General features: G+C 36.7%; 1 protein-coding gene across 2 annotated transcripts; it reads right to left on the bottom strand.

The window, feature by feature from the left end:
* Positions 1 to 8,471: 8,471 nt before the first annotated feature.
* On the bottom strand, positions 8,472 to 59,939 carry slit1b (slit homolog 1b (Drosophila)). 2 transcript variants are annotated; one of them, XM_077227010.1, is made up of 37 exons: positions 59,376 to 59,939; positions 52,818 to 52,889; positions 52,453 to 52,524; positions 51,926 to 51,997; positions 44,261 to 44,332; positions 44,066 to 44,137; positions 43,870 to 43,941; positions 43,528 to 43,691; positions 40,288 to 40,432; positions 38,350 to 38,421; positions 37,931 to 38,002; positions 34,225 to 34,296; positions 33,884 to 34,027; positions 33,639 to 33,802; positions 30,836 to 30,859; positions 30,508 to 30,652; positions 30,081 to 30,155; positions 29,804 to 29,947; positions 28,092 to 28,235; positions 27,848 to 28,014; positions 26,044 to 26,182; positions 25,875 to 25,943; positions 24,778 to 24,849; positions 24,543 to 24,614; positions 24,337 to 24,408; positions 23,420 to 23,583; positions 23,221 to 23,345; positions 21,860 to 21,954; positions 21,644 to 21,783; positions 21,439 to 21,535; positions 16,116 to 16,253; positions 14,579 to 14,807; positions 13,659 to 13,789; positions 13,426 to 13,580; positions 13,048 to 13,348; positions 9,823 to 10,022; positions 8,472 to 9,198 (listed from the first exon to the last, which is right to left on the bottom strand). In XM_077227010.1, the coding sequence occupies exons 1-37, from the start codon at positions 59,579 to 59,581 to the stop codon at positions 8,954 to 8,956; spliced, it is 4,614 nt and encodes a 1,537-aa protein (XP_077083125.1). In that variant the 5' UTR covers positions 59,582 to 59,939; the 3' UTR covers positions 8,472 to 8,953. The 2 variants fall into 2 exon arrangements, with proteins under 2 accessions (XP_077083125.1, XP_077083124.1); XM_077227009.1 differs by having other exon boundaries at positions 30,836 to 30,862; positions 59,376 to 59,851.
* Between the last annotated feature and the right edge of the window lie 3,453 nt (positions 59,940 to 63,392).

The raw sequence follows: 63,392 nt of genomic DNA on the forward strand, positions 1-63,392 counted from the left end.
GCTTCGGCATGTTTTCCTCGCTCGAAAGCTTGCAAGACCTCTCGCGCCTAGTTACGGTTGCTAAGAAACGATTGGCCAGTGGCGGTTTTCGGGTGTGGCTTAGCGAAGGGTCAATTACATGTTCAGCTCAACGCGGACTATAAACGGCACAATACATCACTTCACATGACGTGGAGAGGGAAATTTACAAACCGATTATTAGGCATCGCTACCACAAATAAGTTTGAATAAAATAAACGCGATGAAAAGGTGTTGACGTTGACTTGTGGTTTGTATGCGATTGTTCGCGGGGAGAAAATGGCGCGAAATTCGACAGAACACAGTGCAAATGGAACTATCATGATTAGGGTTATTTTCATATTAAACATGGGATTCAAACATGAGAAATTATTTTAATGAAACCATATTCTATAAATTACCATTTTGTTAGTGTATTAGTGGTGGCCATTTACAGTAGGCTAGTATACAATCACACCACAACTCAGGTTTTGCCTTTGTGATGATGTTGTAAACTAGACGTACATAATAGACATATAAACTAGCCAATTATTTAAAACATAACCCAGTGCATTATTACTAATATTAATATTTTTGAATGAAACACTAAATAAAAATTCATGCCTAATATTGAGTGATGAAATCACTTCAATTGACCTTTCGCCGGCCCCTCCCCCAAAACGGCCATTGTCCAATCACACATCATAGCAACCGTTACTATGTGAGCAGGTCCATCAAACATTGACTCCAAGCAAGATGGTGAAGCGGTGTGCCCACGCCGTTTGTAAATAGGACACTAGGTACCCCGAGAGATTGTCTGGAGGAGTTGTGTTCTTTCCGTTTCCAAAGCTGAAAACACAACGTGAGCGGTGCCTACAATGTGCACGTTCGCAACGGGGAAAGCATGAAGCTTACTTGACAACATCAGTTCATATATCAATATCGTAACAAATAGCAATAACCTTAAATAATGTATGGTTATCTGCATGTTTCCGTCTCTTATGTATAGTTAATTTTTAAACACGAAAATCGCATTCAGGAGTCACGTGATGGCAAGCTGGGAAGTGGCAGCACGCTAGAGCAGCGCTTCTGACACCCATCACCAATTAGATGATTTAGTACATATTTCGTTCGCAAATTTAATCAAACTTTGATAGATAATTTACTTTTTACCTGAAGCATCCGACAAACGACAAAATGACATCTTCCAAGCAGCCAATTCGAGGGGTGCAAACACGTCTGAAAACAACGACCCCAGAGGCTAACGATTCCCCGTCAGTCAAGTAATCAAAAAATGGAGTTGAAAGATCTTTTTGTTGAAATTAGTCAAATGAACGCAACTTTTGCAGGGGGTAGCAAATGATGTGATTACTATCAATGCGACTACTACAGAACTTAAAGACGCGATCAGCTCCGTACAGGCCAGACTCGACGAGGCAGAGAATCGCATCTCGCACATGGAAGACACATCGAATCGCTTGACTGGTGATACTGAGAGGAAGACGAACTCTGGAATAAAGCTGAGGATTTGGAAAATCGCAGCAGACGGAATAATATCAAAATAATCGGCCATAAAGAGGGGAAAGAAGCAGGCTGCAAAATGAACAAGTATGTACAAAAGATCCTGTCAGAGGGGCTCGGGTTGATGGGATCGGAGTTCGAGATTGAACGGAGTCATCGGAGCCTCTGGCCCAACCCTAATGATGATCAACGTCCCCGGGTCGTGTTGGTGAAATTTCGACTTTATACCGCGAGGGAGAAAGTCCTGGCTGCAGCTAAAAAGAGCAGGGGATTTGAATGGGAGGATTGCAAGCTGTCCATCTTCGAGGATATGTCGAGAGAGAGAGAGCGATAATGAGGATGAAATTCGCCGCATCGAAGAAGTTACTCTGGGACCGCGAGGTTCGTCATACCCTGGCCCACCCAGCGACGTTGAAGTTTACTTGGAAGGGAAAAAAGCAAAGTTTTACTTACCACACGGAAGCGGAAAGATACATAAAGGAGCACATCCAGCTACAAGGAGGTGACAAGTAAAGTGTCGTGACTGGATATATGTAAGTCGAAGTATTATGATACGGGGTTGCAATGGTGGGTGGTCGAAAAGCTTTGGGGTTTGTCTTCCCGAGTCAGTGAGATTTTGCTGACCGCGAGCATCACGGACCAAATGTGTGACCCAGAGGTGGGCTCGCTGCCAAGTGACGACAGTGGCTCAATCTTAAATTTATCAAACGACGAGAACACTTTTTGTGCGCAAAAAAAATAAAAATTACGACTTTATTTCAACTATTCATTTCCTTCTATCTGGGCCTCGAGTCAGTTCACTAGTGTAACAGCGTATGATCTGTTGTTGTACGTGTGACGTAGCTCTCCGCAATTACACTAGTTTAACTGACTAGAGGCCCAAAGAGAAGGAAATATTATAGTTGAATAGTTGAAATAAAGTCGTTATTTATGTTTCTTTTTGCGCACAAAAAGTATTCTCGTAGCTTTTTTAAACTTAATATTGAGCCACTGTAGTCACTTGGACTATTTTAACGATGTCTTTAATAACTTTTCGAGGCCAGCAAGTTTCAATCCCTCAAGAAGCCTATGGACTAGTATGGAGGAGTGATCCAGCTCTCAGATTTCATCAAAAATATCTAAAATTCGTGTTCCGAAGATGAATGAAGGTCTTACGGGGTTGGAACAACATGAGGGTGAGTAAATACAGACAGAATTTTCATTTTTGGGTGAACTATCCCTTTAAGATCAGAAAGGCTGATATTGCCTTTTTACAAGAAACGCATTTCAAAGATGAAAAGGAAGCCTTGAAACTCGTGGATGGGTAGGTCATGTTTTTCATAATTCTGTATCAGGCAAGAGGAGTGGAGTAGCCATTCTAGTCAGGAAGAAAATACATCAACATAAAGACAAGGAAAGTAGTTTACACTGAATAGAAGCAAAGCTCAATGATGTTAAAATAGTGCTGTGTAATGTATATGCACCAAATAAGGAGGAACCGGAATTATTTCATGAGGTAAACAAAATATTGACCAAGCTCGAAGGATATGTTATACTTGGAGGTGACTTTAATCAGACTATGGATGGCATCCTGGACAGAAGTCAAAACAACATCAGATCAATCCCTAGAGATAGGGCTGCTATTCACACTCTAAAAGATGACAATGGATTAACAGATATTTGGAGATTGGTTAATCCACGAGAAAGGGAATAAACGTTCTTCTCAAACTGTCACAAGACCTTTTCAAGAATTGATTACTTTTTGATCTCCAACTCCTTAACTGACTGTGTTGCGGAATGTATAATTGACGTAATAGGATTGACAGATCATGCACATGTGGAGTTAAAATTAGAATTAAAGGTGTATTATAAGAAAAGGGGGTGATGGAGGTTTAATACATTTATAATGAAAGACAAGGTCTTTATAGATTCACTGCAGGACGACATGAAGATGTTTTTTGAACTTAATATTGGGTCAACTCAGAGACTAGCAACAGTTCGGTATGCCTCTAAAGCATTTATCAGGGGGAAATGTATTGCTTATGCCAGTAGGGGGAAAAAAGAAAGTGTTGAAAAAATTAGACTTTTAGAAAAACAAATCAGTGATTTAGGAAAAGAAAAAGAAACTGGGAAACTCCTTGCTAGGCAGATTAAGCAACATGAGGCATCCCACATCATACCTGCAATAAAGGAGGGAAATAAGGTGTTCACCTCTAACAAAGAAATTAATAGGGTTTTTAACCAGTTCTATTCAAAACTGTACACATCAGAATCCTATTACAGTCCAAAGGAGTTAAAAGACTTTTTAACCAATGTTACATTGCCCACTTTAACCCCTGATGAACGAGACTCAATAGATGCACCTGTAACACAAGAAGAGGTTAGAACTATTATAATGTCTTTAAAATCTGGAAAATCACCAGGCTCGGATGGATTTCCAGTAGAATATTATAAGAAGTTTGTCGATGAGTTGAGCCCAGTATTAACTGACGTTTATTCAGAGGTACTTGTCAATGATATGTTGCCTGACAGTTTTAATGAAGCCTTAATATCACTTATACCAAAATCTCGACGAGATACGATGGATCCTGCTAATTACCGTCCAATAAGTTTATTAAACGTAGATTGTAAAGTGTTAACAAAATGATTAGCCTCACGATTAGAAAATATTTTACCTAAAATTATACACAGAGATCAGGTAGGCTTTATCAAAAATAGATCCTCATCTGACAATATGAGAAGACTATTACATCTCATGTGGATGAATCATTCTAATCTGGATCCCATTGCTGTGATATCACTTGACGCAGAAAAGGCCTTCGATAGGGTGGAGTGGGGGTTTCTTTTCGCGGTCTTAGAAAAATATGGTTTTGGATCAGGTTTTGTGAAGTGCGTTAAAATTCTTTACTCCAACCCTAAAGCAGCGGTGATAACTAGTGGAATAACGTCATCCTTTTTTAATCTATCTAGGTCTACCCGCCAAGGCTGGCCCCTTACTCCACTACTTTTTACATTCGTTTTAGAACCGCTTGCTTAAATGATTAGAGAGGAACCAAGAAGTAAAGGTGTATTTGCAGGGGAAAGAGTACATAAATTACTACTGTATGCTGATGACATAATTCTAGTAGTTAGAGATCCTGCGTGTTCCTTACCAATACTCCTTAATATGATTGAATCTTATTCTAAATTTTCAGGATATAAAATCAACTGGCATAAGTCAGGGGCTATGCCAGTATCAGCAGTGTGTTTTGTTTCCTCAGTCAGTGCATTTAAGTTTAAATGGATGCATAAACTTAGATATTTAGGTATCCACCTGAGCCCTAATTTAGAAAATATAATGAATTTGAATATGTAACCTTTGCTACACAAAATACAGGCAAAATTAGATGGTTGGAAAAAGATCTTGTTAACTTTATGGGGAAAGATTAATATAATAAAGATGGTGATAGCTCCACAGTTTAATTACACATCGGGGATGGTTCCTCTAACTATGCCTCACCAGATATATAAACGATATAATGTTATGATTAAGATTTTTTTGCGGGAAGGTAAAAGACCCAGGATTGGCATTAATAAGTTATGTTTGCCCAGAGATAGGGGAGGTTTAGCATTGCCTAATAGAGCTCTATAAAATAGCATTTGAAATGTCTAAGATCGCTAAACACTGGGGGGAAGACAATTTAAATTTAGATTGGGTATTAATAGAAGGACAACTTACTTCCCCCATTTCAGCCGATAGAGGCTTTTTCACAAAATCCAGTAGGGGACTTTGAGCATCATATGACCAACCCAATACTGCTTCATTCCAAAGAAGTTTGGAATATCGCTCACAAAAAAAAATTAGGATTTCCCACATGAGTCAATATTACTCCTCAATATGGAATAATCCTTATGTTAAGGTAAAAAGCCCTTGTTTTGGGGACAATGGTTTAGAAGTGGAATACGCACCCTAAAGGATTTATTTAGTAGCCTAATGATAAGCTTTTATCTTATAATAATTTAAGAGAAAATTTTAATTTAGAAGGCCGGGACCATTTCTGGAAATATTTGCAGATTAGAAATTGTTTGGTGGCAAAGGTTTCCATTGGACAGGAAAATTTTGTGAACTACCAAGACCCCTTCAGAAATCATCTAAATTTTATCATCTCAGTTTAAGGATTGGTGATAAGAACTGTGAAAACTTGAGATTTATTTGGCAAAGAGACATTAATAGTGACATAGATAAGGATTACTTGGAACTGAGTTTGGTCCAATAGTGGAAGGTACATAAGGGAAGCAAGAGGTAAATTTATCCAGTATAAGCTGTTACATCGGTATTATTATACGCCAGTGCGACTTTCTAGAATGGGTTGTCTAAATGATAATATATGCTGGAAATGTATACAAGAAATTGGCACATACATGCATGTTCTTTGGCATTGTTCAAAGATTCAACCTTTTTGGAAAATTGTGTTGAAATATCTTGGAGAATGTTTGGGATTTGACCTTCACTTTTCATCAAGGATTTGCCTCTTAGGAGATAAATCTGAGATTCTCCAGATTAAATATAACGAGTTTTCCCTTGTTACTGTGGGTGTAATTACGGAAGTACGATTGATACTCCGATTTTGGAAAGATATTCAATGTCCTTCATTTAAAATGTGGATTGAGTTTATGGTGGAGAATGTATCATATGAAAGATTGTTAGCTAAGGTGAATGGAAAGCATAGAGATGTTGACATGTGGGTTAATTTTATTCAGTTGGTTACTTTGAAGGATGACTACACGCTTGAGTTGTAACTTGCACAGATGCCCACACTGTTGTGTATAAACTGTAGCAAATTTCTTTAATTAATATCATTTTTTATGTATTATTATTATCATGATTGTTTTTTTCTGTATGTTTTGTTATGTATAAAGACAACCAATAAAAACTTAATTTATACTTTTTAAAAAAAAATCGCATTCAGCATGACAACGCAAGCGTTTGCCGTGGTGAACAACCTGCTTGTTAAAGCGTATGTATAATCCTGTATCTGAGGCAAAATTACATTTGCAGCACCTGTTATATATTTCTAACTCCAAACAATTGGCCACTGAACCAGCTTATAAAATCTTCTTCAAGGCTGTGCTGGTTGCATTTAAGGTACAGGTCATGGGTTTTCTCAGATTTCGCTTGAGACCGGTATAAGCATTAGCCTCGATAGTAGTCGTGTCTCCTTCATTGCGTATTTTTATATTTTTAATATATCCCTCCATTGCATACTGTAACCCCCTTTTGCCTAGATCTGGAGGATATCGCGGAGGTATTGCTCCAAAAAAGGTCACTGACACGCACGGGTAGGTATACCTCATCCCAGGGGCGATTCTAGGGTCAGAGTTTTAGGGGTGCTGAGCACCCAATAAGCCCCACTGCCACCACCCACCCTCTTTTCACACAAAAACAAAAAAATATGTCTATTGAAAATTACTTTATCATTTTAACATTGGTTAAACTCACTTTTTCAGAACCTTTTTCAGAACACCAGCTTAATTGTGAGAGTTCACACAGACATCCAAAAATTGAGTCCTGCCATTGTAGCCACATCAGCCCAGATTACCCCCCACAGCCATGTGCATTTAAATGTGAATTTTTTTGATTTCTCTGACCTACATATGTGCAATTTAAGACTTTTGAAGGCCAAAAAAATTGATAATAAATAGCTTTAAAACCATGTCAGTGTGCATTAGATTATTTGTCAATACCTGCTCTCTCATCTTAATCTTTCCTTTTCTCTCAGTCTCCTCATCCTGCCGTATTTCTTCCCCTCCTAAAGCTGAATTTTGACTGATAGTCTTTTCATTTTCGTCTGTGTCAGTGAAGAAAGTAAACATAGGCTCAACTGATGAGTTTTATGAATCATTTTCTTAGATAAGTTAATTTACTCAAGGCTTCCAGATCAGCATTGCCAATAGGAACCTTCTACAAGCTTTGGAATTTGAAAAGTGATTTTAAATAATACAAAATATAGGCTACGTTTAACGCAGTTGGGGGAATTGGCAGACGTTCCCCTAGGCATGCGTTGTGGAAACGCGTCAAACTATTCTCAGGTATAAATATGCAGCATAGGAGGAGGAGTTCGGGAGTTAAGCCTGGTTCAGGTTAAATCCTCTGTGTGTGAGGAATGAATAAATAAATACAGCAAAAGAAAAACATTAAAATGTTCGCTACTTCTCTCTCCGTTTATGACTATGGACGAGTCACCCAGGTCCTGTGCTAGCCTAACGTTACTCCACAGCGGCGGCGACCCGCTGAACTAAAATAGTCCGAAAATAAACAGTTATTATAGGTGTACTATGGTGATTCAGGATACTGACTCCAGTACTCACCGATATGGTTTCGGAATCGGAACAACTATAGGTGACGTTAAAAGGAAAGAAGTGTGAGACACAGCTTTGGAGCAACTTAGTTGATTCAAATTTCACAACACTACATAACTGGATCTCACTCTGCGTGTGTTTCGCGCTGGATGACGGTCGTGCAGACTCACTCGTGCTGACTGAGCAGTGCAAGTACAGACAAGTAGAAGAAGAGAAGAGGATGACACCATTTGCTAAGCGGGGCCAGGGATGTTTTCATTTTCATCCTTAACACATACATTTTAAACCACAAACTACGAAGTATGTTTTGGACATTATGTAACCTTGTCAAAGACGAACAAAATGTTTAGAATAACAACATTTCTTACTCGAAGCTTTAGGGGTGCTGAGCTCCTTTTTAGGGGTGCTGAAGCACCCTAAAAAGCACCTTGTTAGGGTGCTTGAAAACTGAAGCACCCCTAAAAAGGAGCTAGCCTCGCCCATGGCTCATCCCGTCATGGCAATCTGTGGCGCTGGTCGAGTTTGACCATTTGTTTGACGGGCGTAGTAACATTGCAATAACTAGGGGGCGTGGCTTTTGCGAACGCTCAATTGTCATAAGAAACAAAAATGGCTTGATTTTACAGGACAGTGTGTTTTAAAGAGGCAAAACTCTTTAATGAAATAAATAGAAAAAACTTGCACACAAAAACACTTCATTAAATGAAAAGAAAAATGAGCCTCAACTACTTTATCAAACAATTGTGGGTAGAAAACAGACTAAAAGGTAAAAAATTTTACATCACCAATGTTGGTGTTAAACATACAAAAATACTATATGGAAATTAAAAACAGTATATATATTACAATCAAAATGAATGTTAAACAAATATTTTACAATTATATTAAATACTATAAATCCTGTATAACATGCTGTTTGTTAAACTGTATTCTTAATCCAATTGTTAGATTTTTACTTTTTAACTTTTTAACTCAGAAGAAAATACCCATAATTCATCATTCACATGCAAGGGTTGTATTTTCTTAAACACGTTATGCTCCATGTTACAAAGAGCCAAACGCATGCTATCCCCCCCCCCACCCCAAACGTCTTCCGTCTGTCTCTAATCTTTAATGACTACACACACTTTCCACAGCTGCATTCGACTGTCTTTTCCACATCCTGTGAGAAGGAACTGCCATCGTCGCACTGGAAGTTGAGGCGTCTGCGTCGTACCCTGGTACCGCTACAGCAGAAGCCTGTATCCGCCCCGCACCCGCCGCTACACTCCATCCAGGACAGCGGCTGCGTGCTCCGGCACTGGACCTTGCCGCGCCGAACCCAATGGAAGTCCCGCACGGACTCGCCTTGGCAAGGACCCACTGGAAGCAAAGAGTATGTTCATTTAATGTAATTAAAGGGCAATTCCGGCCAAAAATTAACCTAGGGGTAAATAACACATGGGTACCGAGTCGACCGTTCTCTGGGGTGAATTTTCATGATAATCGAATGTACCCAGTTTTATCGTTAGTTTTAGTTTAACCACAGATTAGCTTATAACGCTAGTGTATGGGGCATCGAATAAGTAAAAATAAAAATCGCTAGTTAAGACCGCTAACAAGGCTCAAAATAGCCCCACACTTAAACGGTAGCAGAATGAGGGTCTCTACCTGCAAACCGAAGCATCGAGAACTTTGTAAGTGAACAGACAGTTTATAAGAAGATACTTTATTAAGACAGTACACTTCGCGTAAACAAGCAGGAGCCATCTTTGGAAACAGTCTCGACCAGTCGAACCACGAACGCCGTGCTACGTGAGCTGAACTTTGACTATCGACCAGCATGTAGCACTAACGTTAAAACTGGGTACATTCGATTATCATGAAAACGCATCCCAGAGAACAGTCGACTCGCTACCCATGTGTTATTTAGCCCTAGGTTCATTTTTGCCCGGAATTGTCCTTTAATGATAATCGTTTGTTTTGTAAATGAGCAGCGTAATTTACCGATGTCACACAACTGGCCGCTGTAACCGCTGTCGCAAACACACTGCGCCAGCCCCGTCTGTGACACCTCGCAGAAGCCGTGTTGGCATGAGAGCGCGGCACATGCGTGCTGTTGACTGCACAGCGGGCCGAGGTAACCGTCCACACACTCGCAGCGATACGACTGCAGGTCCACCGGGACACAGGTGCCGTGAACACACCTAACAGGAGGGGAGAGAAGCGAGTTAGCATGGTTACAAACTGCATACGAAGGAAAGTGGTACTACGGTGATTAATGTCATATTAATGGATTATTTTACCAAGGGTATTTTTTTTACATTTCTGTAGCTCAAACAGTTTGAAAACGCATCTTTTTCTCTCCATTTTGGCCGTCCATCCACACCGAGACAGCGTTTTGGTTAACGAAAACTACGCTTTTTGAAAACGCTCTCCGAAGTGGATAGTACATCACGGAGATGTCTATTTGATGCACATGTTTACACCTGGAAGACGTATTTTTTAGAGTGTTTACTCATCTGCATTACGTCTATAGGACGTATCCTGTCAGATGTTAAATAGACGTTTAGAAGATATTTAGAATGTATGCAAAACTGACATCCATCAGATGTTAGTAAACAGCAGATGCTTTCCAGATGAAGTGATCATGAACAGACATCTTGCAGACGTTGAAGACGCATTTATCGTGTTGTAGTGTGGACTGTAAAACTGGAGGCTTTCGAGAGTGTTGCCAAGTCAGCAGTTTCCCGCAGAATTGGCCTTTTCTTTTTCTCTGTATGTTGATATTCACCCCTGTACATATGATTTCAGTGCTCCAACAACCTCAAAACACCCACCAGACATACAAATTATACGGAAAAACATATTTCAAATAAAAAATATTATTTACATATTTTATAAAATATATAACATTTTTATTTGATCTATAAAATATTTGTACCAACATTTTCTTTAAACATGTTTGATATTATATACAGTGGTGGTCAGAATTAATTGCACCCCTGGTAAAAATGATCAAAAATTGCTGTAAAAAATAAATCAGAATTGTTTGTCCTTTTGATCTTTCATTCAAAAAAATTTGCAAAAATCGAACCTTTCATTCAAGTAAAAGAATTGTGAGGGGGTAAATCACATTATGAAATAAATGCGTTTCTCCAAAACACGCTGGCCATAATTATTGGCTCCCTGTTATTAAATACTTTTTGCAACCTCCATTTGCCAAGATAACAGCTTTGAGTTTTCTTCTTTAATGCCTGATGAGTTTGGAGAACACCTGACCTGAGATCAGAGACCGTTCCTCCATACAGAATCTCTCCAGATCCTTCAGATTCACAAGTTCATGTTGGTGCTTCTTCTCTTCAGTTCACCCCACTCATTTTCTGTAGGGTTCAGTTTAGGGGACTGAGACGGTCATGGTGGAAAGCTTCATTTTATGTTCAGTTACCCATTTTTGTATTGATTTTGATGTTTGTTTTGGATTGTTGTCCTGATGAAAGATTCAACCACGGCCCATTATAAGAGTTATAGCACAGGCTGTCAGGTTTTGATTTTATATCTGTTGGTATTTGCTAATATCCATGATACCATGTATCTGAACAAGATGTCCAGGACCTCCAGCAAAAAATAGGCCCACAACATATAAGATCCAGCAGTATATTTAACCGTAGGCATGGGGTACTTTTTATCCCTGTTTGCACCAAACACATCTGGTGGGTTTGCTGCCAAAAAGCCCTTTTTTCGTTTCATCTGACCACAGAATCCAATCCCTTTTGAAGTTCCAGTCGTGTCTGACAACTGAATATGCTGGAGTTTGTTTTTGGAGGAGCGAGGAGGATTTTTCTTGAAACCCTCCCAAACAACATGTGGTGATGTAGGGGTTTGTTTGATATATTTTTTAGGCTTTCTGACCCTCAAGACTCAAGTAATCTCTGCAATTCTCAGTCTGTGATCCTTGGTGAGTCTTTGGCCACTCGAACGCTCCTCCTCACTGTGCATTAAGACAATATAGACACACGTCCTCTTCCTGGCAGATTCGTAACATCTTTAGTTGATTGGAACTTCTTAATTATTGTCCTGATGGTCAAAATGGGGATTTTCAGTGCTTTAGCTATTTTCTTATAGCCACTTTCTATTTTGTGAAGCTCAACAATCTTTGTTGCACATCAAAACTATATTCTTTGGTTTTACTCAGTGTGATGGATGATTAAGGGAATTTGGCCTTTGTGTTTCCTCATATTTAAACTCATAGCCATCATAGCTAGAAATCATAGCTCATAGAAGTCATAGCTAGACAATTTAATGTTCCTAGTCACCCTGGTGTGCTAATTTTTTTTTAAAATATTAATGGGAATATATTTCAGAGATATTTTACTCGTAAAAAATTCTAATGGTGCCAATAATTGTGGCAAACGTGTTTTGTAGAAAAATATTTATTTCAAAATGTGATTTCCCCACCACCTTCAATTATTTTACTTCAATGAAAGGTTAGATTTTTGCTAATTTTTTGAATGAAAGATCAAAAGAATAAACAATGCAGATTTATTTTTTATAGGTTTTTGATCATATTTACCAGGGGACCCATTAATTCTGACCACAACTGTAATAATCACTTTAAATATATTATATTATATTATATTATATTATATTATATTATATTATATTATATTATATTATATTATATTATATTATATTATATTATATTATATTATATTATATTATATTATATTATATTTAGTGCTGGGCAACGATTACTTGCATCCAAAATAAAAGTTTGTGTTTACATAATATATGTGTGTGTACTGTGTCTGATTCTTTTTTATATATGAATACACACACATGCATGTATATATTTAAAATGTTTTATATAATATAATATAGAATTTATATATAATATAAATGATGTATAAATATATATATATATATATATATATACAGTATATACATGTAAATATTTCTTAAATATATACATGCATGTGTGTTAATTTATATATATATATACAGTATACACAATAATTTTACACAGTACACGCATATATATTATGTAAACACAAAGTTGGATTTTTTGGATGCGATTAATCACGATTAATCATTGCCCAGCACTAATTATATTATTATATTTTATATTCTACTTTCACGTTAAATAACCTTGACCGCTAATCGGAAATGATTGTATAACATGATTTCCTCAGTTTAATGTGAAACAGGCACTGAAGGCACACGAGTACTGACTTGTTCTTCTGGCAGGGGTTGGTGGCAGCCGCCAACAGGACCTGATCGCAGTGTGGGCCGCCCCATCCCGGCTGACAGTGGCACACAGGCCCGACGCCGGAGTCCGGCTCACACACTCCGTTCACACAGCGCAGATCCTGACAGCCCGCGCACCCCGGCACCACTCCGGGCTTCATCTGGGTGTGTGTGAAGTCCTGCAGCTCGTTGTTAATGTACAGGTTACGAATGCAGCCTTGAAAACTGGATCCGTTGAGGGGCGGCCACTGGTTAAAAGACAGCGACTGCGCATTTTCAGGCATACCTGATGCGACAAAAACATGCATTTAGAGATAGGACCAGCATGGGACCAGCATGCATGGGTATGGGTGAAGATCTTACCCCCTACGTATAGTGGGGCGTCTCTGGTGAGGGGTTGGACGTGTCCCAAGCTGTCCAGAGTAGTAGGAAGCCCTCCATCAACTGAAAGATTGACCATCCGGTCATAAGTGACCAATTCAACGGTATGAAACTGTCCGTCATTCACTATTTCAGAGCTGTGGAAACAGGTAAATGAGGCAGTGAGTTACAAGATGTTTTAAAACATTAAAACATGAGCTTGGTATTTATTGCACCTGTAAATGGTGCTTCCCGACTGACTTCCAGCGTCATAGGTGACTTTGACATGTCCCTCATGTAACTGTACAGCGATGTGGTCATTGACGCCGTTGTAGAGAAGAATCCCATTGTCCTCAGCTGTGGAGACCTGAGAGAGAGTTTTATGAGTGTCAGCGCAATAAACACCAACGTTTGACACCGAATGCACCACTCCAAGTACACTACCATTTAAAAGATTCTGTTTCATATTTTTAAAACAATGTTTTTAACAGACTGCATACGGTAAAAACTGTAAAATTGTGAAATATAACTGTAAAAAATTACTATTTTCTATGTGAATATATATGAAACTGTAATTTATTCCTGTGATCAAAGCTGAATTAAGTGTCATGTCATTTACACAGTATCACAACTGTTGGAAACGTATGACACGAGAATTGTTCATTCATGCACAGACACCTGAATAGATGCTGCTGTCATGACAACAGCAAAGTTTAAGATGCAGGGCAAGAAGCTAGTATGAGATATTAAATTAGTCATTAATTCCTGCCACAAAAATAGCACATTCATCAATGGCAGGGCGGAAAAATATGTGGCGAAATGGGGAAAATATGTGCAATATATTGCTACCAGATGAGAGCATGGTGCTTATTGTAAAACTGCATTTGATACATGTGTTGTTGTATTTTCTTTTTCTTTCTTTTTTTTTTTTACTTCTTCTGGATTAATCATTTTAGGTTTTTATTTATTTTTATTAAAAAATGTATCATCACTATGCGATTATGTTAAGATGTCAACTGTAATGTTGATTACAACGTAACAGTGGTGTTCAAAATTCAATAAAATACTAATTATAAAAAAAAGAATAGCACATTCATTTATTTTCACAATGAACGAGTGATCTCTGTTATGTAGGCTAATGAATGGTTAGCTGTACCTGTAGAGTGATGTTGGTCTGAGGCCAGTTTTTCACATCGCTGAGCAGCAGGTATGAATCTCTGTCGATGAAGTTAACGCTGAGGATCTTCTCACAGCTCGGGCCCCCGAACCCAGAGAGACACTGACACACTGCAGTACCGTCACTCTCCACACAGGGGGCGTCGTTCTCACAGAGCAACAACTCACAGCCGGAGGCGGGAGAAAGAGACGCCTCGCATAACCGACCACTGCAACCAAACACTCAGTGTGACCCCAGAGACCTAACAGCACTGCACAGAAATCACTGCTCCACTGACATCATGAAGAAAGGGGAAAATCTCTCAAAACAAGAGTTTGCAAGTGCTTAAAATTCTCTTTATGTTCATATTGGTTTCATACAGTTTTAAAAACATTCATACCATTTAGAGACAAGGTTTCATTTAAATACTCTAAAAATGTCATGTGGTGTAACCGTCAAGTAAAAAGTAATAAAACATTATTAAAATGTAATAATTTATGTTGGAAAAGTTTTTGTTTATATGTTTCAATGTAATGGACCAAATGCATGGGTTTATTTAGTCAAAACAAAAGATGTTTTGCATGAAAAGCACTATTTTGTTAATATATCATGTTTTTGGTCTGCCCCGTTTTTATCAGGACAAACTTTGAAGGACTTATTTTGTAAAATGGACCCCATTTTTATCAAAAGAACTTTTAAAAAATCTTGTAAACAATAGAGTTGTATCTTCATCATTCTCAGTATTTTTTCAGTTGAATTTGATCAAATGTTTGTATTTATTGTATTGTTTTCAGTCTGTGAAGCTGTTATGGCAATAAATTTAAATCCAACCAACGAGTCACACCTCATGACATTATACAACATGAATTAATCCTACGTCAAATTATTAGATATTTAAGTTTTATTCCCTGCATGTTCCTGAATATTGGTCATACCACATGACTTTGATTTTATAGCTTTTAAAAAAAAATACATATATATATATATATTTATATATATATATATACACACACACACACACACACACACAATATTTTAACAAATTAGAAATAATATTAAAAGATTATAACAAACTACTTAAGGTTTTCTCCAATACTTTTGTTCTTTATTATGATATCAGGACAGTTGCACCACCCTGATGTTTTTTGCTGCACAAAATATATATATATATATATATATATATATATATATATATATAAATCAATATAGAATCCTACAGTAATGTGGATAACATTTGTAGCATTATTTTATATTATATTTTTTATATATTATTTTATAAAACGCCTATTGAATATTTTTATATGAAATAGAAAAAAATATTATAATATATTATAATATATAATATAATATATATTATATTTATATTTACATTTTTTATATAAAAATATAAAACATTATGTAATCTATAAAACATTTTAAAGTTTTTATATTATATATTTTGTATTAGTCTTTCATATGAAGTAACCAGGGCAATTAAATTAAACCGATTGTATAAGATAGTTTCCATCATTATACAGTATATCAAGTGTTGACTCACCTGTAACCTTCAGGACAGACGCATGTATATCCCGCCACATGATCCACACACCGCGCGCCGTTCTGGCAGTAATGTCCCTCGCATTCGTTAAAATCTATACTGCAGTCATCACCCACAAAACCAGGCGGACAGATGCATCTAAAAACACAAACACACATTGTTTTCATAAAAGGTCATAAATGTCATTTATTTCATTATTTGAATGACCTTATTTGAATTATGCTTTTCAGCTGAAAGGACTATTCACACCAAGAGCAAATATTTGCTAAACAGGATTTTGAATAGAAATGACACATTCCTATGGAGATATTCAAATGGAGAAGGAAAATTAAAATTCATTGGATGAAAGAAAAGGGTTTTTTTTATATCATAAGTTGATTATTTTTTTTCCAACAAAAGAATTTTCTCCTCACTTTAAAAAGTTGATAAAAAGCTATTTAGTTTACTCTCCTAAATACTTGATTATGTGTTTATATGCATACACTAACATTCAAAATATTTTTATTCATCAAGGATGCATTAAATTGATCAAAACTAACAGAAAAGACATTGCAAAAACACAGACACAGCAAATCATGTTACAAAAGATTTCTTTTTCAAACAAATGTTGTTCTTTTAACCCTTAAATGCATACCTCGGGCCTTTAGTGACCCAGGACGTCATTCACTACCCTCCTCCTCAAGTTAGACATCAACCTTCTTAGTATTCCTCAACAATTTATTATAAACAATATAACAAGAAAAAAATATATATAAGAATGCCAGTTTTCCCATTCATTTTTTGTAAAAAAAATTGTACAGGGACACTAACGACCCGAGGCGTGTATATTTTTCTGCACAACAATAATTGAATCTTTGATGACTAAATTATTTTTTATTCCACAAGGTGGCAATGTGTGATACACAATGATAAATGTCTAGGTTACTAATGTAACCCTGTTCCCTGAAGGAGTGAAACCCCGCCCAGCGAAGCGGGTATGTAAGGGAAGCGCGGTGCGCTCGCTCAATTAAGTTTTGCACTGAGGAGCCGGTGTGTTCCGGCCATTCAGCGGTGGCACAGAAATTGTGGCGACGGGAAGTAACGTCTCCATTCTCTCTTTCACGGGAACGGGGGTTACATTAGTAACATAGATGTTACCTATCAGTCAGTCACGTTAGACGTTACGTCAGACGTGAACTGACGAATTGGGATTCTTAACGAAACACCACAATTGCTGTCCCTTCTAGTGTCCTGCGTAAGCTTCCTTATCCCCCGCACCTGTTGGGGCAGAGAAAGGACAGGCCTTTAACGCAGAGAGATATCAATCACTGCCGTTCCTTCAATGAGACCATTTGGATATCACTGGGAAAGCGTGCCTACTACAAATGGAAAGTTTCGCTCTGGAGACCACACCCTGCCCGTAAGGATGTAACATGTGGGAATTACACAAATGGTCTGACTATTAGGGCACTGCTATATATGGAAGGTCGCTGTGGTAGATCCAGCCTAGCTAGGATGAATTTAATACCGGCAGAGACGGCAGGGCGGGCTCTGCCAAAGGGAAAGACATGGGCTCGCCAATAGGGAAGCCGTACCGTGGAAGAATACACATGTAGGATTGCCCGTAGGGGAGGAACTCCAAGCAGGGTTAACCAGGTGGGAAACTCACCTGTGGAGCAGATAGCAGACATATCCCATCCTAAGAGGAAGTTGCGCTGCAAGCAAGACACCTAGCAGGTCCTCAGTGTTACTAGCTACTTGTAGCAGGTACACAAGAGGATCCAGGCTCTACAAGGAGATTGTAAACCTTGCAAACATGTTAGGTGTCGCCCAGCCTACAACTCTACACATGTCTGCTAGGGAAGTGCCAAAGTCAAAGCCCAGGAGGAGGCAACGCTCCCAATAGAATGAGCTCTCACCCCAATGGGGGCATGGGTGGTCCTAATTCGCCAAGACTATGGCATCCACTAACTAGTGGGCTAACCTCTGCTTGGAGATGGCCTTTCCCTTCTGCTGGCCTGCGTAACAGACAAAGAGCTGGTCTGAGGTACTGAAGCTCTGCGTGAGGTCCATATACAACAGAGGTCTTCAATCCTGCTCCTGGAGGGCCACCGTCCTGCAGAGTTTAGTTCCAACCTGCTTCAGCACACCTGCCTTTGTATATTCAAGCGATCCTGAAAAGCTTGATGAGCTGATTCAGGTGTGTTTGATTAGGGTTTGAACTAAACTCTGCAGGACAGCGGCCCTCCAGGAGCAGGATTGAAGACCTCTGATATACAAGCTCATAGCGAGGATGGTACAGAGCAGAGCTAGGCTGGGTCTGCCTCCTCCAGGGGCAATGCTTGGAGGCTAACCACCTGATCCCTGAAAGGGCTGGTGGGAACCTTGGGCACATATCCGGGCAGGGGTCTCAAGATCACGTGAGAGATGGCTGGCCTGAATTTCAGGCACGATTTGTCAACTGAAAATGCCTGAAGGTCCACTTCCCTCTTGACAGACGAGAGACAGGATCTTAAGCTCTAATGACTGCAGCGGCTTGAAGGGCGCTCCGCACAAGGCTAACAAGGCCAAAGAGAGGTCACAAGGTGGGGGGAGGATTCAGCCTCCTCGCACCCCTCAGGAACCTGCTGATCAGGTCGTGCTTTCCCACAGACTTGCAATGTACTGCATTGTGATGTGCGGCAACATACACTTTGAGGGTGGAGGGAGACAGCCATCGCTCCAACCCTTCTTGCAGGAAGGAAAGCACTGATCTGATTGGGCACTTATGGGGTCTTCTCGGTGAGAACACCACTACTCAATGAACAGGATCCACTTCAGAGCGTAAGCGTACCTTGTAGAGGGCGCTCTCTCAGAAGTGATAGTGTCTACCACCGCTGGGGGTAGGTCACCTAAATCCTCCGCGTCCCGTCCAGAGACCTCACGTGTAGGATCCAGAGGTCAGGACGCAGGTGCCATAAGGTGCCCCATCTCTCAGAAAGGAGGTCCTTCCTCAGAGGAATTCGCCAGGGAGGGGCTGTCCTGAGGAGCATTAGTTCTGGGAACCAGGTCCTGTTGGACCAGTAGGGCGCAACTAACAAGACCTGCTCCTTGTCCTCCCTAACCTTGCACAGAGTATGTGCAAGAAGGCTTACTGGGGGGCAAGCTGTGTGCCAGCGCATCTGTGCCAAGGGTCCCCTCAGTAGTAGGCAGTAGAACAACTGGCAGTTGGATGTGTCTGGAGAGGCAAACAGGTCACCAAATCAGCTGGACCGTCTGGGGGTGAAGTCTCCATTCCCCTGGGAGTTTGGGCTGTTGTGAGAGCTCGTCTGCTGCACAACTGAGCTTGTCCGGTATATGAATGACTGTGGCTTTCAGTAGAAAAGCTTTCCTGCCTCTGAACAAATTCAGGCAGTTCAGCACCAGCTGAGCACATTCGTTTGTGTGACGTGCTGTCATGTTGACTGAATCCAATTCCTTACAGAGAAAAAAAAATCCTGTACAAGGGGGAGAGTTTACTCTTTTCCCAGTTGACCCGAAGCCCAAGATGGCTGAGGTGCCTTAGCATCAACTCCCTGTGTTCACACAACTGCTCCCACGAGTGGGCCAGTATGAGTGGCCCAGGATGAACTACTGGGCAATGTTCTTGACTGCGTCGCTGAAGAGGCCGTTCTGGGAGATAGTGGAGTAGAGAAAACGATATTTGTCGGTCTTCCTCATATCTGAAGGTTCAGCCAGAGATGGTGTTCCTGGACCAGAAGAGTGGACATCGTCTGGCCAAGGGAACGCGCAGTGTCTTTCGTCACACATAGGGCAAGGTCCATCGCTGTGTGCAGTTCCTACATCAACCCAGGGTCAGAACTGCCCTTGTGCAGCTCTTTGAGTGCCTTGGCCCAATAGACTTACCGGGGGGCAATGGAGTGCAAGGCAGAGGCATCCTGTCGAGCAGCTCTATAAGCCTTGCCCGTAAGCAGAGATGCAAACTTACAGGCCTTGGATGGGAGACATGGATTACCCTGCCAGGCGGCAGCGCTTTGTGGACACCTGACGCGCCGTCACACCAACACTATTTGGAGAGCTTTTTCCGGGTTTATAGATCACTCGTACCAATGATTGCAGAGCAGAAACGACGAAACGCTCACCTCCGAAGCGAAAGCTCAACTGAGCGAGCACACCGCTTTTCACCTTATATACCCACTTTGCGATGAAAATCTCGCTTGCCAGTGTCTATTGGCTCATTTTGTTAAACTCCAAGGTGACTGGGTTCTTTAGGCAAGATACCAAATCGTCAGTTCATGTCTGACGTAATGTTAAACGGGAAGTGACATTTCACTAGTTACCACAGGCAGAAAACAAAAGAAACATAAGTATTATCAGCAAAACTTTAAATGGCTCAGCGATTTACTGCAGAGCAAGTCCTGAACGCAATAAAAAAAATTGTGTCACTGTCAATTGATGGTGGATCTGGTGAAGAAGCTGTCAGCAATCTGACAGCAAAAATATTGATTTTGAAGATGTTGAAAATCATAGTTTTGAGAATATGTTTGAGATCAGGAACATGAGCTAGATGCTGAATTTGCTGGGCAAATGAGCTCTGACTGGGACAGTGATGATGGTATAACATCTGCTCAAATTGAACCCTTCCAAGCTCCAATTGTTCCTCTAATTTCAGGAGAGTTTTATATTATCGCGACAGGTAGATATCCATCCGTGTTAGATAGAGATCCAGGTCGCTAAAGACCTGAATATGTAATAATGATTGGTAAAACATTCATGCATCTAAGGGTTAAACGTTTTATTCATCAAAGAAACCTGAGAATCAGTTTCCACAAAAATGTCTAGCTGCACAACTGTTTTCAACATTGATAATAATCAGAAATGTTTCTTGAGCAGCAAATCAGCATATCAGAATGATTTCTGCAGGATCATGTGACACTGAAGAATGGAGTAATGATGCTGAAAACTCAGCTTTACCATCACAGGAGTAAATTACATTTTACACAAAGGAAACAGTTATTTTAAATTGTAAAACTATTTCGCAATATTACTATTTTTATGCAGCCTTGGTGAGCAAAAAATAATACAGACCCGGAAGTGCATGATTTTTTTATTATATATTATTAATTTATATATGTTTTTTTATCATTATTTTATAATATACATTTTTATTATTTGTTTTTCCCAGCTGTCTGCAACCACATCACAATTGGGTCGCAACCCAGAATTGGGATGTAATCATTTTTGGGTTGCAACCCAAGGTGATAACGTGTAATATTGCTCACCATAATTTACAATAACAATAAAGACGTCTTAATGGTCTGGGCAATAAAAATCAGCTAAACGCAGCAGCTCAAGTAGCACTTACTTCGGTCCAGTGACAGTCGGTATACAAGTAGAGCCGCGATGACAGGGATTCTGGCCAGGATAACACAGATCTTCCTCATACTCTTCACACTTTGGCCCTGTAATACACATTCACACTTTCTTTACCAATCCAATCACATTCTATCTACAAGGACAATCTGTCCATATGAATCATTGGGTCAGTATAAATTAATATCAGTATGTACCTGAGAAGGGGTGCGGACAGACGCAGGTGTAGTTTCCCACTCCGTCCACACAGATGGTGCCATTTTCACACTTGTTATCCACACAATCGTCAACATCCACCTCACAGAACTGACCGTCGAATCCCAGAGGACACATGCAACTAGACAGACGTGCAAAAGTCAACTTCATGTTTCTTGTTTTAATCGTCTTGGGAATAACAAGGTGTGTGTTCTCACCTGAAGCCTTTTCTAGCCTCTTCGCTATAACAGGTGCCTCCATTTACACATGGATTGCTTTCACAAGCGCTGACAGAGACCTCACAGTTTTTACCCTATAAATACCAACATTCAGCAGACAGACTTTTCAAGGAATGTTCATTTGAATGCTCTTTAACATCCAATGCAATAAAACACATATAGAATCTGTGGCATGTTGTAAGTTACTGCAGAAAATAATTCCTACTTTAAAGAGAAAATGTTTTTGCAATAATATGCTTGCAATGGAAGTCTATTGACCTTATACGCCAGAGAAACAAGGGGACGCCGCCATCTTTAGAATATTGTCTTTGAACTTCCGTTTTTGAACTTTGAACTTCGCTCTGTATATTTCAATGGCATTTCTGTCCAGGAGTAATTCGCTTTTGAAGTGGATTTACTTAATGTAAAGTTAACGAAAGTTATCATGAGGATTGCAATGTTTAAAGCAGATGTCTTAACAAATGTGAGTAGACAGGGAAGATTTTAAAACGAGCCGTTCATTTATAAATACGCAGGATCGCTGTGAAAATACAGACCGGAAGACAAAAGACAACGAGCGCAGCGCTGAAAAGGGGCGGGGCTACATAAGGTCTATAGGGCACGATATTTACAGTAGCCTATATGGGGTATTTTTTGGTGCTTTATAGAAATGTGTGCTGTTTTAGATGTTTAATTGATTTGAGAAGTATAAACCATCCTTTTAGCAGTCGGACTGCTCTTCTTGGCGGATGAACTTCTGGATATGTCTTTCAGTATTCCTGTGAGTGGGTTAACCAGCTTTATGTGTTCAAAATTGGATGCGTGTAGTTATTGTTAATTAAAATAGTAAAAAAATAATTTAATGAATTGAAATAAGGCTGAAATAAAATATAAATTCTAGTTTACTACTAACTTTTTGGATCACATGCGTGTGATGCTGACGCAGCAGTTGACCAATAGTGAGACAGCGTTTTGACAGAACCAGGCAGTGCTGCACTGTTTACACTATGTAAATTCTCGTCCAAAATTTTCCCACGTTAAAAAATAAATACAACCACACGTTGTGTCAATCACGTTTACACACTGCTTCCCAAACTTTCGTCCGTCATAAAAAAATTCGGATCGGGTTTGATTTTCTGCATTTTTTCCATTTGTAGTAGGCATTTTGAGAGGTGTTTCACCGAATGCCGAAAACGAAACACCGAATACCAAAAACGAAAAAACGCATACAAAAATTTCGGGACCTTTTATTTGGGGACGAGTTTAAATGATTGTGTTAATTGATAGTATATCAGGTTTATTTTCGATGCATTTAAACTGGAATATTTTAGCAGCACTTCTCAGTAATGTATGATCAGGACCTTGTAACCCTGCGGACAGCTGCACTTGTACTGATGCATGGGGTCGTCGCGGCACCGGCCTTGATTCTGGCAGGGGTCTGAAGAACACGGGCTGCATTTCCCAGACACAGACGGATCCACGGGACCTGAGGAAGATCAGACCTCTCAAGCGCCATCCTGACAGGAAATGTTCTTTCTTTCTCTGATGTTTTTCACCCACCTGTGCATTGGAAGGTATTGCCTGGTGTTGTGAGGAGTAGTTTTCCCTCCATACCCCGCGGCCCGGCACAACGGGCGATGCCGGGTTCCTTGTACCCGCTTTTCACCCAATCAGAAAGCCAACGCAGCCGACAGTCACAGTACAGCGGGTTTGCGCCAATGGCCCTTGAGAAATTTAATTGCAGAAAACACATGTGGATGTAAAGTGCAAAACACATGAAGTGGCGGACATGGTGAGTATTTGTTTGACAGTAAATTCAGGTATTCGTATCTTTTCCAAAATGCAAATTTCGACATATTTGCAGTTGTAAAATGTCCATTTATTTATATTTTTCCGTATTATTAATTGAAAAATTATTTAAAATTTTATTTTATCATTAATTTTTATTTAAAAAATTGTCCATTTAAAATTGTCTAAAATGTCTTAAAATTTTATTTTTAAAAGTTTTTGTTTTGTTTTTCGCTTTTTTAAATTTAGGTAAAAACACTTAAAATTTCCAAATAAAATAATTGCTTCTGGAAACATTAAAAATTAAATAATAATATTTGGAAATTGAAATAAACCATAAATAAATTTAAAAAAAAAAATAGATAAAAAACGAAATATTGGCAACTAACTGAAAATAATTACTAAAAATTACTATAACTGAAATAAAAATGAATTTGCTATATAGAAGCTATATAGAAATTAAAAAACAAACTAATAAAACTGACAAATAATTTTAAACTTAATTTTAATATGTCTATTTTTTATTTTATTTTTACCCTATTACATTTATGTAAAACACTTAGAATTTCCAAATAAAAATAAAATGATTACTTGTGGGAAACATAAAAAAAAAATTAAATGATTTTTCGCTAAAATAAATAAAACAAAAAGGTAAACATAAAAGGCAAAACGTAAAAGGTGTGACTCACAGGTGTGATAGAGATGCAGCATCTCTGAAGATTGCTTGGTGTAATTCAGATATATTGTTGCCATGGAGAGATCTGCAAAAAAAAAAAAGGAACAGTGAGGAGAAAACGTGTGGGTTTAGGGGAGGTCAAACGAATATATCTATATGTCACTATCATAAAAACATGAGTTTCTGTAAGACGACAGAAGTGTTTTCAGAGGAACTCACAGCAGTCGAAGAGAGGATAGTCCTTTAAACACAAGAGGAGGGATACAGCGCAGGGCGTTATAACTCAAGATGCTGTAAATCAACACCAGATGATTATAGAAACACATTCACAGTCAACAGCAGTCAGTGGAAAAGTGTGTACGTGTGTGCGTGTGTGTGTGTGTGTGTGTGTGTGTGTGTGTGTGTGTGTGTGTGTGTGTGTGTGTGTGTGTGTGTGTGTGTGTTTCAGGCTCACAGTGTGGTCAGCTGACTCATGTTGGAGAAAGACGAGTTCGACAAGGAACTGATTTTATTGTTGCTCAGGTCACTGAAATAAAGCACAAAGATATTTTACATGTACTGTCATTAAGTGAAACATTATAATAATTTCCAGTTTTATTTCTTTTTTATTATTGTTCTTATGAATGTGTTGTTTATTTAATCCTTTTCTTGTATTCTTATCAAGTGAATCATTACACAATAATAATTACAATAGAATGTTATTATTATTCATGTATATAATACTACTTAATATTGCAATATTATTATTAATTACATATATTATAACAGCAATAATAATAATAATTACTATTATTAAAGTATGTAATGTTATATAAAATAATAGTTTTATATTCTATTTTTATTTACACAACAATAATATACAAAGTGTTTCAGTATAGTATTTTATTTAGTTTTAATGTCATTATTATTTTTATTAGTATTAATTTTATAATTTTTCATTATTTGTACTCTCATCAAGTGAAACCTTTAATAATAATACAATTATTATTATTTTAGTTCTTGTTATTATTACTGTATATAATAATACATAATATAATGATGTAATATTATGATATTAGTGTAATATATATATATTACATAATATAATATTGTAATATTCTCACATTCATTTGATATGATATCACAACAACAATTATTATTAGTATTAGTAATAAATCAATATATATAGTATTATATAATACATTAAGAGTATATGATAAATTATATAATAATAATAATAATGTCCTATTAAAGAATGAATGTATCTCAACAAGTGCATTATAATACAATAATAATAATATTGCTATTATCAATGTTCATGTATATATTATTTAATAATTTAATGTTGAAATATTATAATTTTATAGCAACAATAATAATAATAGTGAATATATATATGCACTATCATTTTATTTAAATAACATAACTATCATTTGCTTAAATACTAACTGCACAATAGCAATGAAGCTGAATCTGATGTAATCTTGATCTTGAATATGAACATAAACGCAGTCTGCCCCCGGTGGCTGGGCATGGCAGTGCAGGAGTGAGGCGAGAGAGGTCAACACTCACACCAGCTGCAGGTGTTTGAACGCTGAGAGCTCTTTGGGGACCGCAGCAAACAGATTCCCATCCAGGTATCTATGGAGACAGAGAGAGTTCATGAGACGCCCAAACACAGCCAGACAGGAATCCCGACAGCGTTTGCATAAGCCCTTGCGCCCACCCGAACATGACTCACAGTTCAGTGACATTGTGTGGGACGCCACGGGGTAAACCGAGCAAGTGTTTGTTGCTGCAGCGCACCACCGACTCCAGACAAGTGCACTCCTCCGGGCACTCCGGCTTAGGGACGCAGCTCCTGTCGTCGTCAGTCATCGCTGGAAGAGTGCATGGAAAAGATATATCCAGAAATACAGTCATAAAAACAATAGCTTGGTATATTAAATTGAATACTTTCAAATGAAAAAAAGCATTATATAAACTCAAATATAAAAGACACTACGGGCCCTATCATACACCAGGCACAATTCAGCGGCAGGCGTGACACAAGAGTTTTTTACTAGTTTCAGCCCGACGCAGTTATTATTTTCACGTCCTGCGCCACGTTGTTTAAATAGCAAATTTGTGCGCCCATGTTCTGAAAACGAGGTGTGTTCAGGCGCATTGTTGGCGCGTTGATATTTTGAGGAACTGAAATAGACTGCGCCATTGACCAACTGAAACCTGGTCTAAAGTCAATGGCACAGTATTTTTATTGTTATTTAAAGAGCGCATTAGTAATATGCGCCTATAGGCAGGTCCACAACACGCGTACACTCTGCTTATTATACACACACACGCACAGGGATGTGCAGCAGCACACAAACATGCCAAATATTAAAAATAAACGGATTACATTGTAATAGATTAATATTGTGTACATAAAGATATGGTGGAAACCGTCCCGTAGATGGTCTGCGCTTTAACCTCGCGCACGAGCAGATCCGTTTGCTCTCTAGTCTAGAGAAGCGTTCATTTTTCCCGCTATCAAATTCCGTCATGTAAATAGCGAATCCGCCATGGCGCGAGCACAACTGGCTTTTAAAGATGAACTGAACTGAAATTTGAAAAAATGTGATATAACAGATGCATTTTATTTATTCTCATTGGTACAATTATTAAAATGACAGAATTTGTTAAAAGGGATAAAATGGTACGTTGAAAATGTTGTTGTTGTTACACGGGCGACGCCATGTTGGATTTCAACATTCGACTACGTCACTGGCATTGTAGGCTTTTCCGTTACCAACCAACACTAGCAGTGCTAGCTTCTCTCTACCCCCTGCCTTGTCAACAAAATTATTCTAGTCGTGATTTCTAGTGTTTAATCCTAGGTACGAGAGACAGATGTGTTGAAAACGTCAATGAGTACATGAAGCGTCCATGCTCCGGCAGCGCCCGCATCCGCGCCCGCACCAGTCACTTCCCCCAAACGATCCTGTACTGTATGTGGAGCCTGAAACTGGTCGTCCTCCATGTGGTGGTAGTCAGATACTACTGGCCTGTCCATCACATGCTCAAATGCGTAACTCATGCAATTAAAATTACTGATTTTCGTGTGTGTATATAGGACCTGTAGCTGTTGCCTATATACCTTCGCGGGTCCTACCATGCCAGTGACGTCATCGAAATTGCCAACGTAACAAACGCAATTTTTGTGCTGCTTAAAAAAAGCTATATTGATATTTTTAGTTAAAATTTTTATTATAAATTACTTTTAATTCTCATAAACAACATGTTATCAACCTTGATTTTTTTCAGTTCAGTTCATCTTTAAAGGGAATGGGAGATGAGACTCTGACTGGTTTATTGCACATTACGCCCAAAACACACCCATTGCTCATTAAGAGAATAGGGACAACCCTTTTAGACCATGTGCTGGGCGCGCCGACCATTTTTAATCATTAGTTAAACAAGTAAAAGTGGATTCGGACTCGGACTTTGGACTCTGCTTTAGACCATGGACTTAGATCCTTAAAATAGGGCCCAAAGAGTCCATTTACCCTTGTCACAGAGGAAGTCTGGCTTTGCCACATCCTGCAGTGGGATCTCTCTAAGAAAGGCTGGGTTCTGACAGCGAGGGTTTCCCGTCACAATCTGACGAGATCGTAGCCACTCTCCCAACCAGGACAGACGACAGTCGCAATTAAAAGGGTTTGCAAGCAGGTTTCTGAAAAAAAGATCATGGATATTAACATAAAGCATATATTCAGCTCAGATACATTCATAAAAAGCAGCGTCTTTTACAGGGTGGAGAGGTTTGGCAGCGTGTCAAAGGCTCCAGGCATGATCGTGGCGAGCTGGTTGTCGTAGAGCGAGAGCAGACGTACGTTCTGCAGGCCTGAGAAGCTGGTGTTGTGGATGCAACGGATGCGATTATTCCTCAGCATCCTAACCGTGACAGAAAGAAAAGAAGGATTCAGAGAGTAGCCTCAGGGTGACTGTGAGGAACAATGAAAATAAATACAGAACTAAGCGCTTGCTTAGATTGTTCTTTGAGAAATTACATATTTGTACAAATTGTGCAGTGATTTTGTGTGTGTGTGTGTGTGTGTGTGTGTAAATAATTAAATAAAAGGACAGATTAATACAAACATATCAACATCCTATTACAGCTGAGGTATTACATTAATTCTCAGTTATGAACAATAAAGATGACTCATTTGGTTTTCTGTGATATATTTACATTATTGTTGCTGATTCTGCTGATTTGACATCAAGATCATGATATCTAGATGGTTAGCATTGATGGAACATTTAGGTGTAGTCTTGAATGTATCAGTAAGAATGTGTTAAAAACTACGAACTAATCATTAATATTGCATTGTATATAATTGTTTTCCAGCAAAAGTGCATTCCAACCAACCAGCCATTTAAATCAATCAACCAATCAATCAATCAATCAATCAATCAATCAATCAATCAATCAATCAATCAATCAATCAATCAACCAATCAACAATCAACCAATCAACAATCAACCAATCAATCGGGCATTCTTGAGCACTTCCGTTAAAGAAACATCACACTAAAGCCTGTGAAGCATTGAAATAAATATTAGTAAATAATATGAACTTTAATAATATAATAAAGTTAAATATTTAAAAAACATTTGTTTTATATTTCAAAGACGCCTACCGCTCTGTGCTTTGAGAGGGATCAGGGATGTGGGACACGAGCAGGAAAGATATTCTCTCTTTTCTAATATCTTCAGGTTTTCTACTTGTTGTAAAGGCTCTGAAGAGTGAATTTTATGTTCCACAAGGGCAAGACATTTAAACTAAGCTATGTTTGATTTTGCGCTGCCCGAGAAAGCGAAACTAAAATTAGCCGCGCGTGTGAAACGCGGTTTACAAATAAACTTGACGGGCCTTACCAAATATAATAACAAGCACAAACTGTGTTAAAAAGAATTTGGCGTGCAAGTAAAAGGGTAGGGTATCTTTCCAAAAGCGTTTTTTTTCTACCTTACCACAGTAAAGAATGAGAAAATAATAGGGAACCTACTTAAAAGCGAACCAAAGGCAGAGACGTTTATAATCCCCTGCGAAAATGGGTGAGACGTGAGTGAAGATTTGGGAAAAGAAACAAGAGATTCCATGTCCAGGTGAATAACTAATGGAATATTGTTTAATTCGCTGAGAATCGGGTGACCACATCGCAGAACAGAATAAACTATTATTTATTTTGTAAACAAAGCTTTCTGCTTCTCTCCAGTCATAATATTAATGTAAAACAGCATTCACATTAAAAAAATATGTTTTGGCGGACCACCGCCAGTGTTACTCATCCACCGTGGTGGTGCGGTTGTCAAGTTTACCGGCACAGCCCTACCAATCAACCAATCAATCAACCAATCAATCAATCAATCAATCAATCAGTCGACCAACCAATCAATCAATCAATTCAATAAATTAGGGTTAGGGTTGTGGCAGAAATTATATTGAAAAGGACACTTGCAGCATGCGTAACCCGTCCATTCCCCGGAGCATCCCTCCTCGTATGGACACCAGGTGGTTGGCGGTCAGGTGAAGTTCAACCACAGAAGACGCACCGTCAAAAGCTCCATCCTCAATCTCAGTGATTTTATTGTTGCTAAGGTTTCTGTGAGAGAAATGCACAGAAAACTAGTTTACTGTCCAGTTCAGTTAAGTAATACAGTGTGTTTTGGCATTGCTTCATCATATTATGTATTATGTATCATTATAAGTATTATGTACACAAATGTCAATCTCACATTTTCTTGAGATGTGTTAGGGGCCGAAAGAGTCCTGTTGCCTCCAGGATAGAGAGGTCATTGTTATTGAGGCGTCTGACAGAGAGAAAATGAAATAAACGTAGAGTTGGCATGTTGCTAAGCTAACAATGCAATACTATAATGCTACAGCCAGCACAGTAATTTTTATCAAGAATAGATAATTTTGATACTTTAATAATTGTTTAAAATCAAAATTTCTGTTGCTTCATCCGCAATCTTGGATGGATTTCTTTTTCACTGAGCTTGTCGCAATGCATTCTGGGATCAACATTTTCACACTGGAGAAATGAAGGCATCACAAAGAAGGCAGCACAATTATACAGTCTACCTTAATCAGTCTTCGTATCAGGAGCAAGTCAAAACCATATTGTAATTGTTCTGTTTATATGTTCAGTGTTTCTCTTACAGTTCAGTTGTAGAAAGTGGAAGGTGTTCTGGGAACTTGGTTAGGCGTAAGTTTGAGCAGTCCACCACAGTAGCTTCACACCGGCATTTGGGTGGACAGACAGGCTTGCTGTTGCAGTCCTTATTCAAACGTGTGTCCTCTGCGCCTGAGACAAATATAAAGATGCTTTAAGAGAAACACCATTCATCACAGGAGAGTATAAATGATGCCATTATTCGGTTTGCTGCACATTTATTACTTTTAGTCACATTCAAAAACTTAATTTATAATTCAAAGATTATAATTTTTTATTTTTTTTGTCAAAAGGAGATTTACAGAAACAATTTACCTGGGATGTGATACTGTTCCTTGGCTGCTATGGCAACACATGCAAGAAAACAGAAAATACAGCTGCTATGAAAACACAGAAAAACATGCACACAGCACAGATCTAGATTTGAGACCTAAAGCTGGACAATTAAATGGTTCACCCAAAAATTAAAATTAGCCCATGATTTAATCACCCCCCAAGTCATTCTAGGTGTATTTGACTTTCTTCTTTTAGACAAATACGATCGGAGTTATATAAAAAAATGTCCTGGCTCTTCTAAGCTTTATAATGGCAGTGAATTGCTGTTTCTGTTTTGAAGTCCATAAAAGTGCATCTATCCATCATAAAAGTGCTCCACACGGCTCTGCGGGGGGTTAATAAAGGCCTTCTGAAGCGAAACGATGAGTTTATATAAGAAAATATTAAGAAAAATATACACATTTAACACTCAAAAAGTAAAATTCTAGCTTCCGGACAAGCAAACATACGCAGTCTACTCACGCCTAATGCGCAACTTATGGCATGAGAAATAACGTAGTGCGTAATGGTGTAGCGTAAATATTAGCAGTACGTCCCATTACTCGCATAAGTTGTGCTTATAATTAAGTCGAATCCGTATGTTCTTTTGGCCGGAAGCTAGTTATTTTACTTTATAAAGTTTTAAATATGAATATTTTTCTTACACAAACTCATCGTTTCGCTTCAGAAGGCCTTTATTAACCCCCCGCAGAGCTGTGTTGAGCACTTTTATGATGGATAGATGCACTTTTATGCACTTCAAAACAGAAACAGCAATTCACTGCCATTATAAAGCTCAGAAGTGCCAGGGTGTTTATTAAAATAACTCCGATTGTATTCGTCTGAAAGAAGAAAGTCATAAACACCTAGGATAACTTGAGGGTGAGTAAATCATGAGCTAATTTTCATTTTTGGGTGAACTATCCCTTTAAAGATTGAAACCAAATATCTTCTCTAATATACTGGCATTTACACTTAAGTCTGTTTGGTTGTGTGATGTTCAGTCACTCTTTCTGCAGGTTATCTTTACGCCAGTAGGTGGAAACAAGTGAATGAGTATGACTGAGTCAATTAATCATTTATTCTACTGATTCATTCAAAAACATTCATTCAGGAACAAGTCTTTATGAGAAAATCATTGAATCATTCACTTAATCGATTTGTTCAACAATACTGACTCATTCAAGTACTTGACTATATGTGTGATTAATTTAATGATTAATTTAAATGACTTAATTAAAAACACTGGAAACACTTTATAATAAGGTTTCATTAGTTAATATTAGTTAACTATAGTTAACATGAACTAGGAATGAACAATACTTCTACAGCCTTTATTAATCTTAGATAATGTTAATTTCAGCATTTACAAATAGATTATTAAAATTAAAAGTTGTATTTGTTAACATTAGTTAATGCAGTGTGAACTAACATGAACAAACAATGAATGACTGTATTATTATTAACTAACTTTAACTAACATTAATAAATTCTGTAACAAATATATTGCTCATAGTTACAGTAGTTCATGTTAGTAAATAATGTTAACAAATTAAACCTTATTATAAAGTGTTACCGAAACACTGATTCATTCAGAAACAAAACCAGTGACCATCTGCGTATAAGAATGTGACTTTGAATTATTCATTAAACTGATTTGTTAATGAAACAAATTCATTCAGGAATTAAACAAGTGTATGTCTTTATTAGCGAATTGTTAAATCATTCACTCAACTAATCTGTTCAACAATGCTGATTCATTCAAGAACTAATCTGTGGCTGGCTATGAGTCAGTCAATGAATCATTCATTCAACTGATTCATTCAAAAACATTTATTCAGGAACAAAACAAGTGTCTGTCATTCAAAACCACTGAATTATTTACTCAACCAAAATTGTTCAAAAACACTGATTCATTCAGGAATGAAACTAGTGACTGTTTATATGAGTGAGTCAATGCATCATTCATTTAACTGACTTGTTCAAAAACACTGATTAATTCAGAAACAAAACAAGTGGCTGTCTATGATTGAGTCAGCGAATGATTTATTCAACTGATTCGGTCAAAAACCCTGATTCATTCAGGAACTAAACAAGTGGCTGTCTATGATTGAGTCAGCGAATGATTTATTCAACTGATTCGGTCAAAAACCCTGATTCATTCAGGAACTAAACTAGCGACTGCCTTTATGAGCAAATCATTAAATCATTCACTCAACACTGACTAGTTCAGAAATTAAACAACTGGCTGTCTATATGAGTTATGTAAATCTTCAACACTCACTCTAAAGAACACTAAAGAAATACAACTTTACTGATTAAAAAACGTGTGATGTTTCAGCCATTGTCAAGGCCTTCATCAGACGACCACCTTTTTCAAATTTACATGAATTTTAGATTTTTGGTGGCACTTCTTTTGTTGGGAAAGCAAGTCTTTTAAAAAAAAATTGTCTACAGTATATGTAAAATTCACTCAATTGATTAGTTCAAAAACATTGATACCTTAAGGATCAAAACACTACTATTGTGTGTCCCACCCCTTTTTGGAGTTCGCTTCACCCTTTTGGAGATCCTGGGAGGATCCTGAGATCCTCAGCTATACCTATTTGTGTGTTGTTCGGAGACACAAGTAACTACACAATTATCCGAAAAATGACCTAAATATTGTGCACAAGCTTCCCAATTAAAGGTTATGTGCATAATTTAAAATTAATAAATAAACGTTCGCAATCATCAGTTACAAATGAATGTAAATGTACAAAATAATGTATAAATAATTGCACAGTGTGTTTGTGTATTCTACCCGAACAGCGGAACTTCTTGCTCTTGATCTGACTGATGCGTTTGTTGGCGAGCCGTCGAGGACTGGAGCATCGTGCGCCGCTGGTCTCAATAGGATTGGACCGCAAAAAGTCCGCCAGCCACTTTAAACCACAGTCACAGACGAACGGGTTCTGAGCTAAGTGACTGAAAAGAAAGCAAATAATAAAACCTCTTGACTAGTACAGTATGTGCTTACTTCAATGTTCATTATATAATGTCTCTTACAGAGTCTGGATGGATTTCAGAGGAGTAAATGTGCCTTTGGCTAGAGTCTGGATCTTATTGTCATACAGGGACAATAGAGATAAGTTCTCAAGGTCCTGGAAAACGTTGACACGAACACAGTGGATTTTATTGGCATTTAACAGTCTGAAAGAAAGAAAGAAAGAAAGAAAGAAAGACAGACACCTAAAACATTACAATGACTGTCTGGATGAAGGTGTTTCAGTGTGCTGCCTTATTCACAGCCCATTAAGCAGCGCCGTTATGACATTTTTCATGTGGGTGGTAATTTTGCATTGACATAAGCATCAGATGTGATCTACATCACGCTTTTCAGTACTTACAGTAACTCTAATGCACTCAATCCGTCAAAAACTCCCCGAGGCAGATCTGTAATCTTATTTCCATAAAGAACCCTGTGAAACAAAACAAGAACATGAGATACAATGGTGCTGAAGTTTCACTTGAAAACAGATTCAAGGTTCAGATGCAAGGTTGTACATACATTTAAATACTGCCACAAACACAAAAGGTCTGCACAAAGCCCTAGTAGGTTAAACAAGATTTTAGCATTTTCTGATTTTTATGCCTGTGTGAAATTTGCTGCAAAGTCAAAAGAGTCTCAATGATATTCTGGTATATGACTTCCTCCTTCAATATATCTTCAGATCCATGACTGAATCATTCTTATGTATTGAATCTTTTTAATGAATCAGCTGAACTGGTTTACAAAACCAGTCAGAGCGATCCAATTTGCAAATTAGACTGAATAAGTCCAAGCGGTTCTCAAGTCATAAATATGAATGACAACATGTATGGCGTATGACATCAAAGTACTATGAAAGCGTTTCGAAAGCACACAGGGCCATTCACTCTCATGGTACTTTGATGTCATACACCGATTTGTCTGTGCTGCGCCGCTTCAAGTCAAACACACCTAATGACTTACAGAATCTAATCTTTTGGACGGGTATGACTTGTAATGAGCTGGATTGGTCTTTGGACCAATAACCGATTTGTGAATGAATCGTTCAGACCACTAATTGTAAATCAGTTCAACTGATTCACTGAAAATACATCTCAAAAGAAAGATTCATGATTCATGAATGAATAATACTAATGAATCCAATCTTTTTAATGAATCAGTTGAACTGATTCACAAAACCAGTCAGAGCGATTTATTTGCAAATTAGACTGAATCGGTCCAAGCGGTTCTCAAGTCAACAAATCAACAACTCACTCTACCAAATCTTTTGAACAGACTCATAATGAGTTGGATTAACAACACACTAATTCCTTGAACCAAGAACCGTTTTGTGAATGAATCGTTCAGACCGAGTTTGTAAACCAGGTCAACTGATTCACTGAAAAAATAGAATCAATAGAATAGTTCATTCATGAATTGTACATTGCTGAATGAATGAATGAATGATGAATAAATTACTGAATGACTGAATGAATAAATGAATGAATGAGGTTCACAAAACCAATCTGAATGATTAATTCACAAAGAAAAACAAACAAACAAATCATTTAGACATCATAATGAGTCAGATTAACAACTCACCAATTCTTTGAACCGAAACGGTTCAATGAGACTGAGTTGCGAACCAGTTTAAATGACTAATTGAAAAGGTCTGACTCAATAAAACGATACTTTCATGAGATGGACATTAAATACTTAAATATGTAAATAAATAAATGTTAACAATCTGTGCCTAATTTTAGATTTGACTCCCTCCAATATAAATAATATCTGATTCATGAATTAATCATTCTAATGTATCAAATCTTTTTACTGAATTAACTGCTAAATCATTTTTTTAACCGTTGAAATGAAATGAACTGTTCGGAAGAGCCGTTTAGAAGAAACAAATCAGACTAACTGGATCTAAATGAATAAACTTAAGTCTATGAGATTTTATTACTCAATTTATTAAAGTTAGTTAAAGTTAAGTTGATTGCTTATTAAAGTCACACAGAACATGGCAGACATGTACAGTACATTAAAAATCTGTCTCCAAATGAGCTGAATTCGCATGCATCTTCCTCACTCAGTCAAATCATATAAGGCATATATATGCTGGAGGCTAGACAAACATTCATATATTTACACAAACCACACACTCTCTACATCAGACCCCTGGTGAGATGTTCCCATAACACGCTTACATAGGCCTCTTCGTGCAACATGATGCATAATTCAACAGAACTAATAAGCTTGCACAGATGAACATGTTGGAAATATACATAGCAGTCATATGCAGATTGAATGATTATATACATGAGTGTCACCCCACGAAGGCTGTTTTTTACAAATTTGAATAAATGGATATGTAATTCTCAAAACAATCATGTAAACACAGCCGAGCCAATTAATTTAGCAAGTAATAATGAAAATTAGAATTTGGGATTATAAATTAAATTTTCATGTGTGAAGTGTAGCGTAGCATACAGTCAGGATAATGAACTATATTACTTTGCAGAACATTTGTTTATTGTAATTTTAATTATTAATACATTCAATTATTTATTCATATTGGTGTCGCTGCCGGTTTATGAAGGCTGTCCAATCCTTAAAAAAATGATGGTTAAAAATGAAATTTCCTGTTTTGGAAAAAAATAAATATTTGCTCCAAACGCTGTTGCCACTTTAGTGTAAATCTCTTCTTGTAGGTCAGTGTTGTGTAATCACACATTACCCGTAATGTTCACATCAACATATTTGTTGCAGAATTTTATTGTACAGTATGATGTCTATGGGCTTTATGAGCCTCTGCAGTAATGGGTTTATGGGTTTACGATCAGAGCTTAGACGTGGTCATTTCATGTACCTCAATTTTCTGATTCTTTCTGTTAAAAGCACACCAATTTTCGTGTTTTTGGCTAATTTTCTTGCAAGGTCTATTTCTAGCTCTGCTTCTGCTTTCTGACATACAGCTTGTTTGAATAACATGTGGATTTAAATATAGTGAAGCACCAGGACTGCTAAAACTATTCATTATATTATATTATATTATATTATATTATATTATATTATATTATATTATATTACATTATATTATATTATATTATATTATATTATATTATATTATTTTATATTATATTATTGCAACCTTGCTTCACTTTTTCTATCCTCTGAAGACCGACTCAAGTACAAAGCATTGCAGTAATCAAGACGTGAAGAAATAAAAGCATGAATTGCTTTCTCCAGGTCAGTGAAAGCTCAGACAGATTTAAGTTTAGCGAGATTTCGCAGTTGAAAGGAACTATTCTTCACAACTGAAGTCTTTAAATGTGTAACTCTGTGGCAAATAGATGCTGAATAGATGACAGAGGTCCTAGGCTCATTGCTATATTATTTATACAGCTACTAGGACCAAAATTGATCATTTCTATCTTTTTCTCATTTAACTGGAGAAAGTTATTATTCATCCAGCATTTTAGGTCTTTTAAACATTCAAAAGTGATTTAACAGATATATTATCACCAGACTTTAGAGGCAAATACATCTGGGTATCATCAGCACACACACAAAAAAAAGATACGAAATACTATATTTAAAAAAATAAATAAAACCAAGAGCACATATAATGAAAATAACACTTGTCCCAAAATAGAACCTTGAGGGACCCCACAGAAAATAGAAGCTATTGATGACGAGAGGATTCTATTTTCAACAGAAAAGGTTCTATTTTACACACAAATCAACGCAGGGCAGTTTTCTCTGCAGTTTATAACAATGCTTTGTCCAATAGTATCCATGAGCTTGACAAACACTCAGGGGAAGCACATCACTAGACTAGGAAGTGGAAGTGTAATCATATTTACATTTAAAATCATTCAAGTCAGAATAAGTGTTTATCAAACCATAAAATATTAAATATTTTACATATCTGTATTATTTTTTCATGACATGATGTTTGATGTTTAATTTTTTTTTATAACTTAAGTGTTTTAGCAGGATTTTCAATTCATCTATTGTCAGCCATGTAAACACATACAACAGGCACAATAAAAAAAGAGAAAGAATTATAAATGTACACTTACAGTGAGTTGAGTGAGCGCAGGCCTTGAAACGCATCGGGGGCTATTTCAGATATTTGGTTATTACTCAAATCACTGTTGAGTAAAAGACAGAATTATGAAATATACGAAATGTAATGGCTGTTATTAATGGGGGAAACAAACCTCTGTTTCATAAAATCCTAAAGGAATTTTCAATTATTTAATTACATGTTGTGAAAAAACTGCACGCAGTGATTCTTGTAAATGTCTGTGAACAGTAATGAAGCTTGTTTGTGTCAAAGTTTATAACAAAATCCTAAAGGAATTTATTCCATTATTCAATTACATGTTGTGAAAATATGCACATATAGTAATTCTTGTAAATATCTGTGAACTGTAATAATGCTTGTTTGTGTTAAAGCTTATACTGTAGTTAATAGTTTCTATGCCTGATCACTCACATTCTGCGCAGTCTCTTGTAGGAGGCAAACGCTCCAGGAGGAACTGACTTTATACCGTTCTGCTCTAATCGTCTGAAAGAAAGAAAAGCAGAGAACTGGTCAAGTGTATAAAGAGGATTTACAGTTTAGCACTGTTACAACTAGTGTCCCCATGGTTTCCTTATTACCATGGATACTGTTCTGTGAAGGGCACGACCTCTAGCCCTGGTCAAAGTCAAAGACTCACACCAAATGATCGATCACACCCATGCGGGTCAAGAAAGGTTAAATCCCACCAGACGTGAAGCTAAAGAGTCCAGATATATTGACATATTGCATAGGGAAAATGTATGTATGAGTTTGTAATAGTACATATAATTACATTACAAAATTGAATTCAAATATCATTTTATAAAACAAATTGTTATGGCTCTTAAAATCTGATGCGGTAATGCATTAGAAGAAACATGTGTATTACATTATGTAATCAGATTACTTAATTTAGTAAAGTAACCCGTTACTTTATAAATGTACACATTAGTATTTGAGTTACTATTAAGTAATGCACAATACTTCGGTTTAATTAGTTTGCTTAAACATTTTTTAAAGTACTGAATACTCTCTTTTCTCCATAATGTAAATAATGCAATTAGTTACTTTTTTAGGGAGTAACACAATATTGCACAGCATTACTTTTCAAAGTAGCCTAACTCTCCCCAAAACTGGAACTCTACACTTGTGAAAAAGAAGTGCACTTAATTGCACTGAATATGTACCTGTAGAGTACTTCCAATCTTAAAAGAATATTTAAAAATCTGTTGTAGATAATATAATATTAATGAAATAAAGGGCCCTAATTACCTTCACAACTGTTTCTTAACCATAGACAGAGTGTGTGTGTATATATATACTATATAACTTATAACAAAGTGTTTTAAAACTCTTTGCATGTTTTCTAGGCGATACATAATCCATTCAGAATTTGACGAAAACTTGTGTTTTGCTTCATTACATAAGGCAATGGTTATTTGTTATTCGAACTGGCTGCCATGCCAAATCACACATACATGCCAGTTTTTCTGTTCAAATTATAGTGGTTTGTGAACGTTGCCACTTCAATAACAAATAATTTATCAAGAGTGTTTATGCTGGGATGTGAAGGTTGGTGATAGGCGACACATTTCATGATATTCTATTAAAATGTATTTTTAAGAAAGAAGCGCATCTATCCTTACCCTGGATTTGGTTCAGCATCCGCCTATTTTCTTAACACACTTAAGTGCACTTTTAAAAAGTGAACTTTGTGAAAATGTCAAATGTTTACTTTAAATTTTAAAAAACATTCTGTTTAAACAATCTTTTGTCATGCTTTAAAGAAGTACACTTATTTTGAAGTATTGACTAACATACTAAAGGACATGTAAAGTACTTGTAACTAGTAACTTGATAACACACTAAAACCAAGTACTTATATCATATTACATCTAAAGTTAATATATTTCAAATGTACTTAATTATATATTATACTTCATCATTACAAATATGTATGTAAATACATCACATACTGTATCAATAGAAATTACATTCAAGTATATTTTAGTTTACCATAAATTACTGTCAGTACATTTTAACCATATTTCAAAGGCAATAGAATTATGAATTACATATGAATATGTACTTAAGTGAGTTAAAACGAAGAAATTCAGCTAATTGCATTCAATATAAATTTAAACTATAACACATTTTCATTTAATTGCAATTTACATGCAATTAAGTGTCCAAAAACTTTACATTACTGCCGTAATAAAGAATGCTGGAATTTATTTTTGTAATTGTGAATATCATTAGTTGTAAATGTAATTATTTAGTGCCCCTGACAGAAAAATAATTTAAATCCAACAGGCTTCATCTCTATCGTTAGGAAACGTCTAAAATATTCTTAGTAAATCAATCACTCACATCTCAGTCATACTTTCAGGCATGTTGGCTGGAATCGCCGTGAGACCTTTTCCTCTACAATCCACAATATTGTTACTGCAAGTGCACATTGGGGGACAGGAGCCAGACGCAAGGCCACAGGGCTGAGGACTGGAATCAAAAATACCTCAGGAAAAGAAGGAAACATTATATATATTAGTCTTAAACACACAATTGATCGGTTTAATGTTTGCTTGATATCAGTCTGGGAGTTTCTTCAATTTGGAGCACAACTTTTGGTGTGTTTTTTTTTTATTTACTTCCCTTTTCCTCACATTTTTCATGTTTCTAAACCAAAAAGTGGGTAACACTTTACAATAAGCATCCATTGTTTAATGCATTAACTAACTTTAACTAACAATCAATGTATGTACATTATTAATCTTTGTTAACATTAGTTAATAAAAATAAAACTTTTCATTTTTCATGTAAGCTCAGATACAACTTTTATTTTGAATTATGTATTAGTAAATGTTGAAATGAACATTAACTAAGACTAAAAAATGCTTAAGAAGTATTTTCCATTGTTATTTAACAAACTAATACTAACATTAACAAATGAAGCCTCATTGTAAAGTATTACCAATTGGGAGTGATTTCCATGGAAATGCTAGTGGTGAAAAGGACATTTTTGTAACGAAATGGCTGAAATATTTGTCTGGCTAAGACTAAGAAGTAAGTCTTTGTTAGTATAAATTTGTCAGAATTTTGTTTATAAAAAGACACAAAATTACATAATAATTTTTGGTGAATTTCTTGTATATATACAATTACAGCATGATTAGAAATAATTAAACAAGTAACACTTGAAAATAATTTCCTGGAGCAAAATTGATGGTTGTTGTGGAAATTACACCACAAAATTACATAACAGTTTTGGTGAAATTCTTATATAAAATTACAGCTTGATCAGAAATAATGCTCAACAAAAATATTCAAGAGTAAACAAGTAACACTAACACTTGAAAATAATAGCAAAATTGATGGTTGTTGTGGAAATTATGTCTCAAATTAGGGACAGACATAATTTGAGTAAAAAAAAAAAAAAAAGTATATATATATATATATATATATATACAGGTCCTTCTCAAAAAATTAGCATATTGTGATAAAGTTCATTATTTTCCATAATGTAATGATAAAAATTTAACTTTCATATATTTTAGATTCATTGCACACCAACTGAAATATTTCAGGTCTTTTATTGTTTTAATACTGATGATTTTGGCATACAGCTCATGAAAACCCAAAATTCCTATCTCAAAAAATTAGCATATTTCATCCGACCAATAAAAGAAGTGTTTTTAATACAAAAAAAAGTCAACCTTCAAATAATTATGTTCAGTTATGCACTCAATACTTGGTCGGGAATCCTTTTGCAGAAATGACTGCTTCAATGCGGCTTGGCATGGAGGCAATCAGCCTGTGGCACTGCTGAGGTGTTATGGAGGCCCAGGATGCTTCGATAGCGGCCTTAAGCTCATCCAGAGTGTTGGGTCTTGTGTCTCTCAACTTTCTATTTCATAATATCCCACAGATTCTCTATGGGGTTCAGGTCAGGAGAGTTGGCAGGCCAATTGAGCACAGTAATACCATGGTCAGTAAACCATTTACCAGTGGTTTTGGCACTGTGAGCAGGTGCCAGGTCGTGCTGAAACATGAAATCTTCATCTCCATAAAGCTTTTCAGCAGATTGAAGCATGAAGCGCTCCAAAATCTCCTACATGGCTAGCTGCATTGACCCTGCCCTTGATAAAACACAGTGGACCAACACCAGCAGCTGACATGGCACCCCATCACTGATGGACCCCAGTCTTCCTCCAGACTCTGGCACCTTGATTTCCGAATGACATGCAAAATTTGCTTTCATCCGAAAAAAGTACTTTGGACCACTGAGCAACAGTCCAGTGCTGCTTCTCTGTAGCCCAGGTCAGGCGCTTCTGCCGCTGTTTCTGGTTCAAAAGTGGCTTGACCTGGGGAATGCGGCACCTGTAGCCCATTTCCTGCACACGCCTGTGCACGGTGGCTCTGGATGTTTCTACTCCAGACTCAGTCCACTGCTTCCGCAGGTCCCCCAAGGTCTGGAATCGGTCCTTCTCCACAATCTTCCTCAGGGTCCGGTCACCTCTTCTCGTTGTGCAGCGTTTTTTGCCCACAGACTTCCCACTGAGGTGCCTTGATACAGCACTCTGGGAACAGCCTATTTGTTCAGACATGTCTTTCTGTGTCTTACCCTCTTGCTTGAGGGTGTCAATGATGGCCTTCTGGACAGCAGTCAGGTCGGCAGTCTTACCCATGATTGCGGTTTTGAGTAATGAAACAGGCTGGGAGTTTTTAAAAGCCTCAAGAATCTTTTGCAGGTGTTTACAGTTAATTAGTTGATTCAGATGATTAGGTTAATAGTTCGTTTAGAGACCCTTTTCATGATATGCTAATTTTTTGAGATAGGAATTTTGGGTTTTCATGAGCTGTATGCCAAAATCATCAGTATTAAAACAATAAAAGACCTGAAATATTTCAGTTGGTGTGCAATGAATCTAAAATATATGAAAGTTTAATTTTTATCATTACATTATGGAAAATAATGAACTTTATTACAATATGCTAATTTTTTGAGAAGGACCTGTATATATATATAGTTTTCACATAATACTGTTGTGTGCAACAAACTGATTGTTTGTTACATTATCTTACATTGAAAGTCTGAGGTTGGAACAACAATTCCTAAAAGTTATTCAGAAAGTAGCACAAAAAAACAGTTATGATAAAAAGTCTCCAAGACTGTAAAAAAAAGTTGCTGCCTTGTATTTTTAAGAACAATATTTAAACAATGTGCAACTTAAATTGCAATAATCTGACTTAAAACATTTTTGAATCTTGTATAACATAAAAAAAATTCTTAACTTATTTTAATGAGTTAAAGCAATGTAAAAACATATGTTGTCATAACCTATTGATCATATACTGTATTTTTTTTTTTTACAGTGAAGACGTTGTTAATGTGACCATAATACTATATATCCAAAAGTAAAAAGTAAAAATTTTGACGAAAAAAATCAAGTTTAAATTTTTTATTTAATAACACTTTTAGTTTTAAATTAATTGTATTAACATTAAAATAAATTTAATAAAAGTTTAGTTTTGAAAACATTTTAATAAAAACTAACCCCTGGGAGGCAAATGTTGCACGAACAGCTAAAAAGAGGAGGCTGCCAGATTTACCAGAGCATGTGAAGTCCTTCTTCTGCAGTTCGGCCAGGTTGAGTCCATGAAGGTTGGGTGGCGAACTGCACTGTGTGTAAAGTCCCAGCGTTGGTCTCTGTCTGAGCCACTGAGACAACCACGACAAGTGACAGTCACACCGCAGACTGTTCGAATGCAGGCGGCTGAGGAAACAACAGGGCAAATCTGTTGATAACTGCTGAATCAGTGATATTAGTCCTCATTAACGGAACATCATTATTATGCAAGCATCACTATTATAAATACCAATACTTTGGGTAATTGATTTAAACTTCTACTGTATGTGAGAAGATAAAATTTCAAAAAACGGTCTGGACTCACAAGGTGCGTAACTTGGGCATGTGGTTAAAGCTGGAAATGGGGATGGTGCTGATATTATTGTTGTTCAGTGTGCTATGGAGGAGAACCAAAGAAAAGGGAGGTTATATATAATCCATACACACTGTATGTATACTTTACAGACAATAAACTGCATTAACTCATTTACTTTCTCTACAACACAAAGGTCAGTACATACAGGACCTCTAGGACTCTCATGGCACGAAACGCTCCATCCTCGATGCAGCTGATGTGGTTCTTATCCAGCTGTCTGAGAGCAACACAAAGGCACACAAAACATTTTGATGAGTGAAAGGTTAAATTGAAATAATGTTATTGGGAAAATTAAAAGAAGCATTCGTAGATTATTAAAGTTGTGTGCACTTTAACTCACAAGTTCTTGATGTCGGTGGCTCCTCTAAATGCTCTTCTTGGTATCATCTGGATGACATTCTCACTGAAGTCCCTGATTAAAAGAGTTTGTGAAATATACAGTTAAATTAAACCACTATTTATTAATGCAAAATACAACTGATTTGCAAGTTTATGTTAGAAAACATCACTAAAAACAACAACAACAACAAAAAACAGCATAACCAAGATTCAACTTTTACTGCTTTTTCACAGACTTCAGACTAAATAAAATTTTTAACTATGTTTGACTTTCAGATCAACTGTCTCAGATTTTTCTTTAAAAATATAGATAAATATGACATCCAGAAAGCACTACACACTTAAAATTAGGGTTTTAGCCCCGTTGTACCCTATAGATCATCCAAAAATAAAAATGATCATTGTTTAATACTGCCTTCACATGTTATCGAAATTATAATAAATAGAGTTCCTTTATTTTCATTAACTTTTCCTTGATAGCATACATCAGATGAATCTTGGCAAATCTGAGCACAGTTTGAGACATCCTTGAGATGAAACAGCTGTTTCATTATGACTTTTAACTATAAAAAATAAAGCCTCTATAAAGCCTCTCTAGCTGAGAAATTATGTGAGCATGACACAATCTCACTGCTGTGGATTTGAAATGGTTTTGAAAATTATATATATTTCATATCTATTCATGCTCAATGCTGTTCTGCAGACTGTCTAAGGAAATTGACATTTAATAAAAGAACATCTGGATTCCTAAATGTCATTTCATTTGTTTTCTCTCCATGTGAAAGCCATCAGTGACCTTTTCCTAATGCATGTGATTTTTGCTGCAATTGCAAACTGTTGTTAAGTTCCCCGCAATTGGTTCAAGCTACAGTCATCATTTGATGAAAGCCTTTCATGGTCCTTCAGGACGAACAAAGCATTCTGCACATTAAAGCTCATTTTCTTAGTTTAAAGAGAAAAATCCAGTAAAAAGCTAAAAGCTAACAGAAGACGCTGAGCATTAGCTGTATTATCAGTGCTGTTTGGAAAGTACTATTTCCAGTAGAGGTTAGGCCACTTAACAACAATGAACCAGACACACAATCAGAAATCTGTAATGGAGTGTGAACTTCAGTGTGAAGGTACTAGAAATTGCGTATATAAGAGCATATATATTTACTCTTTCCCCGTCATTGGTGGAATTTAGCATCTTTACATGTTTTCACTGTTTTACGGCGAGGGGCGCAATTACACAACTTATGTAAGAGTACAGAATCAAAACACTCAATAAAGTATTAAAGCTGCAGTAGGTAACTTTTGTAAACAAATATTTGTTAAAACTGTCATTATGTCCTGACAGTAGAATATGAAACAGATAATCTGTGAAAAATCAAGCTCCTCTGGCTCCTCCCTGTGGTCCTATTGCCATTTGCAGAAATACACCGCTCCCCGTCAGAAACAACCAATCAGAGCCAGGAGGAATGTCTTAGTAGTGTCAATCACGCTCGTGTATGCGCTGATCACCCCTCTCTCATTTCGTTCATTCAACGAACGAAATGACTCGGAAAAAGCTTTGTTCATTTTGAACGAGTCTTTTTCGGAGTCATTTCGTTCATTCAACGAACGAAACGACTCGAAAAAAGATTTGTTCATTTTGATGAACGAGTTCGAACAGGATCACGAACGTGCATTACAGAACAGAGCAAGGCGAGCATTTGTGCTTATAAAACTTAAAGTTTTTTATTTATTTTTGAAATGACCGATCGTTTCGCTAGATAAGACCCTTATTCACCGTCTGGTATCGTTTAAAGCCCTTTGAAGCTGCACTGAAACTGTCATTTGGTCATTGAAACGTTTGTGTCCTGAGCATTCACGGCAGGCTCCGCTGTGGAGGGAGGAGCTGTGGAGGGAGGGCTGTAGCGCAGCAGAGAGCAAGGGACCTGTAAGTTGTGCTTGTTCAAATTTTCAGGCTAAGTCAACATTTTCTCAAAACTCCCTACTGCAGCTTTAAGCATATGCACATAGTCTTTAAAAAAAGTGATTTTCTCAGCTTTTTGTTTAAAAATGTAGCTTTTTAAATGAAACTTACACACATTCAAGTGTTGATAAAAAAAAAAGAATGCATGAAAGTTTTTTGTGAAAATTATCAAAAATGCTAGCGGTGGCTAGTCAACTTTTTAAAAAACGCTGGCGGGGAAAGAGGTAAACTTTATGGAGGTTCTAATCAATATAGCAGAATATTTTAACTTGAATATCATGCAAATAGTATGCAAATTTTGGTAACTTTATTTTGATGGTCCCTTTTGAGCATTCTGTTTACTATAAGTAACTTTGCAACTACATATCAACTAACTCTCATTAGATTATTAGTGGACTATCTGCTTCATATCTGCAAACTCTTTATTGTGATGGTCCTACAACAGACACTCTACTGACTATAAGTAACTTTGCAACTACATGTCAACTCATTCTAACCCTAACCCTACCAGTCTACTAATACTCTATCAATACTCTAATGAGAGATAGTAGACATGAAGGTGCAATGTTAATTATAGACAACAGAATGTGTTAAAGGGACCATCAAAATAAAGTGAAACCCACATTTTTCGTAATAAAGTATAAAGATGAAAACAAAACCTTCAGCTGTCTAGCTCTGAAATGAACATGGATCTAGAATGGATCTCTACAATTTCTTGTATTTTTCAGTGCAAATATGGTCAAAGGGATATTTTTTACCTGACATTCTAGAAATCGCTCATTTAAGCTGTCTTTGATCATTTTTCTCTTCATGTAGTTACTGTTTTTCATTTTAAAAAGCAGTTTGTACCATTAATCCTGGAGTGTATATATGGGTCAAAATTATTATTATTTACTGCATTACACTTCATTGCACTGGTAATTTAATTTTCTTCATTTTCCATCAATATAATATACTGTATGTACTAATGTAATTTAAGTGTGTTAATATAATATGAATACTATAAAATATTAATCAAAATTTTATTTTACACTTTAAAAATATGTTGTTTATTATAAAATAAATAAAGGTTCATTTTTAAAAAATTCACCAAAATAAATGTTTTCATATTTGACCCACATATGCACTTTATGGTACGTCAGTTGTATATGCGTTCCAGGGTTAATTTAAACTCATTTGTCATTGTCAAACATGTTAATGTAAGCAATGTTTTCTGCTCCAGAGAGCAACCAATTTCATTGACCTATAGAGGCTGTCCACTGGTTACAGGTACACTCAAAGAACTATTTGAGAAAAAGACCCCAGTAATCTAATGTGTCAAAACAGATATCAGTATAAACTCATACATTCCTCAGGAGATTCAGGGATAAAGCTGCTCCGCATTTTACTGTATGTCTCAATTGCAACCTCTGAGCATTCAAACCTGACCTTCTCCTGAGTTAGATTATTGTTCATTTGAGTTCAACTGTTTGGGTAAAATGCTAAGGTTTTCTAAATGTTGTTTCTCAAGGAACTCATCTGACTTAAAAAAAAAACCTAAATGAGCTAATCTTAATCGAAATCACTTTATATTATGTGGTATAATGTTGATTACCAAATTTTTTCTATTTCCACTACTTTTCTTATTAATAGCTAGAATCTGATACTTAGAATGTAAATGAATGACGCCAATCTGTTAACATAAAACAACTCACTGTTTTAATGAGTAGCAAAACCAAAAAAACGCACATGGGAGTGGAAAGTTCAACGCGGGATCTAATGATGGCACGCAAACTTAAGAATGCAGACGCAGCCGGATCATTTCCATAATGACCAACATAATCTACCAAGATCAGCGCAAACTAGCATCTGGATTAAGACATGCTTTTTGGGGGGCTGTAAATAATGGTGCAAATACCAGTATATTGACTAGAGAAAATCTAAGTAGATCATCTTGCATGATTCCTTTAAATACTCTCCTCCCATAAATGTTGCGCCTGAAAGGGAAAATCCTACAAATTTGTCCCTGAGCAAGACACTTAACCCCTAGTTGCTCCAGAGGCGTGCGAAATCTGAAATATAGCAATTGTAAGTCGCTTTGGATAAAAGCGTCAGCTAAATGAATAAATGTAAATGTACAAATGCATATGTAGCCGCAAAAATAACTGCCTTTTCTGTGCTAATTTTTCAATGCGTGTCTTTAGTAAATCCTGACAACAGTTTTTTAATGCCAAAAGAAGGTTTGCGCTGGACGAAGCTGTTAGTATAGTAAACAATGAAGGAGTCTAATTTATTTTTTTGGTATTCAAATGTTGTTGTTTGCACTTAACTTTTATTGAATCCTGGACATACACAGAACTCGAACGCAAGAAGGCAGCAAAAGTATCATGATAATGCAATGCAGCTTTCCTTTTGTTACATGTAACACGGCCAATTTTGTATCATATCAGAGTGATTCAAACATATTCTGACTTTGCACTCATATCCATCCTTGAAAACTGAAGAAAAACAAGAAAAACCTCCGGGAAAAATAACCTCTCAGTGGGGTTTCCTGGTAACCGCCTTTAATCAAAGCTGTTTGCCCAGGATGTTCAGTTTGCGGTTTAAACCTGGCTAACATCCAGAGGTGAAGGCAAACATTACGGATAGTAAGACTGCTCAACCTCTGTAAATATTACACTCCAGATCTTTTATTTGAAAGCCCTTGACAGAGGGGAAGAAGACGAGGACAATAGGGGCCTGAGAGGGAAAGATGAGCAACAAATTGTGGGATCTGAGAGACTGCAACTAGCCACACTGGTTTTCTTTTGTTAGTCCTCATCCTTCTATGTCTGACTGACTGTTTACTGAGGGATATTAAATGTTAGCAAAGGCAAAACACATTCATCAGAGCTCAAAGACGGCGAAGAAACAGTAAACAGAGAGAAAATGTCTTAGCATGAGAATGAATTTTTTTAATTGTAACATATTTTTTATGTGATATTAAACATTTCTCATTCTTTACATTTATATTTGTTAGCTTATATTTCGTAATGCGGTAGCTTAGCATACCATTAACTATGTTTTTACGCGAGATTCAACATACAACAGCATTTTAGGAACATCAAACTGAAACCAGCTTCACATTACAACCTCGGGTGTGCATTAATTTTCAATAATTCAATAGACCGCCATAAATAATTTCTCACGTCACCACTTGCGCTACAACTAGGCGAATGTCTAACTTAAGCACATCTGGTGTGACCGGCCAGTGAACTGCAAGAAGTCGTTCATTTAGCCATTATTGCTTAGTTTTTCAAGAAACACCTTCAAAGAAAAGTTCTTTGAAAATGAAACACTGTTCACTGTGAAATGGCCTCATGTTTATTGGCCATTATGTTACCATGTAGAAGAATCATTCAGCGTAATGACTCCCTCAAGACCAACAACATATTTGATAGCAAGCAACACAGATCTTTGTCTGCTGTAATGTGCAAAACGCCTCTTTAATAATGTTGTGCAAAACGTCTCTTTGATAACGTCACGCTAAACGGCTCTTTGATATCATCACGCTAAACATCACTGCTAGCACTACAAAACTATATGCATTTAAATATCACCTAACTAGATTCTCAAAGATTGTCATTAGCATGTTGCTAAGCTAACAATGAGATACTCTAATAAATAGCATCATAAACACAGCACACAAAACTCCTCTTATTTACAAAGGATGTGCTGTTTGTGATGCTGAATTTGACTAAAACAAAATATTAATTCCCTCAGTTTCGAAAGAAATGCAATTAATTGTACTAAATGTGCACCTAGACTTTACTACGAAACGTAACAGTACGTTTTAAAAAACAATATTAATGAAAAAAAAGACACTTAATTGTACTTAAAGAGAGTCCACTTTGGTGACGCATTGTTGTAGTGCACTTATTATGCTTTAAACTTATAAAAAATAAAAAACTATATGTATGTAAATAAAACAAAGATTATTGGAGTATGTTATACAAGAAAATACTATTTCAGAATTTCTAATTCAAAATTTCACAATTAATGCATTTACTTGCTGTTTCTCTGTAATTGTTCATGAAATGTACTTGCAATTTGTGAGTGAAAATTGTTTCTACACCAAATGTTTTTTCAGTGTACTTATTGTGCCATAAAATGTATTTTAAAATGTGCTTTTGATTGGCAGCTCACTAGGTTTTGAAACGCAGCTCTTCACGCCACGGTGTCCTGTCAAATTTAGAAAATTCCTGAAGTGGAAGAGACAGGAATGACATGAATAATTCGTATTTTCTTTTCATCGTCATTAGTTCGTAACATAAACACAGATAAGTTCACACCCGGTTAGTACAAATAAAAAATGTTGCTACCCACAGTGACAGGATTGCGGAAAAATCTACTTATTAATTTGAAACGAATCATAATTAGCAATCACCCCTGTTATTTCCTCTCTTAAGTAACTGTGGTAATTAATTGTGCGTGGAGAATGCCAGCATGGTGCCAATTAGCAATGAATCTTTGAGTATTAGGAGGCTATTACTTGTTTTAATTAACTAGATCTTGCTTTGTTTAAGTGCACTCCACAAAATGTCCAAACAAGGAACGAGAAATGCAAAAAAATTGATTTCTATCATGACCCATATTATCATAAACCAATATTCCTGAGGTTCACCATTCAGAGTGCCTCCGAAGGAAAAAGACGTTGTGAATTTAATTTATAATAGTAGACATCTTCCCCTAAAGGCATGTGTGGGTGGGTGGGGGTGTTCGCAGGCAGATTGACTGAACGCGCCACATCCATATGGTAACTCTCTAATGAGGCAACGTGTGAAATGGCATGAACAAACAACCAAATAACAAGCAAACACAGCTGTCTCTGACTATTTGTTCACACCCATTATGCCTCTTTCTGTACTCCCACACATTCCTACATATTTCCCATTTTGACCCACTGGCCCTGACTTTTCCAACTGTTTCTGTATTCAACAACGAAAACTCTTCACAGCTAACTAACCTAAGCTCTTATCGAGAAGTGAAGTCAGTATACAAAGAGTTTTGTTTAACATCTCAAAGGTGTTTTGGTGAAAATTCATTGGTAGAAGCTAGCCGAATTAACCAGATTATTGTCAATTGTCTATGTTAAGCGCTCTGAGAATTAACTTTTAAAAGCGCTATACCAAATTAAAGTTATTATTATTATTATTATTATTATACATTTCAAATACAATAGAATTAAGAAATCACATACAGAGATACATATAATTTGCAATTAACATGCAATTAAGTGTTTGAACACATCACATTTAAGAGTATTCCTGAGTTATTTCTGTAACAAGCACTCTTTTTAAAAGTACTAAAGTGTACTTTTTTCACAAAGGTTGATTCCAATTGAGATTGGCATTATCATGTTAGCTAAGCTAACAATGGGATACGCTAATAAACATAGCATAATAAACACATAGCACATAAAAACATTGGGTAAACTATCTTTTTGACCCAATGCCCCAGAGTGTAAAGACTTTACCAACTGTATCTGTATTCAAATATAAAAACTCTTCGCCTAAGCACAGTTAACTAACCTAAGCTCGTCCAGGAAGTCATTATACCAAGTGCTTTGTTTAACATGTCAAAGGTGTTTAGACACAAATTTATTTGGTAGAAGCTTTCCAATAGCCATTCCATGCTTTTTCCATCTCAAGCATTTCCTGATGGATTCCTGATAAGGAAATAGTCACTTACAGTCTAGAGAGAGCTGGATTTTTCAGGAACAGGAGCTCTGGGAGTTGATGGAGACGGTTTCGGTTGAGACGCCTGAGGGAAGCACAAAGACATACAGCTCACAATTCAGGAAACCTAGTTTAAAGATTACTTACTAATTGTCCCAACATGATGTAGCTTTCAAGGAAATCATTTTGAGCCAGTTTCTAATTAGTTACACAAATTGTAATGTTGACTGTATTTGTCAACCCTGTTACCAAAGATATTGTAAAGTCATTTAAAAAAAACTTAATTTATGGTAAACCAAAAGCCAACTTTAGACCAAACGACATTTTTTACCTGGTTACCAATAAATATATATATATATATAAATATATAAGGATAAATTTAAAAATGACAGTGATTCATTTTACACATACACCACTGGGGATTCTGGGAGCCAATTTCAACATAACCTGAAGGTTAAATGCTATAATTTTAATATCAAAGCCTTTGAAACAGAATATTGTATTATAGAGAGAATGAAAATATGTGACTTTCAAACTCACAGTCTGTCCAATTCCTTCAGATCACTGAAGGCTCCTCTATCAATAGAGACAATCTGGTTGTCCATGAGGTGCCTGTATAGATTGTAATGCATAGTGAAAGTTAAAAAGATAAATAATATTCAGTTCATAGTGGAGGATGGGGGAGAGTAAAGAAAGGCCACATATTCCATCCACTAACAGCATACAAACTGCAATTGAAATACAATAAAACCGTTTGCTTGTTAATTGTTGTTTACATGTTAAATGTGCTCTTGTCTGCTTCCTCTTTCTCTTCGTGGCATTTATAAATGTCTATTTAAACATTTGAACCTCTATAAATTAGAAAATACAACAGAAATAAGATTGATGTAAAAAATAAAGCTCACAAAATCCGGAGGTGTTTAAGGCCGGCAAAGTCATCCTTGCCGATATGTGTGAGGTTGTTTGTGTTCAAGTCCCTTTAAAAGCAAAAAGAAAGAGAAATTGTTAATCGCAAACAAAATATTAATTGTAACTCTTGTTTTAAATAACCACATCAATGAGTTAATGAATATACTGCAATTAAAAAGGTCAGAAATCTCTTTACAGTGTGCTTAAAAGTCATACAACACACATAGTGAATGGAAACTTTGTGCACCCTTCTTATGCAGTATATATTATGTTATATATATTAATTATAGGCCTATCCAGGTAACACGCTTATGTGTTAAGAAAGTTTTGATAATGTTATTCAACAATATTTCTGAAAGTCCTCTGAATGTTCAAAATGTCCAGGTTTTATCTTTTTTTTTTCTCTGTCAACTAAGAATTTATACAAGTCTGTTTAAAATGTTAGTTGAATAATTGTCTTGACATTTTTGACCGTTCAAAAAAAAAAGGGAAAAAAATCATAAATGGAAGTGAAAAGAGGGCAATAATTTTAGATTTTTTATAATTCAGTTTGCGCATTTCAAAAGGAGATCTTATTAATATCTCAATAATTTGTCCCTGACAGCCATGAGAGTAATATCTCTACTCTGTTTGGACACCAGCGCACGGGCTTGAATAAATATAAACCTTAAGAAATAGAAATAAAATCCATAAAATGCTATAATTTGTGCATGCAAAGGAGGGTTACGCTCATTGTTAAGAGGTGAACGCTGACAGACTGCCCCTTTTGTAGTGGAAATATACATTTGCACACACATGTACACTGGTGTCAGCTGGGACACGGGCTGTAATGGCACTATTGTGGAAAAGAGCCCAGGTGTGACCAATCAGGGCAGTGAATAAGGTGACTCCTTTAATCCTTTAATTAGTCCAGCATCTGCGGCCAACACTGGGACCATTAACGTGGAAAATTGGACACAAAAGCAGCTTGATCTCTTCATCTGCTATACATCCCTACACTTTCTTTGAGTGCTTGAAAAAGAAGCTAATAGCTTGTCACAGATGTACATAGCCAGTAGATGTTAATTTCCATCAGCACAGTCGTGTGGTGATAAAGAGTACACGTAATTCATGCATCTACAGTGGTTCATTATGAAGCTTTAGTAATCTTGAGAAAATGTGTTAGGAAAATAAGCATTAATTTGACCCCAAAAAAAAAACTGTTTTCTTTTTAGATATTTAATTAACAAGTAACTGTGAGATGGATTGGACTTTTTTCTCAGGGAAACAGATCTGAAATATTACTGTAAACCATTTTAGAACAATTAACAGTTTTACAAGTTTAAAGGCTAGAGTAGATTTAAATATCTTTTGTCCAGATAATTACTGACGACAATCGGGTCTTCAAAGTCAAATTTGTTGTTGTGTTACAGAAAAACAGTTTTGATTATTAAAATGGTAATTTATGGTCATTTGTGGCAAATAAAAAAATATTTAAATTCACAATGGCAGAAAATCTAGTCAGAATGAATCCTAGTGGAGAACACAGGTATTGAACTTTTTAGTAGAAAAATGGAAATTATATATTTATAAAAAATAATATTGTCAACCAAGAAATTACATTATTTTTACATCATGGCAAGACAAGTACATGAACTTCTGAATTTTTGCACAAATTGTAGTGTTGACTGCATCAAGTTCAACCATGTTACTCAAGTTCTCTAACCAATGAATGACCAAAAATCCAGCCACAAACTAGTTAAGATCATTGAAACAATATATTAATTAAGGCTAAATCTTCAACCCTGTTATTGAAACCCTGTTACCCACCCTGTTACGCACCTTCAGAATTCGGCCCCTAACAATCAGCCATACTTCAGATTCAACCTCTTATTTTATTTCATTTTTAGGACTTTATTTTAACTAAGATCTAATAAGTGACAGTTTTGTTTAGGTTACATTTTCAACCATGATACCCATTCTGGCATATGTCACTACACACCTTCAGAGTTCGGCCCCTAAAAATTTGCCATATTTCGGATTCAACATCTTATGAACAGCCAAGTATACATATAGAATGCATTTAATTAATTGGACTTTATTTCTCTAGAAATCAACATTGGTTCCAAACTAGCAAAGATCCATTTAGTAACAGTTTAATTTAGGTTACATTTTCAACCTTGTTACCCATTCCAGCATATGTAACAACAACACATCTTCAGAGATCGACCCCTAACAATAAGCCATACTTCAGATTCAACCTCTTATTTTGTTTAAGTTATTTGACTTTATTTGAACTAAGATCTACTAAAGTCACAGTTTAATTTAGGTTACATTTTCAACCGTTACTCATTCCGGCATATTTAACTACGCACCTTCAGAGTTCGACCCCTGACAATCAGCCATACTTCAGATTTAACCTCTTATTTTAGATAAGTATATTTATTTATTTAAGTTGACATTATTTTAACTCAGATCTACTAAGTGACAGTTTCATTTAGGTAACATTTTCAACCCTGTTACCCATTCCGGCATACGTAACTACGCAACCTTCAGAGTTCGGCCCCAAAAAATCAATTCTGATTCGATCTCCTATGAACAACTAGGCTTACACTGATCTCTTTTACATAACATTTGAGATATAAGATCCCATTACCTAGATAATCTAATCAGTCAGTTTACATTTACTTTCAATTCATTTAATTTGAAAGGCAAAAACAGCTTGAACACAGATATCCTGGCCGTTCTGAACTCTATTATTGGCCAGTGATATCATGTTGAGCACTGCTACCCTCAGCAAGCTTTTGCCCTCCTTCACGAAGCGCACCCCCCCCCACCCCCCCTCCTTCCCTCGCTCCCTCCCTCCAGTCAACTCAAATAACAGTGCCATTCTTTACCACTGCAGGGGCAAAGCTCAGGGGACCATGGGGATATTATTTGGCTTGTGCAGTCTCCTTGATAAATGACTCTCTTTGCTACACATCGCCTAGGGAATGTCCTCCTCATTATAGAGCTGCTGGCTTCTATCAATATTGCTTTCACTGCTAATTGTTCAACAGGATTGAACACATTGAACCTTATCTAAATGCCTTTTCATTGTTTATTGCGGCATGTTCCTGAATTGTCTGTTGGTCTTGAAACATCATTCCAGTTGAGGAAACAGTGCTAGTGTTAAGGTGCAGTCACTTTTACTGTGTTTAGCACATTTTTACGGGTAAAACTCAGTCAAATCCAGTGATCTGGAATTTCCCATGAGAGCAAAAGATTCCCCCATGTGGATTTCACAACTTGTTCAAGTTGCCGGCGCGGATTAGCCCCGTTGTCCAACAGAAACCTGCTTGGTTTGAAAGTAACTTCTGTGTGAGCTGTGATTTGTATATCATATTTTTTTTTTTGCCTGCAAAATTTGAATGAAATTTAGCAAATGTGACCTCACCTTTATGCTCAGAAGTAGTCATGTCCAATGAACAAATTTTTCCACTGATTCAGATATTTTTAATTAATCAGATTCTAATTCACAAGACCAGCCTGGGGTGTGTTTACCAAAAGCATCGTTAGCCAACTATGTTCGCAAGTTCCGTCGTTATCAGCATAGTTCAAGAGTCTGTGTTTCCTGAAACCATCGTTCCAATGAACATTCGGAAACAGCATTGCAAAGTTGTGTGTTTGGAACAACAGATCTCGACCTGTGTTTAGAAGCAGAGTTTCTTGTTTGCATGACATGTGGACTCAATAAATCCTTATCTTGAGCAAAATAAGCAAGCTGACGTTCAGTACGATCTATATCTTTTATTTAGAATGATACAAATTCATTATTATATAGTTATTCAGGTCTTTTAGTTTGTCAAGAGATTTAAAGCGCCATTTTTGAAGAGTGTGAATGTGCAGATGTACTCTAGTACGTTAGAACAAGCCTATGATTGAATCTGGAACAAAAAAAATTTAGAAAAAGGTGAAATAGTCCTCAGATGCCATATTCATAATTTATAGCACAAAATCTAGTATTAATTCGATCTCAAACTGATTCACTTCAATTAGTTATTACTCCAACATCCGTGAAATCATTAACTATTGTAGTCGAACAACCACTTTTCGACAATACGGTTTCGGAAAACAATCAGTTACTTGATTTCTTCAACGATGCATCGTGCTATGGTAGTTACGTTGTTGTACGGGAAACGCACCACAGATTCTTTCGTGAAGAGGATTTGGTTTCTTTGGTTCACCTTAGTGACCAAATGCGGCATTCAACAAAGTTATTTTATGATTTTAGAAGACTTACCGAAGTCATATGCTACTTTTATGATACTTTAAATGAATAGTTCACCCAAAAATAAAAAATTCTGTCATCATTTTCTGGAAGTCGGATGATTGTCAATACCTGTTTGGTTTTGCTTTTTCTGCAGAATGTTTTTTATTTTTGTCTGTGTTATAAATTGGGACCCAAAATTTTGAAGCTCCATAAAGGACATAAAGGAAGTGTAAAAGTAATCCTGCCTGTCACGTGACTGAATGCCATTACCAAAGTACCAATGCTTGATGTCACTAAAATGCTGCCATTTTTGATTTGGGGCTCTGAATATGTGAGTTCATCAATGTTTTGATTCGATTCGTGAATTAATAACTACTTATGTTTGCTGTATTTAAAATACAAAGTGAATCAGAAGACTGCAATTAAAGTCCTATTGTTCACTTTTACGCTACCTTTTTGGAGCATGACATTTTTGGACCCCATTGACTTCCATTGTATCGACAGAAACAGCTGAGAGATTCTTCAAATATCTTCTTTTATTTTGCACAGAAGAAAGAAAGTCAAACTGGTTTGGAAGGACATGACAGAATCTTTTTTTCCTTTAAGTGTTAAATTTGCAATATGAAGCATACTGCATAACACAATAATCTCAGAAAGTAAACATTTGATACATCTCAATATGATCTGAAAGCATGATTGAGGAAGACGATAACCGGAACTACATCCTCTAAATCAATGGACATTATGTCCTGTAGTATCAGTTACATTTCACATGTTTTGATGGACACGCTCTGACACGAGATACTCTAACCTCTGAGACACACAAACATGCTCATATACCAAGCCGGTGCATAATTTAAGGACTGATACTGTAAACAAATCCAGAATGCTACAACTGTGCTCGTTTGTCTGTTGTTACTGACATAATGTCAGTAAATGGATTTTTCTCAGTGTAAACAGTGCATTTCTGGACTTCCTAAGCACATCATGCAAATCTTACTGAGTTTACGTTTATTAAGTGGTCATGACAGGAGTTGAAAGATTGGACATAATTTTGCACAGACAAGGTTAGCAGTGATTTTTATCATATTCACATGAATAATCTAAAAGTCCTGCAACTACATTTAATAGTATATATTTGTTATATATATAGTATATATAATTGTTATATTAGCTCAGTTTCAGTTTTTATTTAAAAGCTTCGATTTTATGTGATTTTGTCATTTAAAAAAAATATTTTTAGCTTTATTTAATTTTTAATTCTGTTTTTGTTTTAGTAAATTTGGCACTTCAACTTATTTTATTTAAGTTAGTTGCAAAGGCAAAATGTGGCATTTTTAATTTTTACAACTTTTTATAACTAATATATTTATAATTTGCTTTATTTCAATTACTGAAAACTATTTTAATGGTTATTAAACGGTTACTAACTATTATTGCTGATATCTGATATTAAACATTGATATTAAAGAAAAACATATATATATATATATATATATATATATATATATATATATATATATATATATACATATATATGTGTGTGTGTGTATATATATGTATGTGTGTGTATATCCATTTTTCATACTGTCATGCCTAAATTCACTTGTAGTTATTGATTTAGTTTACGCACACACACACACACACACACACACACACACACACACACACACACACACACACACACACACACACACACACACACACACACATATGTATATGTGTGTGTGTGTGTGTGTGTGTGTGTGTGTGTGTGTGTGTGTGTGTGTGTGTGTGTGTGCGTGCGTGTGTGTGTGTGTGTGTGTGTGTGTGTAAATTAAATCAATAACTGCAAGTGAATTTAGGCATGAAAAATGGATATTATTTTTAGATTGGCTAAAGATAGCATTTAACTATGTTATTAAATTATTATTGTGTTTATAAGATTAACTATAAGGAGAGTCATGTGACAAAAAATATACTATAACCTAAATATAATATACTATAATTATCCACTAATACAGCTACAGCTATATACAGCTGATAACAAAAATCTTTAATACAGCTGAGCAGCAAGATGAAATTATTTTCTGTAGTATTTTCCATAAAGCTTGACTTGTTTTGAACCCAAAACTTTTCTTGAGTTGTCAGATGCAACATTTGGAGTATCTTAGACCTAAAATAACACCAGATGTGCTTTACTGATTCATTATGTTATGAATCAGCACATGAAATAAAAATGCCATCCTAGACAAATCATGAATTCATAAACATGCACATGCATTAGTGACGTACAATGACACAGGCACAACCAACACAAACGTCCCACTGTCATGATACTCACAGTCTTTCTGTGCCCTTTGGGATATTTCGTGGCACGTTTCTGAATGCGAGGCCATGGCAGTCCACAGTGGTGCCCGTGCAGGAACAGTGAGGAGGACACGCTCCCGAGTGACCCGCGAGAAGAAGGGCGCTCAACAAACCCCAAACACACAAACCACAGCCGGGAACCAGCAGTTCAGCGCTCAGACTGCCAGTCCTGACCAGCATCTTCAAACCAAAGCCCAAAGACGCGGGTCTGAACCTCTACTGGAGCTGTAAATGCCCAAACATAAACTACAGGACAAGCACCAGCTCTTAAATCAATCACGAGGGAAGAAACATAAGTGGAGATAACAGAGCACAGATCCCTCAGGAACAAGATCACTTGTTATTTTCTTCTCTCTGGGCTGTTTTCTGTCTGGTCTTTGTGCCGCGGCTGTCTTTCTTCAGTGGTTCCCCCTCTCTCTCTCTCTCTCTCTCTCTCTCTCTCTCTCCTTCTTTCCTCCAGGGTAGAGCTCTGGAAAAAAAGACAGACTCGTACAATCTCCTACACGCGTCCTCCCTCATTCACACACAGGAATCATCCATCAAAGGACCTACAAATCACAGCTTCTGACTCCTCCCCGTCAATATTACACCCTGCAACGGTTTCCAACGGTCACACACACACACACACACACAGACAAACACACACAAATATACAAACAAACTCTCACACACACACATAGAGAGAGAGAGACACACACACACACACACACAGACAAACACACACAAATATACAAACAAACTCTCACACACACACATAGAGAGAGAGACACACACACACACGCACACACATATACAAACACATTCTCACACACACAGAGAGAGAGAGAGACACACAGAGACAGATTCACACACACACACACGCTCACTCAGGCGCACGCACACACACAGTCCCAGTTTTGGGAGTCCTGCAGTTCAGAACGATGGTGATCCTCTGGGTAATTACGCTCTGCTGGTCTGGATGAGGAAGAGGAGGAAGAAGAGGCTGCAGAAACACAAGAACAAAAAGACTTTGCAGAATTACATTCTTTAGATACAAATATATTGCAAATATATTGCCCATATATATATATATATATATATATATATATATATATACACAAAGTTTTATATAGTTATATAGTTGAAGGATCATGTGACAGTGAAGACTGGAGTAATGATGCTGATCACCGTAATAAATTCTTGATCACAGGATTAAATTGCATTTTAAATAAATTCAAATTAAAATGGCTATTTTAAATTGTAATAATATTTCACAAGATTTCTGTTTTTACTGTAAGAATAGTTTTATTTGTAATTAACACAATTTAATAAATCGTATATGACCTGATATATATATGGGCCATTCCACCGAATGGCTGGCATTTGCTTGTTGTAACTCTTCAAAATTAAACTTTATTATTTAACTTTTTCCATCACTGAATCTAATACTACACATATTTAACTATACAAAATGTGTACTGGTCAATCTCAGATGACTTTATTTAAATTAGTTGAAGGTTTCTAAGCAGAAGATGGATGCATGTTTCGTCAGTTCTGTTACCAAAACTAAAGTGCCATTTAAAAAGCATGTATAAAAACATGTCAATTCACTCATTTGTTTCCCCCTTTAATAAAGTGTTTATTTTAAAGAAATGGTTGGTTACATGTTCAAATAATTTAGATTTGTGACTAAAAAAATCACTATAAGAATAAATATATACATATATATATATATGAAGGAAAGTTGAATTACATTAAAAAAAGGCAAAGCAAGTTTTTAATTTTAAAGATGACCCAATCCACAAATTTAAATATAACAGGAATGAACATTGGGTAACACTGGGTAACAGAAGGAACACTGGGTAAAAGGAATGAACATTGGGTAACAGGAACGAACGCTGGGTAACAGGAATAAACACTGGGTAACAGGAAGGAACAATGGGTAAAAAGACCGAACACTGGGTAACAAGAAAGAATACTTGGTATAAGGATAAAACACTGGGCAAAAGGAACAAACACTAGGTAACAGGAATGAATACTTGGTAACAAGAATGAAAACTTGGTAACAAGAATGAACAATGGGGAAAAAGGAACAAACACTGGGTAAAAGGAACAAACACTGGGTAACAGGAATGAATACTTGGTAACAAGAATGAAAACTTAGTAACAAGAATGAACACTTGGTAACAAGAATGAACACTGGGTAAAAGGAACAAACACTGGGTAAAAGGAACAAACACTGGGTAACAGGAATGAATACTTGGTAACAAGAATGAAAACTTGGTGACAAGGATGAACACTTGGTAACAAGAATGAAAACTTGGTAACAAGGATGAACACTTGGTAACAAGAATGAAAACTTGGTAACAAGGATGAACACTTGGTAACAAGAATGAAAACATGAATGAACACTTGGTAAAAGAAATGAACGCTGGGTGACAGGAACAAACACTGGGTAACAGGAATGAAGGCTGGGTAGCAGGAACGAACACTTGGTAATAAGGATGAACACTTGGTAACAAGAATGAAAACTTGGTAACAAGGATGAACACTTGGTAACAAGAATGAAAATTTGGTAACAAGGATGAACACTTGGTAACAATAATGAAAACAATAATGAACACTTGGTAAAAGGAATGAATGCTGGGTGAAAGGATCAAACGCTAGGTAACAGGAACGAACGCTAGGTAACAGGAACGAACGCTGGGTAACAGGGACGAACGCTGGGTAACAGGAATGAACGCTGGGTAACTGGAACGAACACTTGGTAACAAGAAAGTAGGGCTGGACGATTTTGGCTAAAATCATAATTGCGATTAATCGAACAAGTTACCTCGATTACGATTATTGAACGATTATTTTAAAAAAAATCTTTCTCATGTGTCACTGGCAAGGCTTATACTGTAAATATGTTCACGGTTATTTTTTTGAATGAAAGAATGCATAATCCTATCTTTGTGATTCTAAAATAAGGAAACACACATATAGCTTTTAATGCTTACTTATTAAATATTTCAAACAATTGAATCAAACAAAGCACACAATGCTTGAAATAAAAACGTCTAATAAAAAAGTAATTAAGTTTTAATGTAAAAAGAAAGTTTCCTCAAAATGTAGAAAATAGTTCTTTTTGTAAACAAAATAAATTATTGTAAATATTGCCATCTTAAAAGTAAAATATAACTTGTATAAAACTAAAAAAACTAATCCTTTTCATATTGTGTAGCATTTGTAAATGCTTGTGTTATCGAAACCTGCTTTGTGGAGTGGAGGCACGTGTTGCTGGGCGTTTGTCAGTCTCTCTCTTTTTTCGCGTGTTTCTTTGGTAGAAGCGGCGCCTGTTGCTGAGTTGACTCAGTGTTTGAGTTCCCTTTCACACAGAGATTCCGGAAAATACATGGATAAAGTGGCCCGGGATTTGACCCGGGTTCGTTTGACTTTGGTTCATTCACACTGCCAGTGATTTTCCGGAATCAAGAGAGTGCGTTCACACAGACACACACAACCCGCAAAGACACGTGAGATGTCCCAGCGGCGTCTATAGTTTGCTTATGAGCTGCGATTTCTCTCGAGAAACTACGCTTGTGCATTTTTTTCTCTGATCGATCATAAACTAGCGCATTACGAACCGTTTCACGCTGGCGAACGATCCCGGCCTACCGCCATCATTACGACACGGCATTGATTATGGCATTTGTTCACACAGCGCGCGTTCCGGGACTGAACACGGCAATGTTACGACTCCCGGGTCGTGTTTGCGTTCACACAGAAGGTGTTTGTTCTGGCAATTTCCCGGGATCAACGCGCTGTGTGTAAATTCAAATTCACGTCAAATTCACGCCTGCCGCGTCTAGTTATACGCGTGTACACTTTGAATCCATTCGCGCTTCAAGAGCGAAATTGACGCGCGTAAAAAACAAAAGTTTGAAGCGAAATTTACGCGTCACGCGCGTCGGAGGCGAAATCTGTTGGCGGCCATCTTTTTACAAGACGGCTAATGTTGATCGAGCAT

Source organism: Siphateles boraxobius, unplaced genomic scaffold (genome assembly GCF_051911475.1).
Source record: "Siphateles boraxobius isolate OS27281-9 unplaced genomic scaffold, OSU_SipBor_1 13, whole genome shotgun sequence".
Lineage (NCBI taxonomy): Eukaryota > Metazoa > Chordata > Actinopteri > Cypriniformes > Leuciscidae > Siphateles > Siphateles boraxobius.

What these genes read in the sequence shown, in the direction of transcription:
- slit1b (XM_077227009.1), bottom strand. Translation starts at nt 59,581, where the DNA reads ATGCTGGTCAGGACTGGCAGTCTGAGCGCTGAACTGCTGGTTCCCGGC. An exon ending in ATGCCCAAGTTACGCACCTT is followed by an intron (nt 43,692 to 43,869) that starts GTGAGTCCAGAC and finishes TTGTTTCCTCAG; the next exon opens with CCGCCTGCATTCGAACAGTC. An exon ending in CTATCCTCTCTTCGACTGCT is followed by an intron (nt 24,409 to 24,542) that starts GTGAGTTCCTCT and finishes TTTTTTTTGCAG; the next exon opens with ATCTCTCCATGGCAACAATA.